The sequence below is a fragment of the Triticum aestivum genome, chromosome 4B (genome assembly GCF_018294505.1).
Source record: "Triticum aestivum cultivar Chinese Spring chromosome 4B, IWGSC CS RefSeq v2.1, whole genome shotgun sequence".
In the NCBI taxonomy this organism is placed as follows: Eukaryota; Viridiplantae; Streptophyta; class Magnoliopsida; order Poales; family Poaceae; genus Triticum; species Triticum aestivum.
In genome coordinates, this window is record NC_057804.1 from 623,036,185 (window position 1) to 623,108,273 (window position 72,089).

Below are 72,089 nucleotides of genomic sequence, written 5' to 3' on the forward strand. Positions count from 1 at the left end.
TCGTAGTAATTTCAAAAATTTCCTACGCACACGCAAGATCATGTGATGCATAGAAACGAGGGGAGAGTGTTGTCTACGTACCCAATGCAGACCGACTGCGGAAGCGATGACATGACGTAGAGGAAGTAGTCGTACGTCTTCACGATCCAACCAATCAAGCACCGAAACTACGGCACCTCCGAGTTCGAGCACACGTTCAGCTCGATGACGATCCCCGGACTCCGATCCAGCAAAGTGTCGGGGAAGAGTTTCGTCAGCACGACAGCGTGGTGACGATCTTGATGAACTACAGCAGCAGGGCTTCGCCTAAACTCCGCTACAGTATTATCGAGGAATATGGTGGCAGGGGGCACCGCACACGGCTAAGGAATCGATCACGTGGATCAACTTGTGTCAACTTGTGTGTTTAGAGGTGCCCCTGCCTCCGTATATAAAGGAGGAGAGGAGGGGAGGCTGGCCGGCCAAGGGGGGGAGGCGCAGGAGAGTCCTACTCCCTCTGGGAGTAGGATTCCCCCTCCAATCCTAGTCCAACTAGGATTCCTCGGAGGGGAAAAGAGGAGGAGGGGGCCGGCCACCTCTCCTAGTCCTAATAGGACTAGGGGAAGGGGGTGGCGCGCAGCCCATCTAGGGCAGCCCCTTCTCTTTTCCACTAAGGCCCACTATGGCCCAAATAGCTCCCGGGGGGTTCCGGTAACCCTCTCGGTATTCTGGTAAAATCCTGATTTCACCCGGAACACTTCCGATATCCAAATATAGGCTTCCAATATATCAATCTTTACATCTCGACCATTTCGAGACTCCTCGTCATGTCCGTGATCACATCCGGGACTCCGAACAACCTTCGGTACATCAAAATGAATAAACTCATAATATAACTGTCATCGTAACCTTAAGCGTGCGGACCCTACGGGTTCGAGAACAATGTAGACATGACCGAGACACGTCTCCGGTCAATAACCAATAGCGGGACCTGGATGCCCATATTGGCTCCTACACCTACTCCCACCGGGAGTAGGACTCCTCCTTTCCTAGTAGGAGTAGGAGAGAAGGAAGGGGAAGAGAGAAGGGAAGGAAGGAGGGGGTGCGGCCCCTCCCCCTAGTCCAATTCGGACTAGGCCTTGGGGGGGGGGGCGGCCTGCCCTAGGCAGCCCCTCTCTCTTTCCCGTATGGCCCAATAAGGCCCAATACTTCTCCCCGGCGAATTCCCGTAACTCTCCGGTACTCCGATAAATGCCCGAATCACTCAGAACCTTTCCGAACTCCGAATATAGTCGTCCAATATATCGATCTTTACGTCTCGACCATTTCGAGACTCCTCGTCATGTCCCCGATCTCATCCGGGACTCCGAACTCCTTCGGTACATCAAAACTCATAAACTCATAATAAAACTGTCATCAAAACCTTAAGCGTGCGGACCCTACGGGTTCGAGAACTATGTAGACATGACCTAGAACTATTCTCGGTCAATAACCAATAGCGGAACCTGGATGCCCATATTGGTTCCTACATATTCTACGAAGATCTTTATCGGTCAAACCGCATAACAACATACGTTGTTCCCTTTGTCATCGGTATGTTACTTGCCCGAGATTTGATCGTCGGTATCCAATACCTAGTTCAATCTCGTTACCGGCAAGTCTTTTTACTCGTTACGTAATGTATCATCCCGTAACCAACTCATTGGTCACATTGCTTGCAAGGCTTATAGTGATGTGCATTACCGAGAGGGCCCAGAGATACCTCTCCGATAATCGGAGTGACAAAACCTAATCTCGAAATACGCCAACTCAACATGTACCTTCGGAGACACCTGTAGTACTCCTTTATAATCACCCAGTTACGTTGTGACGTTTGGTAGTACCCGAAGTGTTCCTCTGGTAAACGGGAGTTACATAATCTCATAGTTATAGGAACATGTATAAGTCATGAAGAAAGCAATAGCAACATACTAAACGATGAAGTGCTAGGCTAACGGAATGGGTCATGTCAATCACATCATTCTCCAAATGATGTGATCCCATTAATTAAATGACAACACATGTCTATGATTAGGAAACATAACCATCTTTGATTAATGAGCTAGTCAAGTAGAGGCATACTAGTGACTATATGTTTGTCTATGTATTCACACATGTATCATGTTTTCGGTTAATACAATTCTAGCATGAATAATAAACATTTATCATGAAATAAGGAAATAAATAATAACTTTATTATTGCCTCTAGGGCATATTTCCTTCAGTCTCCCACTTGCACTAGAGTCAATAATCTAGTTCACATTGCTATGTGATTTAACACCAATATTCACATCTGCATGTGATTAATACCCATAGTTCACATCATCATGTAATCAACACCCAAAGGGTTTACTAGAGTCAATAATCTAGTTCACATCGCTATGTGATTAACACCCAAAAGAGTACTAAGGTATGATCATGTTTTGCTCGTGAGAGAAGCTTGGTCAACGGGTCTGTCATATTCAGAGCCGTATGTATTTCGCAAATATTCTATGTCCACAATGCTCTGCACGGAGCTACTCTAGCTAATTTCTCCCACTTTCAATATGTATCCAAATTGAGACTTAGAGTCATCTGGATTGGTGTAAAAAGCTTGCATCGTTGTAACTTTTACGACGGGCTCTTTTATCACCTCCATAATCGAGAAACATCTCCTTAGTCCTCACTAAGGATATTCTTGACCCATGTCCAGTGATCTACTTATTAGATCAAAATTGTATTCCTTTTCCAAACACAGAGCAAGGTATACAATAGGTCTGGTTCACAGCATAGCATACTTTATAAAACCTATGACTGAGGCATAGGGAATGACTTTTCATTCTCTTTCTATTTTCTGCAATGGTCGAGTCTTGAGTCTTACTCAACTTCACACCTTGTAACACAGGCAAGAACTCCTTCTTTGACTGTTCTATTTTGAACTATTTCAAAATTTTATCAAGGTATGTACTCATTGAAAAATCTTATCAAGCGTCTTGATCTATCTCTATAGATCTTGATGCTCAATGTGTAAGCAGCTTCACCAAGGTCTTTCTTTGAAAAACTCCTTTCAAACACTCCTTTATGCTTTGCAGAATAATTATACATTATTTCCGATTAACAATATGTCATTCACATATACTTATCAGAAATGCTGTAGTGCTCCCACTTACTTTATTGTAAATACAGGCTTCTTCAAAAGTCTGTATAAAACCATATGCTTTGATCAACTCATCAAAGCGTATATTCCAACTTCGAGATGCTTGCACCAGTCCATAGATGGATCGCTGGAGCTTGCACACTTTTTTAGCATCTTTAGGATTGACAAAAACTTTCTGGTTGCATCATATACAACTCTTCTTTAATAAATCCATTAAGGAATGCAATTTTGACATCCATTTGTCAGATTTCATAAAATGTGGCAATTGCTAACATGATTCAGACAGTCTTAAGCTTCGATACGAGTGAAAAAATCTCATCGTATTCAACACTTTGAACTTGTTGAAAACCTTTCGCAATAAGTCGAGCTTAGTAGATAGTAACACTACTATCAGTGTCCGTCTTCTTCTTGAAGATCCATTTATTTAACATGGCTTGCTGATCATCGAGCAAGTCAATCAAAGTCCATACTTTGTTCTTATACATGGATCATATCTCAGATTTTATGGCCTCAAGCCATTTCGTGGAATCTGGGCTCATCATTGCTTCCTCATAGTTCATAGGTTCATCATGGTCTAGTAACATGACTTCCAGAACAGGATTACCGTACCACTCTGGTGCGGATCTTACTCTGGAAGACCTACGAGGTTCTGTAGTAACTTAATCTGAAGTTTCATGATCATCATCATTAACTTCCTCACTAATTGGTGTAGTAGTCACAGGAACAGATTTCTGTGATGAACTACTTTCAAATAAGGGAGCAGGTACAGTTACCTCATCAAGTTCTACTTTCCTCCCACTCACTTCTTTCGAGAGAAACTCCTTCTCTAGAAAGGATCCATTCTAAGCAACGAATGTTTTGCCTTTGGATTTGTGATAGAAGGAGTACCCAACAGTTTCCTTTGGGTATTCTATGAAGACGCACTTCTCCGATTTGGGTTCGAGCTTATCAGGTTGAAACTTTTTCATATAAGCATCGCAACTCCAAACTTTAAGAAACGACAACTTTGGTTTCTTGCCAAACCACAGTTCATAAGGCGTCGTTTCAACGGATTTTGATGGTGCCCAATTTAAAGTGAATGCAGCTGTCTCTAATGCATAACCCCAAAACGATAGCGGTAAATCGGTAAGAGACATCATAGATCGCACCATATCCAAGAAAGTGCGCTTACGACGTTCGGACACACCATAATGTTGTGGTGTTCCAGGTGGCGTGAACTGTGAAACTATTTCACATTGTTTTAATTGAAGACCAAACTCGTAACTCAAATATTTGTCTCCGCGATCAGATCGCAGAAACTTTATTTTCTTGTTACGATGATTTTTCCACTTCACTCTGAAATTCTTTGAACCTTTCAACTATTTCAGACTTATGTTTCATCAAGTAGATATACCCATATCTGCTCAAATCATCTTATGAAGGTCAGAAAATAATGATACTTGCCACGAGCATCAACACTCATTGGATCGGATACATCGGTATGTATTATTTCCAATAAGTCAGTAGCTTGTTCCCTTGTTCCGGAGAACGGAGTTTTAGTCATCTTGCCCAAAAGGCACGGTTCGCAAGCATCAAATGATTCATAACCAAGTGATTCCGAAAATCCATCTTTTATGGAGTTTCTTCATGCGCTTTACACCAATATGACCTAAACGGCAGTGCCACAAATAGTTGCACTATCATTATTAACTTTACATCTTTTGGTTTCAATATTATGAATATGTGTATCACACGATCGAGATCCAACAAACCATTTTCATTGGGTGTATGACCATAGAAGGTTTTATTCATGTAAACAGAACAATAATTATTCTCTAACTTACATGAATAACCGTATTGCAATAAACATGATCAAATCATATTCATGCTCAACGCAAACGCCAAATAACATTTATTTAGGTTCAACACTAATCCCGAAAGTATAGGGAGTGTGCGATGATGATCATATCAATCTTGGAACTACTTCCAACATTCATCGTCACCTCACCCTCAACTAGTTTCTGTTTATTCTGCAACTCCCGTTTCGAGTTACTACTCTTAGCAACTGAACTAGTATCAAATACCAAGGGGTTGCTATAAACACTAGTAAAGTACACATCAATAGCATGTATATCAAATATACCTATGTTCACTTTGCCATCCTTCTTATCCGCCAAATACTTGGGGTAGTTCCACTTCCAGTGACCAGTCCCTTTGCAGTAGAATCACTTAGTCTTAGGCTTAGGTCCAGACTTGGGCTTCTTCACTTGAGCAGCAACTTGCTTGCTGTTCTTCTTGAAGTTCCCCTTCTTCCCTTTGCCCTTTTTCTTGAAACTAGTGATCTTGTCCACCATCAACACTTTGATGTTTTTCTTTGATTTCTACCTTCGCCGATTTTTGCATCGCGAAGAGCTTGGGAATTGTTTTCGTCATCCCTTGCATACTATAGTTCATCACGAAGTTCTAGTAACTTAGTGATGGTGACTAGAGAATTCTGTCAATCACTATCTTATCTGGAAGATTAACTCCCACTTGATTCAAGCGATTGAAGTACCCAGACAATCTGAGCACATGCTCACTAGTTGAGCGATTCTCCTCCATCTTTTAGCCATAGAACTTGTTGGAGACTTCATATCTCTCAACTCGGGTATTTGCTTGAAATATTAACTTCAACTCCTGGAACATCTCATATGGTCCATGACGTTCAAAACGTCTTTGAAGTCCCGATTCTAAGCCGTTAAGCATGGTGCACTAAACTATCAAGTAGTCATCATATTGAGCTAGCCAAACGTTCATAACGTCTGCATCTGCTCCTGCAATAGGTTTGTCACCTAGCGGTGCATCAAGGACATAATTCTTCTGCGCAGCAATGAGGATAAACCTCAGATCACGGATCCAATCCGCATCATTGCTACTAACATTTTTCAACACAATTTTCTCTAGGAACATATCAAAATAAACATATGAAAGCAACAACGCAAGCTATTGATCTACAACATAATTTGCAAAATACTACCAGGACTAAGTTCATGATAAATTTAAGTTCAATTAATCATATTACTTAAGAACTCCCACTTAGAAAGACATCTCTCTAGTCATCTAAGTGATCACGTGATCCAAATCAACTAAACCATAACCGATCATCACGTGAGATGGAGTAGTTTCAATGGTGAACATCACTATGTTGATCATATCTACTATATGATTCACGCTCGACCTTTCGGTCTCCGTGTTCCGAGGCCATATCTGCATATGCTAGGCTCGTCAAGTTTAACCTGAGTATTCTGCGTGTGCAAAACTGGCTTGCACCCGTTGTAGATGGACGTAGAGCTTATCACACCCGATCATCACGTGGTGTCTGGGCACGACGAACTTTGGCAACGGTGCATACTCAGGGAGAACACTTCTTGATAATTTTAGTGAGAGATCATCTTAAAATGCTACCGTCAATCAAAGCAAGATAAGATGCATAAAGGATAAACATCACATGCAATCAATATAAGTGATATGATATGGCCATCATCATCTTGTGCTTGTGATCTCCATCTCCGAAGCACCGTCGTGATCACCATCGTCACCGGCGCGACACCTTGATCTCCATCGTAGCATCGTTGTCGTTTACGCCATCTATTGCTTCTACGACTATCGCTACCGCTTAGTGATAAAGTAAAGCAATTACAGGGCGTTTGCATTTCATACAATAAAGCGACAACCATATGGCTCCTGCCAGTTGCCGATAACTTCGGTTACAAAACATGATCATCTCATACAATAAAATATAGCATCATGTCTTGACCATATCACATCACAACATGCCCTGCAAAAACAAGTTAGACGTCCTCTACTTTGTTGTTGCAAATTTTACGTGGCTGCTACGGGCTTAGCAAGAACCGTTCTTACATACGCATCAAAACCACAATGATAGTTCGTCAAGTTAGTGCTGTTTTAACCTTCGCAAGGACCGGGCGTAGCCACACTCGATTCAGCTAAAGTGAGAGAGACAGACACCCGCCGGCCACCTTTAAGCACAAGTGCTCGTAACGGTGAAACCAGTCTCGCGTAAGCGTACGCGTAATGTCGGTCCGGGCCGCTTCATCTCACAATACCGCCGAACCAAAGTATGACATGCTGGTAAGCAGTATGACTTGTATCGCCCACAACTCACTTGTGTTCTACTCGTGCATATGACATCTACGCATAAAACCTGGCTCTGATACCACTGTTGGGGAACGTAGTAATTTCAAAATTTTCCTATGCACACGCAAGATCATGGTGATGCATAGCAACGAGAGGGGAGAGTGTTCGTCCACGTACCCTCGTAGACCGTAAGCGGAAGCGTTATGACAACGCAGTTGATGTAGTCATACGTCTTCACGATCCGACCGATCCAAGCACCGAACGTACGGCACCTCCGAGTTCAGCACACGTTCAGCTCGATGACGATCCCTGGGCTCCGATCCAGCAAAGCTTCGGGGATGAGTTCCGTCAGCACGACGGCGTGGTGACGATGATGATGCTCTACCGGCGCAGGGCTTCGCCTAAACTCCGCGACGATATGACCGAGGTGGAATATGGTGGAGGGGGGGGGTACCGCACACGGCTAAGGAACGATCCGTAGATCAACTTGTGTTTCATGGGGTGCCCCTGCCCCCGTATATAAAGGAGAAAGGGGAGGGCCGGCCAAGGAGGAGGAGGCGCGCCCAAGGGGGGAGTCCTACTCCCACCGGGAGTAGGACTCCTCCTTTCCTAGTAGGAGTAGGAGAGAAGGAAGGGGAAGAGAGAAGGAAAGGAAGGAGGGGGTGCGGCCCCTCCCCCTAGTCCAATTCGGACTAGGCCTTGGGGGGGCGCGCGGCCTGCCCTAGGCAGCCCCTCTCTCTTTCCCGTATGGCCCAATAAGGCCCAATACTTCTCCCCGGCGAATTCCCGTAACTCTCCGGTACTCCGATAAATGCCCGAATCTCTCGGAACCTTTCCGAACTACGAATATAGTCGTCCAATATATCGATCTTTATGTCTCGACCATTTCGAGACTCGTCGTCATGTCCCCGATCTCATCCGGGACTCCGAACTCATTCGGTACATCAAAACTCATAAACTCATAATAAAACTGTCATCAAAACCTTAAGCGTGCGGACCCTACGGGTTCGAGAACTATGTAGACATGACCTAGAACTATTCTCGGTCAATAACCAATAGCGGAACCTGGATGCCCATATTGGTTCCTACATATTCTACGAAGATCTTTATCGGTCAAACCGCATAACAACATACGTTGTTCCCTTTGTCATCGGTATGTTACTTGCCCGAGATTTGATCGTCGGTATCCAATACCTAGTTCAATATCGTTACCGGCAAGTCTTTTTACTCGTTACGTAATGCATCATCCCGTAACTAACTCATTGGTCACATTGCTTGCAAGGCTTATAGTGATGTGCATTACCGAGAGGGCCCAGAGATACCTCTCCGACAATCGGAGTGACAAAACCTAATCTCGAAATACGCCAACTCAACATGTACCTTCGGAGACACCTGTAGTACTCCTTTATAATCACCCAGTTACGTTGTGACGTTTGGTAGTACCCAAAGTGTTCCTCCGGTAAACGGGAGTTGCATAATCTCATAGTTACAGAAACATGTATAAGTCATGAAGAAAGCAATAGCAACATACTAAACGATCAAGTGCTAGGCTAACAGAATGGGTCATGTCAATCACATCATTCTCCTAATGATGTGATCCCATTAATCAAATGACAACACATGTCTATGATTAGGAAACATAACCATTTTTGATTAATGAGCTAGTCAAGTAGAGGCATACTAGTGACTATATGTTTGTCTATGTATTCACACATGTATCATGTTTTCGGTTAATACAATTCTAGCATGAATAATAAATATTTATCATGAAATAAGGAAATAAATAATAACTTTATTATTGCCTCTAGGGCATATTTCCTTCAGTGCGCACCCGCCCGGTCGGGATCCGCTGCGGACTGGAGCCAGGCGATCGCGCGGGACCCGATGTCGACGTGGAGCTGTCACGTTGGTGGGTGCCGCTGCGCGTTGCCTCCTCCGCGCATGCATCAACACCGGATCGGGCGCCGATTTCTTCATGGGATCGCGCGCTCGTATCTCCTCCGGATCGCGCGCCTGGATCAACTCCGGATCTCGCGCTGCTGTCCTGTAGCGGGACATGCGATATGGGCGTATTTTCTTCCATATATGCATCATTTTCCATCAATTCTGGATCATTCTGTTCCAAATTTTCACCTGTATAATCGTCCACAAATCCTGCATCATCTGGAGAGGGTGTGTGAGTAGTACAAATATCAGTCACATTACTTTGGTCATTGCCATTATTTCCCCCATGATCAAAGGAAGTGGATGAATGAAGATGTTTAGGAAGGAGCAAGATTTCCTTCCGGAGGAGGGCGCCTGCATTTGGATGAAGAGATGCAAATGGAAACACATTCTCATCAAAGACGACGTCTCGGGAAATATATATGCGACCAGTAGATATATCAAGACATTTGACCCCCTTATGACGCGGACTGTAGCCTAAGAAGACACATTGTTTGGAGCGAAAGGAAAGCTTACGAGAATTATATGGGCGAAGATTTGGCCAACAGGCGCATCCAAACACACGAAGAGAGTTGTAGGTAGGCTTTTTGTGAAAAAGACGTTCATAAGGGGTTTCAAAATTGATAACACTACTGGGAAGTAAATTGATGAGATATGTGGCAGCAAGAAAAGCTTCATCCCAGTATTTTAATGGCATAGAGGAGTTTGCAAGAAGAGCAAGTCCGACTTCAACAATGTGGCGATGTTTTCTCTGAGCCGATCCATTCTGCTGATGAGCATGGGGGCAGGAAACATGATGAGCAATGCCCATCTTTTGGAAGAATGAGTTTAGTTTCTCATATTCCCCACCCCAATCAGATTGGATGGCAAGGATTTTTGCATTAAATTGGCGTTCAACATGTGCTTGGAAATTTTGAAAAACCTCAAAAACATCAGATTTTTTCTTAATAAGGTAAATCCATGAGAATTTGGTGTAATCATCGATGAAACTCACATAATATTTATATCTACCAACAGAAAGAGGAGCATCTCCCCATACATCAGAAAAGATCAACTCAAGAGGTTTGGTAGATACACTAGTAGACACTGGATAGGGTAATTGGTGACTTTTTGCTCGTTGGCATGAGTCACATACCGACTCAACATCTAACTCCCCATGGCAAGGAAGTTTATTATTCCTAAGCACACGTTGAACTATTGAAAATGAAGGGTGACCAAGCCGAGCGTGCCAACGCGATGAAGATATCTTGGTGACACCGTAAGCTTGTTTATTTGACGTCCTAGACGGAATCAATGGATAGAGACCTCCTCTACATCTGCCTCGATGCAGCACCCTCCCCGTGACCTGATCCTTAATAAAAAAGAAATAAGGCCAAAACTCAATGTAAACATGATTGTCAAGGGTAAGACCATGAACGTAAAGGAGATTTTGTGAGGCAGTAGGAATATGTAGAATTTTGTTTAGATGGAGATCTTGATTTTGGGTTCTGATAATGGAATTTCCAACATGACTAATATTCATACCTGTACCATCAGCAGTGTGGACCTGATCACCTCCGTGGTACTTGTCACGGGTGGTTAACTTCTCGAGTTCACCCGTGATGTGATTAGTAGCGCCACTGTCGGCGTACCAATTTGTGTCTACCCCATATGATGAGCTTGCTGCAGATCCGGCCACCTTCTCTTCTGGAAGATAGTCTTCCGTGAACCGGTACCAGCAGTCCATGGCAACGTGGCCTGGCTTGCTGCATATTTGGCAGTGTGGGCGATTGTCGTTGCGGAAGCCCCCACCAGCCGGTCCTCCTGGTCCTGGGCGCCCCCCTGTTGTTGTTGTAGCCAGGAGAGGCACCACCAGAGCCGCGGCCATGTCCACCGCGGCCGCCACCACGGCCACGGGACATGCCACGACCACGCTGTTGACCACGCCCGCGAGTGGCGGCGTTGGCTGAAGATCTGAAGCCGCCTTTGCCAGAGGCTTGAAGAAGCTCGACGCGCTGATCAAAGTTCGCCATCTGGGAGTACAATGCATCTAGCGTAAGTGGTTCAGTACGAGCATCAAGAGCAGATACCAGGGGGTTGTATTCTAGGTCGAGGCCGGCCAGGATGTATGAGATCAGTTCATCTTCGCCAAGTGGTTTGCCAGCAGCCGCCAGCTCATCAGCGAACGATCTCATCTTGGCGAAGTAGACCGCGACTTACTGGGTCCCCTTCTCGGCGTTGGAGAGGGAGATCCGAAGGTTTTTGATGCGGGAGCGGGAGTGTGACGAAAACATGTTCGTCAGAGCGGTCCATGCCGCGTGCGCCATCTCCACGGCGACCATCTGCGTTAGTACCTCCCACGTGATCGAGGTCAGGAGGTAGGCGAGCACTTGCTGGTCCTGGGTAACCCAGGCCGCGTGCGCCGGGTTGGGGATGCTCGTAGCCTTGCCATCTTTGTCGGTGGTGGTGATGGTTTTCTCAGGCTCGTCGATGGATCCATCTAGGTATCCAAAGAGGGAGGATCCACGTATCTGGGGAAGGAGTTGGGTCTTCCACAGAAGGAAGTTTTCACGGGTAAGCTTCTCGGTGATTTGGTTGTTGAGGGGATTGGCCGTGGCGTGGGATGAGGAGGAAGACATGGCGGCTGGGAAGGAAAGGCTAGATGTGTTTTGGAAGGGAAGCTCTGGTTACCATGTGAAATAAGGAAGCGTGTTTACCTACCGTAGTAGGCCGCTGGTTTCGTGTTTATATAGGATCAGCAAGCCCTGATCGAGGCGTATACAAAGTATCATTACAGACTTGGGATACAAGAAAATAAAGAGATAAGAATGAATCTAAACAACTCTAGGCAGGATTCGGTTCTGGTTTTATCTCAACCAAACCGAGTACTACAGAATATATAGAACTCTCTAGACTATTCCTAACATGTGGAACAATGATGTCAACGTGGAACCTGAGAAGAAAGCTCAAGAATTGTAGGATGATTTACATATGGAAAAAGTATATTTTCCGTCCTTAAATTTTCTCGAAAGTACAGAAATGGTCCCTCAACTTCAAAACCCGTAACCTTAGTCCCTCAACTTCTTAAACCGGATTAGTTCAGTCCCTTCAATCGCTTCGGGTGGTTTTCGTCCGACGTGCACACGGTTTTGACCAAAACTTGTCACGTCACCTGGGTTTGACCGCCATGTCATAGTCCACATCATTTTTTCTTCCAAACTGGCCGCAAATCCAACCCAGGCGTGGCGAGCTCGGATGAGAATGGCGACGGTGTCGTCGATGACTGTCATGCAGCGGAGGTGGAGCGCTCGAGCAGCGCGATGAGCACAGCGACCCAGGGAGTGGCGTCGAGCTGCACATGAATAGCTGTGCTAGCTCTTCCGTCCATGCTTCGCACATGAATAGATCATGCCTGAATAGCGAGTAATGCATGCATGTACTGTATGTATGTACGCACTGTGCAAGAGGACCGGACGCCTTCTTCTCCTCCGCGCTGGCACTCCCTGTAAACACCGGCAACCCGGTCGTCTCCGCGGTGCCGGCGGCGAACGTGGAGAAGCTCCCGGGGCTCAACACGCTCGGCGTCTCCATGTCCCGCGTGGACTACGCACCGTGGGGCGTGAACCCGCACACCCACCCGTCGAGCTGCAGCCTGCGCCCGGCGTACCGCCGCCGACCTGCTGAACGGGGGGCCCGAGCATGAGGAGCCGAGGAGTAGCTCGGACACGCACCTCTGTTGACGGCGTTGGTCGTGCCGTTGGTCACGCACAAGCTCCACCGAGGCCGCGTTCGGACACGGTCGGCGTTCTCTTTCACACGAGCGTCCGTGCGTGTTGGGTTGATGACGTCGCGCTCGAACCGACTCTGAGCTCGCGCCATGGACACACGGACGCATGGCAGAGCAACCGCCACCGGTGTGTGTGTTGGTGTGATGATGCGCGAGTGTGTGCGTGCGTCACCAGCGACGGTGAGCCTCGCCGTGCTGCAGCTCCCCGGTCGCCTGCACCCTCTGCGGGCGCTGCCGCGAGTCACAATAGAGCTCCACGCCTATCTCCTTCTTCTGTTTCTGGACGCGCGCCAGCTACTCGATGAAATGCCTAGCTGAGTTAAACTGGGAGGGAAGAAGAAAATTGCCATGTGGGCATCCAAATGTCAAAATCATGCCAAGTCAGCATAGTTGATGGACTAAACTAATCTGGTTTGAGAAGTTTAGGGACCAAGTTTTACCAGTTTTGGAGTTGAGATACCATTTCTATACCTCCAAAAAAATTTAGGGACGAGAAATATACTTTCCCTTCACATATACTAGAAGAACGCCCATGCGTTGCAACGGGGCCACATTAACTTTAAGAGTTCAATATTACGACATTGACGACATTTTTTACCATCAAATCCTCACACACACTCTCTCCCTCCCTCTTCCTCACTCTCTCTCCCCCTCTCACTCTCTCTAACACACACATATCCATCTTATTGGGTACGGGACCATAATTCATCTATTTCACACACACGCGCTAGTGCATAACAATATGGATTATGTGTATTATATTTGCCACCAGAACTAAGGGAATTAACTTTAAGAGTTCAATATTCTGACCATGGAATATTTAGGCTGGCGTATATGGGAAATCAAAGCTAAAAATGACTCGATGAGTTAGGGATACATCAATAAATATTGTAAAAAATGATAAAAACAAATCTGCAGCAACTCGCGACCCCACGAACTCGTATTCTCAATGAGCAAGTTAGTGAGGCCGCCACGGTAGGCTAGCACCAAGGGACAAGGGCAACAACCGCCTTCCCATCCAACCTACCGATTCTGCTGGCGCTACTTTCATCCTAAGCCCATGAGTACCGCTAGTGTATTGCCACGTACGGAGAAACTACGAACTGGAATTTTCATCCAAATCATGAAAAATGTTAATGTTCCTCTCCTCTCCCATCCCTCGTGTAAACATACCCAATTCGTGGTTGGCTCGCTACATTCAGCGTAGCTCTGATGTGCACTGCCCTCGCTCTTAATTAGTTGCTGCAGTGCCACGCATCTACGCCAACAAGCTGGGGAAACAAATGCAAATGTTACACCGAGTCAAAATCAACCATCCCACAATCGTAACAATAGAAAAGATAATAACCAAAATTTAACAGAAGAACTACTGCTTGGCTCCCAGATCCATCTCGATAGCCCTTGATCTGGCTGCTGAGCTTCTCCTAGCCGCCTCAACATCACGTCATTACCAAACATGTAGTGGATGCCTAGTGGGACAAGGATTAAGAAATAACATGAGGTGAAAAATATGATGGCTGTCAATTCCATAAAACGATCCAAGTAATTTGACAAAACAGATCGGGAGCATCTTGTATAATCTCAAAAAAGCAACTAAAAATATGAGAAATGAATTGATGAAAATCAGCCCCTGCTCTCATTCATGCTTGCTTTTGTAATGTGAGGCAAGGAATGGGGATACCGGGAGAAGAAAAGAGCACATGGACGGCAAGCCTCCACCACCGGCAAGTGGGGTTGCTTCACATCCAATCTCCACGGCCGCCGCCTCCATGGGGACGAACTCCCATGTTCACAATCGGGCTCCCAATCGGCCGCTACCTCGCCGACCTTGACGATGAAGTAGTCCCTCCCTTCGATCCCATTCGCAACGGAGGCAACACCCATCCCAGCGGACGGGTCCGCGGTGAGATCCCTACTGGATTGTGGTCGCGCCTCCCCAAACCTCACCGCGAGACACATGAGAGGGCGTCGTTGCCATGGTTAGGCTTGGATGGGAAAGGAGGCGACATAGCAACAACGGCGCCTTCGTCGGGATTGGTGGCGACGGCGGTGGCGAGAGAGTAGGAGGGTGGTGGCGGCAGTCCATCGGCCGCCATGACGTGAGAGGAGGATGGGGATTGGGCTGCGATCTGGACGTATGGAGCGGTTGAGAGGAGAGGAAGCAGGCGGCTGGGTTTTTCCTTCGTGCAGGGTTTGGGGGAGGTCAAACGAGAGGTTTTTTTTCGTGCGGGAGGCAGAGCAACGAGGGCGGACGTAGGGAGACGGGACACGGTCGGTTGGCAGGAAAAGGAAAGCTACGCATTTTTTTAGGCAGTAGAGATGATTGATGGTAAGAAAGGGAAAATCACATCAATATAAGAAAATATCCCATCAATACTTGATTGATTGTGATTTATTTTTTATATGGTAACTAATCTGATGGGTTTATGTGGGTGGTGAAGCGAAAAGGCAGGTGAGAGGGAGACGAAATAAAACCAACGAAAATGATGAGACGAAAAAAAACCCAGCAAAAAATAACCGACGGACTATTCACCAACTGATCCATTAGGAGTAGACATCCTACTCCTTCCCAGCCTATTTTTTCGCTTGCTGTTCTGTTGTTAGATTTCCCCCAAAACTAAAATCGTGTTGCAGTATCCCACGTGTTTCTTGATTGGCTCATTTTGCTGTGTCAAGCTTCTATGTAGTACAATAAGGTCTTGTTTGGTTTAGAGGGAAGTTACAGGAGGAGAAGTTCCTGTAGTCGCACTACTCATTCATTTGGTTCAAAGAAAAAAATAGAGGAAATTTCTCTTTTATCTCACTTTCGAAGGAAAAATGTAAGAATTTTATAATCCATTTGGATCTCTTTTCATAATTCCTACTCCCGAAGGACTTGACCATCCTTAATGGCATAATACCACCCCAATTATACTTTTTTCAAAAGAAAAAGTAAGTCTGCCACCGAGATAAGTGCTCAGGTTGACCTTGAAACTAAAAAGGTTGTTGAGCACCTTGACTTGACATTTGGAAGCATGAGGTGTACGGCGACATGGATCTGCTCTGTCATTCACTCATAGTGTTGTTCCTTAACTGCTCATATGCCTCTCCGTCCTATAGTTGTTCTGCAGCACACCTATAAGTTCTTGTGCACGGTAGCGGTAAGAGCATCTTCAGCCGTTGGCCCCTCAGGAGGGGCTAAAAATCGTTCTCTGGAGACGCACCGGCGCTAACCCGCGCGCTGGGGGCGTGATGCCCCCCAGTCGCGGCGCCCATGTTATTTTAAAAATTTTAAACACGGCACAAACACGGCGCAAATTCATTGTAAACTTCGGCGAGTTCGTTCAAACTTGAACATATTTTTTTTAAAAAAGAAAAAACTATTAGGGGCCGCCACTCGCCGTCTCCATCGCCGCTCCTCGCCGTCTGCATCGCCGCTCCCCGCCGCCCGCCCTCGCAGTTCTACATGCCAAGGAGGTTGTAGAACCGCGTGTAGTCACCGCCGCCGTCGCTGTCGAGGATGACAATGCCGTGCTCGTCCTCGCACCCGCGCTTGCGGGCTTCGATCTCCTCCAGGGCCCGGCGATGCCGGACCATCTCGTCGCGGAGGTAGTCATCCCGCGCCTAGTGCAGGGCGTCCTCGTCGGAGAAGCCGCGCCGGGCTATCTCCTCGTACTCCGTTGGGAGGTTGATCTCCGGCTTGGACTCGATGAGGATGAAGCGGACGGATGGGGGGTGGAGTCGCCGATGCGGACGCCGGAGCTGCGGGTGCGCGTGCTGATCGGCGTGTCCTGGGGCTCCGGCTTGACAGGGTGGAGGCAGGAAGAGCCCGACGAGCGGCCGGACGAGGAGGAGGACGCGTCGGGCCGCTCCATACGCCTCGGCGTCCAGGAGCTCCCACGGCGGCTTGAGAAGGTCGGGGGAGCGGGGTACTCGAGGCGCGGCGTGTTGCCGCCCTCGATGTACTCAAGGACGACCTCCAACGTGCGGCCGGGTACGCCCCACCACCAGTGCCGCCCCTCGGAGTTGCCTGCCGGAGGGCACGACGCCGTTCATCGCCTCGAGCTGCTCGGCGTGTCGGCGGCGGAAATAGGACTCCCAGAGCGGGCTGCGGGGGTGTACCGCGGGCCTTCCCTCGCCGCCGGCGGCAGGGACGCGCGGATGCGTGCGATCTCCGCACGCCGCGCCGCCCCGGTGAGTGGTGGTGGCATCGGCACGCCGCCGGCGCCGATCCTCCACGCCCCGGGCACCCGCATGTCCGGCGGGGCCAGGTACTCGGCCTCGAAGAGGAGGCGAGCCTCGTCCTCGTGCAGATGGCGGCGCCCGAAACCATTCGCCGCCGCGTCGTCGCCTGGGAAGCGCTCGGCCATCCTTCTGAGCTGGAGACGGCGAGAGGAGGAAGAGGGAGAAGTGGGCGCGTCGGCGGTGTAGTGTGTGTGCGTATCTCCGGCGCGCTGGTTCTCGGCTTATATAGGCGAAGGCGCCGCGCGGTAGGCTTGGCCGGCGCGTTACGCGTGGCCGGAGGCGTGGCGGGCGAGGGGACGCGCGTCGCCCGGACTTCACTGCGCTGCCCGTGAGGCATCAATGAAGGCTGACCGGCGCGGCAGCGCGCGCATCTTTGGCATTGATAGATTTTGACGAACTTTTTTTTACAAAAAAACCGGACGAAACAAACCGACGAAAAACCGAACCGGGAACACGGGTTTTTCCCTTTTCGAAAGAGGCACGCCCGTGCCTCTGACGAAATCACAACCGTGCCTCTCGCGGAAACAAAACCGTGCCTCTCACGAAAAAAGCAGAAAACGCGTTTTTTTCCCTTTTTCGAAAGAGGCACGCCCGTGCCTATCGCGAAAGCACAACCGTGCCTCTGGCGGAAGCAAAACCGTGCCTCTCGCGAAAGAAAAAAAAACAAAAAACACGTTTTTTTTCCTTTCTAAAAAAGGCATGCAACCGTGTCTCTAGCGGAAGCAAAACCGTGCCTCTCGCGAAAAAAAACAGAAAACACGTTTTTTCCCTTTCCGAAAGAGGTACGCCCATGCCTCTCGCGAAAGCACAACCGTGCCTCTCACAAAAGAAAAATAAATAGAAAACATGTTTTTTTCCTTTCCGAAAGAGGCACGCCCGTGCCTCTCGCGAAAGCACAACCGTGCCTCTCGCAGAAGCAAAACCGTGCCTCTCGCGAAATAAATAATAAATAGAAAACACGTTTTTTTTTCGTTTCCCAGAGGCACGGCCGTGCCTCTCGCGAAAGCACAACCGTGCCTCTCGTGAAAACAAAATCATGACTCTCGCGAAAAAAAATTGCATTTTTTTGAAAAGCTAGGAAAGACCGGTAAAAAACCAAAACGTAAAAAACAAACAGAAAAAAACCATTTAAAAAGCCAAAAACGCGTGTGTAAAAATAAAAAAATACAAAATCCGGAGGGAGCGTCCAGAGCGCGACACGTGACGAATGACTGTGAGCGCGCCAAGTGGCGCTGATCGTTGCGAGGCTCCCGAAGGAGTGCTCGTTAATTAGTTGCTCCCGAGTTGCCCCTGCGAAAGAAAACGTTTTTGTTCGAAACAGAACTACACGACCGTCTCCCCCTCGAATCGGTACAGTTTTCCCTTTCTCGTACACAGACTGGCCGACCTGGGCTGGTTCCGGCCGATCCAGCCAGCCCATTATGGCGCTAAAACAAGCCCTAGCAATGGGCTGGTTTCAGCCGCCCAGCCAGCCCATTATGGCGCTAAAACAGGCCCTAGCGATGCAAGAAACTAGGGACCCTACCGAACAGATTTCTCTCGCTGCGTGGAGTGGGAAGCTGTAAAGAAAAGCTAGATACGTGAAGTTTTGTGAAGCTAGATGGTTGCCGAACACGCCCTTTGTTTGGCCCTTGAAGCTTTAATCTTCTATCAACTCAGATACCTCCTTTCTTTCTTTCCATTATCTTGTTTTGTTTGGCCTCTTTGTAAGAATGTTGAGTTTTATAGTGTCTAGTTGCACTTTTCTGCAAAATAAACAAATAACTAGTCACGAGCTCTTTCGCGAATATCATTCAAATATTAGAAAATTCTAAGCAATAACAGATGGACATATCTCAATAAATGATGAATTTGTGTGCCCAAATTATATATATGAAATGTGCTTATCACCTGGCTATATGTTAGGATTTGAAACTTCAAAAGAGGATGTATGGCCTGCCTGGTTAGAACATGAAAGGTGCATTCGTAACATTCTACGTATTATTAGATCAAGGGACATTTAAAGTTACCCAAGGATAATTGTGCAAGCAGTCTTTGCACAATGGGTGTACCGAAATGTAATGTTCTTGTAATTATTTGGTTCTTCCTTACAAGAAGACATCTTCTGACTGAACCACGTTGTTCAAACATTTCAGATAGGAGCTGACATCTTCACGCAAAGATGTACTGTGCTAGACAGAGATCATACATAACTCTAAACAAACTGAGCTATCAGAGATTGTTCACCCTCATGAATCATGCTCGTGTATATATAATCAGAGTTTCTTCCTTCAGCTAGATACATACAAAGTATTTTCAAATTTCAAATATAGATTTCTTCCACATTTCAGCAGGCAACAGGCGCGGGCGGGTGATCACGCGCGGACGTCGACGGGCGCCATGCGGACGACTATTTCCCCGGCGCCTGGTGCGGCCGCCGGCTGCTCCTGGACGGTGGTGACGAGCTTCTTGTACAGCGCGAAGAGCAGGTAGGCGACCAGGAAAGCCCCCGCGATGGCCGGCACGACAATCAGCAAGATTATCCCAGGTTGGAGCTGGTGGTGCCGGGGACGAGGTGGAGGCGGCGGCGAAGCGCGACTCCATCCCCGGAAGTCCGGCGCCGGCCGTGCCAGAGGCGAGAAGCGCGCCGGCGATGAAGAAAGCAAGCAGGAGCGTTGCCATTGCAATTTGCAAGTAGAGCTTCAGTGGTGAACTGGTGATCGGTTCTAGAGACTCCACCGTCCCCGAGTTTTGTAGAGGAGAGGAAGTTGGTGCGTTGGGCGGTAGCTTTCTCCCTATGTGTTTTTGTATTCAGATCTACCCTATTTTTTTTTAAAACACAGTACAGACGCAAGCGCTCTCTAATTCAAAACACGGGTCAATTCCGAAATTGTAAACTTTCCTTTCAGTCAGAAATGGAAAAATTCCAAAACAAACCTTTAGTTTGTAGGCGAAAATTAAATCAAACCCCAAACTCTCAATCCCTAAAATGAGCACACCAAACTCTCTAATCCCGATCTATTTTAAACCTTGTCAGGACATAGCCGGGATTTGCTGAATTGGGCCGATCCAGTAGCACAGTCTCCCACGCACGCACTAATCTGGTTTTTCTTAGTTTCTTTCTTTTTCGTTTTCTTTTATTTTTTAATTTTTACACATGTCTAATTTTTCTCAGTACCCAATGTACATTTTAACGCACACATTAAATATTTTTGATAAACTTCTAATATTTTCAAATACATTATGTACATTTTAAAATTAAATGTTTCCAAAACTTTTTTAATACAAGGTAATATTTTTCCAAATACATGTTTTACATTTTATACAAGAAAATGTTTATGCATCAAAAAGTGATCACACTTTAAAATTTTGTTCAGGTTGCAGAAAAAAATTATGTTTCAAAAAATGTTTGCACTTTAAAATTTTGGTCAGGTTTCAAAAAAGTGTTTATAAAGGTGTTTGCTTTTTCAAAGTTGTTGATTTTTAAAAGTATTAAATTTTTTAAAAAGTGCTCGCACTTTATAAAATGTTCAAAGATTTCATAAATAAATACGTTTCAATACTTGTTTGCCCCTAAAAAATATTTTCAAAGTACGATGGTTTGGTTTCTGATTAAATATTCCGGGCCTCTGAGTGGAATTATTACGTTGCCCGTTAAGAAAAAGAAATATACAATTTTTACGTTGCATGTTGAGGACAAAAAACCTCGCTTCGCGTCCAATGCCATCAATCCGAAAAATAAATAAATAGATTATTTATGAAATAATTTACGAAATTCCAAAAAAATATTTTGAAAATGTGACACAATTTTGAAAATATGAAACATTTTCCAAAGCATGTGAAAAAATGTTGGAATTCTGAACATTTTTTGTGCAAAAAATAGAAAACAGGAACATTTTTAACTTTTGAACAATTTTAGAAATGTGCGGACATTTTTTAAATCTCACGAATTATTTTTGTGTTATAGTGGGCCGGCCCAAATTCTTGTCCGCGAGAGTAACTGGTAATCCCGGTCGGATTGTATTATTCCCGGTGTGCCAAACTGGTATAAGGTCCAATATAGACCGGGATTACAAGTTCAGAGTGCCAATTTCCGGGATTCAAAGTTTAGGGTTTGATTTAGCTTTCATCTATAACTTTAAGTTTATTTTGGACTTTTTCCATCAGAAATCAGTGTACCTAGTCACAAGCAAGGTTTTGGTTACCGAATGAGGCAATTTTATCGAGGGGGGCTGGTAAACGTGGTTACCTCGGTTACCAAGAAATACAGACAATATTTCAAACAAATTTTATAGTTTAATTTTGAATTAAAATAAGTGAATGAACGAACATTCGAACTAGAGACCTCTCAAACAGAAATTTCGACCGGTAACCAAAACCTTGGTCAGAAGTCACTCAAGGTGGAGTTTCTTGATAAGCTTCCTTGAAACCGCAACACACTAATCTTGTACTCTATTTCCAACCTCCATTTTCAATTCAGGAGTACATAGGACGACTCCTCTCTGTTTATGGACTCCTAGTCGCTGCCGAGGCAGAAAAGGGTGACGGTGGAGGACTCCATCCCGGTTTTCTCCGCTAGAGCCTTTGCCTCGTCAGAGCACTAAACCAACAGGTCGTGTAAGATGGAATACTGGCAACTGCTTGCACACTGTAATTCATGCATTTCGACGTTGTAAAATAGAGCTTATAGGCAAGTTAAAAGCCAGACATCATGGCTTAGAATGAAGGAATTGCTCATGAGCTAATCCAGCGTGTCTTAGCAGTAAGACTCAGCCTTGAAATGTAGAGTTGTCAAGTTAATAGAAGGTGTGGAAAACTGAAACCTCTTTAGCTGTGCATAGGCAAATCTGAGAAATATTCTTATAGTACGTTAAGTTAATTCTCATCGCATAATAATATTCTCTTTTGAGCTGGTGTACTTTCTACAAATACGTTCTGTGGAGACTCTTCTCCCTCGAGAAAAATGCACAGTGGCAGAGCTATGAAAGGGGCCGGGAGGGGAGGGGGGCGCTGCCCCCTCCCCCAAGCCTTAGATCAATTTTTGAAGAAATTTTTTAAGGGAGACTTAGATTAGAATTGTTTTAACCACTGAAAATGCACCATGAGATTTGAGCATATGACAACTTGATTGCTTGAGTAGGAAAGCATGACATGATATTCGAGGGCAAATTGGTTGTCTTTGGGGGGGGGGGGGGTAGCAAATTGGTTGTTTGAGTAGGAAAGCATGACATGATATTTGGTAGCATGACATGATATTCGAGGGCAAATTGATTGTTTTTTTTTGGGTAGCAAATTTATTGCTTGAGTAGGAAAGCATGCTATTCAAGCATATGATAAATTAAGATGATATTGTCCATTCTAACCTATCTGTTCTTAAATTAAGATGACAATTGATAAGTTAGCATGATACTAGAAAAAGAGCCAGTGCGTTGCAATGGAAGAAAAGAAAATATAACATGCCTCTAATCCAATAACAAAGGCTCAAGACCGCAATAGTTCCACATCTTTTATTTCAACATGGCATTAGCAAAAGAACCTGCGCATTGCAACAAGAGTGAAAAATAATACCACACGCTCCTAATCCAATAATCATGATTTAAGACCCCAAAAGTTACACATGCATCACATCTATGTTGTGGATCCTTCCAACCCTCGCCGATGGTGATCTTAATGCTAACACAACTACAACGAGTTTGAATGTGGTCAATCATAAGATGTGCGTCGCTCTCTCCGCATAAGATGAGAAATCTGCCTTTTATTTTCCGTGCGAGGTTTTGCCGAAGCGTGCATGCGAGTTGCGAGATTATAGACCTCCGATGTGGTTTTGGTGAGGTGTTGATTTACAGTACAGATCTACACCGGTACGAAAAAAGACAGATCATGTGTTATTGATTAAGATTGCACCCTAAAGGAAAAAAACGTGTTTTCCGAAAGAGGTACGCCCGCGCCTCTCGCGAAAGCACAACCGTGCCTCTGGCGGAAGCAAAACCGTGCCTCTCGCGAAGGAAAAAAAAACAGAAAACTCGTTTTTTCCCCTCTCCGAAAGAGGCATGCCCGTGCCTCTCGCGAAAGCACAACCGTGCCTCCGGCGGAAGCAAAACCGTGCCTCTCACGAAAGGAAAATAAAACAGAAAACATGTTTTTTCCCTTTTCGAAAGAGACACGCCCGTGCCTCTCGCGAAAGCACAACCATGCCTCTCGCGGAAGCAAAACCGTGCCTCTCGCGAAAAATAAATAAATAGAAAGCACGTTTTTTTCCGTTTCCAAGAGGCACGGCCGTGCCTCCCGCGAAAGCAAAATCGTGACTCTCGCGAAAAAATGCATTTTTTTGCGCAAATTTTTTTTTTCGATTTTTTTGTCCGAAAAGCTAGGGAAGACCTGTAAAAAATCAAAACGTTAAAAAAACCCGGAAAAAGACCTTTTAAAAAGCCGAAAATGCGTGCTTAAAAATAAAAAAATAAATCCGGAGGGAGCGTCCAGAGCGCGACACGTGGCGAATGGCTGTGAGCACGCCAAGTGGCGCTGATCATTGCGAGGCTCCCGAAGGAGCGCTCGTTAATTAGTTGCTCCCGCGTACGCCTGTATATGATGCGTCTTTTTTGTCGATAGTCCCACCTTGCTCAGTAACTGATTACCATCAGTTTATATACTTTCTCAAACAATTGTCATCAGTTGCCTTGGAAAATAAATAGTGAGCTTATAAAACAGGATTAGCAAAACAGTTTGTGAAATTACAATAGAGTTTACTGATTCATAAAATGTTTGCTGATTCAGAAAAGTTCGTGAATTTACAAAAAAACAACTATTTTAGAATTGTTCACCGATTCAAAATAAAATGCTTAAAAACCATTCATAATATAAAATAATGTTCACATATTTAAAAAAATATTTGTAAATAGTAAAAGATGTTCAAGATTTTTAAATATATTCCCAAATTCATAAAAATGTTCATGAATGATTGAAGGTATGTAGTTAAATAGTAATGCTCCTGAATGTTTGTAACTATATACCGGCGTGAATTTTGAAGAATTAACTGCCAGGGTGGATTGAAATATTATAGTATGTTTTTTTAAAATACGTTTCTTGAAATTCAGAATAATTTTTTGAATTACCAAGTTTTTTTGACAACCACGATATTATTTAAAAAATGTGCATATTGCTTCGATTTTTGAATAATTTAGAAAAAAGAAGGATTTTCGTGCATTTGTGAACAAATTTTCAAAATCATGCGATGAGATGTGAACAAAATGTGGTCATCGCATTGAACATTAATTTTTTTTCCTCCCGTTGCAATGCACGGACCTTTTTGCTAGTAATAATGAAAGAAGTCCATATAACCCCTTGTGTTTAATAAACCGGCTAATCCACCCCTCCGCTCAAATACCTACCGGTTAATTAACCCCCTGAGCTGTTCAAAACCAGGCAAAGCAGCCCCTCACGCTGATTAAAGTGGCTTTTACTGGCGATTTAGCCTATGTGGCTCTGGCTGAGATTGCTAGGTCGGCTTGGTGGAAGGCGCGATGCTGAATGAAGACAGCGCGGGAAGTTTCACCCAATCCACAATCCCTAATTCCTCTCCTCACCCAAGCCCCACCTCCGTAGTTACTGTCCTCCCCTGAATGTCCATTCTCGCAGGATCAGGAAGCCCCCTGGACGAGGACGGCCCTCCCCATGGCTCAGCGGAGCAACGCAAGTTCGATTTGGCGTCCCTTTTAGACAGAAAAATTAGCAGTATTTTCAGATATATCCATTAAAGTTAAGTTCCGACAAACATGATTTTATGGTTGTTTTGATTTGTATTTCAGCCGGGAAACTTGCAGTTTAGTTTTTATATTGTAGTTTGCCAGTTTTGGCGAGACATGAGATTCAGGACCATGGTCTAGTCAAACCCAAGCTCGGTGTCGTACGATGTAGCATTGCTTTCTTGGGGATACGTGCCATGTTAGCATTCAAAATTCAGAGATTATGTTAATTACTTGTCATTAGCTGCTTGGGTTGGCACACAGTCCTAAGCTACTGTAGCATGAGCCCAAGCCCCAGAATTCAAAAAATTATTATTCTGTTCGACCTTGCCCGTACTGCTCATCTTGCATGTTATTTTATAATATTTTTTTATATCAAATTGCACAATGTATCTACCTTGATATTTAACCTGCTGCTATCTTTTAATGCTCAAATGGTGGATGATTTACCCTTTTTTTATGTACGCTAGGGATATTCATGCCGTCAGCATATTAAAAAACCTTTTCCTATGAGCATATACAACACAGAAAAAAAGATAAAAATATCTTTTCTTTAAAATTGGTAAAGATTTGAATAAACAATATGTGTCACTGCAAAAAAAAAAGATTCTTGGTACAGAAGATTCATCTCGGGAAAGAGTTTCTCTAGTTAGAAAAAATACAGTGATCAGCTCAAAGATATTCATCAAATTTTCTTGTCTGAACCAGCAAGCAAGACATGCGAATTTATAAAGGTGTTTGTTTTTTGAACATATTTTTTGTTATATTTGTTTCCAGACAACCCGAGTGTGGGGCCACTCTAGGGGTGCATAACGAGGCACATTAATTTTTTTGCCATGGTACGATGGACTGGTAGTATTTTATTCCCTAACGAGTCTTCGCATGCAATAGATTTTGTAGAGCTGAGCATGTTTAGCTATTGTTGATGATTCCCGCCATACTTTGTGAAGGGTAAGTGGCATATATCCCAATAATTGTTGTCTGAGATGGACGGTACTGAGTGTAGGTGCGATCGAACCATGGTGCTGAGCAACATTTTCGCTGTTTGGGCGTCTTTGTGTAGTTTTTGCCTTTTGTTTTTGAGCGACTGTTGGTGATGCACTGTAATTTGCTGAAGGATACAGTTTTATCAGTTTTCATAATACCATTGTTACATTGGAGTCTAAAATGGAGCCTTCTCAGGGCGTGTGTATTCTCAACCGTCCGATAGCGTTTCCAAACGAATCCACGCCGTCAGATCTCAGATGGAACGACCAGGGCCGTCGGATCTTGAGTGATGTGACAACCAATGAATAGTGCCTGCCATTCCTCCCCCGTTCCACCACCCTCATGCACGATGACATGCGGCCGGGACCCGGGAGATGTGAGGCACGCCCGTCAGCGACTGCGGGGGTAAGCTGCGCCCGGTGCTGGTTGTTGCGTGCGAGATGGGCGTGCCACCGCGTGTTATTTTCGGTGCCCGCAGAGGGCATTTTTGGTATTTCGCATGTCGCACTCACGTGTCACTCAGTGGATGGATGGCCGGCGCGTAAAGGCGGGGAGAGCGACCCATTGGTGGGAACCCTAGCCGCCTCTTCCTCGTTGCATTCCTTTCTCTGCCGCTCGCGTCGCGGTCGCCATCGAGGGCCTGCCGCCCCGCGTCGCCGCTTCCCTATCGAGCTAGCGCGTCACGCCGTTGGGAGGAGGCCAGGCAGAGCGACGGGAGGTGGCCAAGCGGAGCGAGACAGGGGGTTTGTCTCTTCCCCCTGATCCCCTCGTTTCTTTCTCTCTCCCTTGCATCTCTCTCCCGCTACCGCCGCCATCGCCATTGACCTCGCCAGCTGCTCCTCCCTCTAAATCTAACCCTAGATCCCCCTCTATGACGTCGCAGCCACCCATCCTCCTCCTGTCCCGGCTCTCCTCCTCCCCGCATATCGGTTGCGCCGCTGCTCTCCCATCGATCTCGCGTGCCGCCATCACCAGGAGGAGTGAGTGGATTGAGGACCTGCCATTCTCGCCATTGCTTCCCCGTCGAGCTCGCGCATCACATCAACGGGAGGAGAGGCTGCCGCTGCTCTACCCAGAGGAGCGCGCTGTCGACAAGAGGAGTCAAGGCGGAGGTCGCCGCTCCACCGTCGCCACCAGCTATGCTCTGGGTGACGAAAATATACCTCTGGGTGACGCTAACTGGTTCCAGTGGCTCGGCCCAGCCCTGCACCGCAGGTACACCTCCTCCATGTCCGAGACGTCCTTCCCTGGTGCCCCTCTTCCCCTCTTGCTCGTGCTTTTCCATGGGGTTCCCCTTTGTGGTGCTGACCATAGTGTGCCATCCCGGTGAGAGACGGCAGGAAGAATAGGAAGCGGGGAGGGAGGAAGGGAAGGAAGACGAGATCGTGGCCGGCACGCTGCGTCCATTCATCCAGGTTCGGTAACCTCCCCCTCTCTCTATCTTCCTCTCTCTAGCTCTCTTTCTCTTCGGTCATATTGCCCTCAACAGATTGTGTGATCTTAAAAATGCACATGTTTTTGGTTTATAACTTTTCTGCAATAGAAATACTCAACGGCAAATGATCATGTTTAAGAATGAAATATGTATCTCTGGGGATATATGCCTATGAACATGTAAAATATTAGTTTTGTGTATTGACCTCTCCTCATACTACAGTAGCTAGTTGATTCATGTATTAAAAGGGTAAATACAATGTCCAGTGGCCCTGGCAATTGTTGCGTAGAAACTTTCATTGCTAATGAACTGTAATTTGTCCAAATAATTATAGCAATGTTGTATTCAGTTTTTACTGGGTCCTGTACCAGCGATTCAATCTACTGTCAACTGGAAGCAGGGAGAGAAGTGGGGAGGAAGAGGAGATCGCGACCGGTGCACTATGTAACCCATAAGCGATTGTGATGGGAGAATTGTATTCCCAACATTGTCCTCCAATTCTGCATCTAATGTCGTTTGTTTCGTTGATATTTCTTTCATGATTGGCAAACCACTTTTGCTGTAGAGGATCTGTACATGCAAATTTTATTCATAGAGAACAAGCGTTGTTGTTTTTACTTTAGTGTATGCGCACATTCTCTTCACCTGATTGCAGTGCATGTTTGTCTGAATCCTGTTGCTTTGTAGGTACTGATTGGTGTCACGGCTAAGGTTGGCTGGGTGTTTTTTGGGTGTTCAGGTAACAAATCTGCTGTCTAACCTTTTCCTGGGTGTTTCTTGCAATTTCGTCGAAGTCCCATGTTTGTGTATGTCTAATTTATAGGAGGGGTCTGCCCTTGCATTGTGTAATACTATTTGTTATACAGATCTTTCTGAGTTAGCATACTCTGTTTTGATAAGCCAAGAAAGAACCCCAAGAGGTCCTGATATTTATGGGAAGTGGATTTTTTTTTTTGAAACGGAGGCAAAAGCTTTGCCTCATCTCATTAATAAAGCAGAAGAGAGTTGCCCGGTTAATAAACGGAAAACCGGGCGAAAACCGTCACAAACCGCTGAGCGGCACACATAATACCACACACCTCACATAGAGGGTCTCGTCAACATCACACACCGGTGTCATCGTCATCACTTCTCCCCAACAGGCCTCGTCGCCCTCCCTAATCTCCGAGAAAGCGACTCCGACTTCTCCGAAGACAAATGTCGACCCAACCCACACCGTAGAGCTGTGTGAAACACAAGAAACCCCGCGCCAAACTCAGCCACCCGCGTCAAGGACAACACAGCTCCGACTCTGAAAGATGGCTCCGAAGGAGAACTATGCAAGGTTAGCGCCGCGGAAGACCACCGAACAGACCACCTGCTGCCTGTCATCGTCGCCACAGGGCCTCGCCGCCGCAGCTCCGACTTCACCGCAACAAAACAACCCGAGGTAGTCCCACGAACACGCCGGAGAAGAGCCGACTACCGCAACCATTGCCGCGTCTCCGACATCGCACATGCCCATCATCGTTGCCACAAAAGCCTCGACGCCAACACCACCAACTTCCATCGGTCCCGCTTGATGATGCCTAGCTCCAAAGACGAAGCCCCCGAGAAGGGATACAATGCTAGAGCACCGTCATCGTCCGATCCCATCGATCTAGGGTTTCCCCCGAAGCTGCGAAGATTGGAGCTGAGAGTGCCTCGACGATGCCAACAAGAAGGGAACGACGCTTGAAAGCGTCGCCATCGCCGGCTCCGGACACGCCGGAGACAAGCTTTCGCCCAGGTCAGCTTCTCGAGCCCCGCACATCATGCATCAGCAAGCCCTCCATCGAGCCACCGTGGTCAAATCCGGCCGAATCTGACCACCTTCACCCTTCACGACCTCATGGCAGCAGATTCGCGACGCCTCTGAGCCGCGCCGAACGCGCAGCCCAGGCCCTTCACGCACCCGCGACGAGCGCCACACCAGCCGCGCCCTCGCAGCCGAACCTCCGCCGGCGGCACGCCTCACCTCTCCCGGCAGCCGCCGGAAGCCCCTGTCCGCCCTCGCCGCACAAACGCATCCTTCCCACCCGAGCTGCAGAAAATCTGGGCAGCAAGGTCCCTTGCGCATCCACGCTGCTCCCTTGCCGAATCACCGCAGCGCCGCCCGAGCCGAAGCACCACCTCACGCTGCCGTGCGAGCCCGCGCGCTTCAGATCCGCACTTGTCCGCCCCTCCCGCACGCGCGACGAGCGTCAGAGCATCGCGCCGTCCCGCCACCTCGCCGCGCCGCCCCGCCACCTGCGAAGGCCCGCCGCGCTCGCCCCACCACCTGCACTGCCTCGCTGCGCCGCCCCGGACGCCAAGGCGCCCGAGCTCCTTCGAAGCGGACGGCCCGCGCCGCGCCACTCCAAGCAGGAGGAGGAGAGGGCCTCGCCGCCGCCAAGCCGCACGGGCTTTGCCCGGCGACGCCTGCCGGCGGCGGCGAGGGGAGAAGGGGCGGCTGGATGTGGCGCTGGCGGCGGCTAGGTTGCACTCCTGGCCGCTCGCGGGAGGGACCAAGGAGCGGGTAGACTATTGGGAAGTGGATCTCATGTTCCTTCTTTTGTTTCTTCTTGCCGAAAGGAGGATTTTTTCCCCAGTCTGTTGTGACTCTATGTTGTATGAATTAAAATACAAAGTCGATTTGAAAAGTGTCGATCATTCATATGGCATTATTTAGATAAAATTTCTCAGGGGGGGGGGGGGGGGGGGGGGCGAGATTCTCGGTTACCATGGTTACCAGAAATTCCGAACATATTTCGGACAAAATTTGTAATTGAATTTTGATTTCAAACTTTTTGAAATTAGATATAAGAGGAACATTAATACTTCTTATCACATATTGGACAGTAGCCCAGTGGAACATCGTCTGCGTGCTTGCTATGCGACCAGGTCTCAAGTTCGACATGTCGTCCGTCATTCTTTTTCAAATCATGTTTTTACGATTCTGAAAAATAAAACAAAAAATGTGCAAAACTGGAGTTTGATCCTGCGACCTACCGAAGCTTCAAGTAGGGGCCTACCACCAGGCCAAAGCCACACAGGATGGTACGACTGAGATACCACACTATTTAACTGCACTCTGGGCGTTTAAATTCAAAATTTTCGAGTTTTTTTGCTCGTCATGCGTGTTTCTCGTGGGGCAGCGAGAAACGCTGATACCGCCCGGTATCCGAATTTCTCGGGCGGTACCCAAAACCATGGTTGTATGAATTAAAATACAAACTCGATTTGAAAAGTGTCGATCATTCATACGGCATTATTTAGATAAACAAACACATTATTCTGTATCCAACTGTACAAATAAGTTTTGCTAAATTTGGCATGCACAACAACGATACCAAAGACATGCTCTTTTAATTCTAATAGCAAGTGCCAGGTGGATGTGCCCATTTTTTGTGCAGTGTAGGTGAAAATGTAGGGAAACAGATAAAGAAGAACATAACTTAGTTGGCACGCGGATGTAGTCCCATATGGTGAAACTGTTGCCCTCACATGCACAGTCCTCATCAATGATTGGATGCCATCTTTTAGGAGCACGGGACATAACATAAGAGAAGTTAATAATATTGATCGCTAAAATTTGGATGATTAGAGCCTAACTAAATTAGTTTCTATTTTTTGCATCTCTGGCAATGAGTTTCTATTTCGTGTTTCGCTTATGATATAGCAACTTCTCATTCTCTAGGTCTCAGAAATGCTGCTTAGAGGAAGCTCCTCGATGAGCTAGGCATCCCAGCTTGATGATGTGCCCAGCGACCGGTTCACCGCTCTTGGCTGGATGCTTTACAGGGCGCAGGCCGTAGAGGCGGAAGAGGAGGTTGAGACATCCGCGTCGCTTGCTGCAGCGACCACGACCGATGCATCGAAAGAGAGGTACTAAATAAACTACCGACATATTCCTAGCTTTGTAAAGAAATAATGACTAGATCGGTAATCTCAGGTCGCCCTGAACAACCATACATCATGTTGCATTGTTTCGACATGTGAATTTAATTGATAGCAGTGATTGATAAACCATCACTCAATACTATGGATTTTCCAGGGGCCTAGAGGTCTTGCTCCGACCCCACAGAGGGCATGCCAATGGCCGGAGTATAGGAGGAGGCCCAGGCAGAGCGCGCCATCTCCATCGACTGGTATTAACTTGCATAGTAGTTCTGTTTAAGCTGTAGTTTTTCTTCCTCCACTCTTTGCATTGATTAGGTCAATTCTAACAAATATGTAGATATGCTTACATCATGTATATTTTCTTTGGCCAAAATATAGAGGAAGAAATCATCTTTCCGATGAACTGTTCCTTGCGCAGAATAATCACAATGCTTAAAAATATTGTTTTTGATATATAGTATGTAAGCTCACAATTCATTTGGTTAAGCATATAGCCATCCGTTTCATCTACAGAACAATCACAATCTACTTTCTCACTGAACCCTTTGTTGCTTTATGTGTGCAGCCATTTATTTTAAGTGACGCTTCATGCCTCGTACGATAAATTGCTAAAACAACCAACATATAGACGGTAGGCTTGTGTTTCCTGGTCTTACCTTGATCTTCTGAATATATATTGGTTATCCCTATTTGGCTAATGATGTGCATGATCATTCCACTCTTTTTTATGTTTTATGAGTTGTCTTCCGCTTCCTGGTGACACTAAATTACATACAGTTTTACTGAAGTGGATGTCGTCGTGCCACAACTATGCGTTGGATCTCAAGGCTGGCTGGGCGTCCACATCGTCCACTGCAGGGTCGAGGTCAGGGGTCTCAAGATGAATGTATCTCTTCTGTTTATGCTTGCAATTCTTTCCTTCTCTACATTGCACTCCAATTGTTTCCTTTGCTCATTTATTCTCATATAGATGCTTTGCGCTTAAGTGCCTATAACAAACTATGTCACCATTTCCTGCTATTTAAGTATGATTATGCCAGATGTGAGCATTTACCATGTACTGTAATATCTAATGATTCAATCAATGTAAGATGAAGATTTCCAGAAAATATCAAGTATTGGGAGATGCATATTTAGGCCTGGAACTATCTTGCCAAAACTTCTATACATATAGCGACCTCTTCGTTTTTTTCCTGCTTCTAGGTGTTGGTGCTGGTTCTGACTTATTTACGATCACATTTATAAAGTGCTACTCTCCTTCATCTCATGTTTCTATCCTAATCCAACTAACTGGTTGTGTTGTGGACGGCATCACCATAACCATATCGATGGTCCAAGCCCCTTTCTCGTGTTTTTTGTTTCTTAACCTACAGGCTGTTGTGCTCGAGTTGATGAGGCATCCTCGCATAAATGGATTGAGAGTCAAAGGTATGTCCCTTTGTCCTATCATTTGCTTTGTGTTTTTTCTGATTTTTGGGCTTCGATGCATTTTCAATGCTGGTATAATGGCGAACAAGTAACTTTGTGAAGAGAAGCATATAAAACAGAGGTGTTACGCATAAAAGATGAGTAATGAAGTCGGCAAATTCATTCTGACATGATTAATGGATAAGCCTTTAATCGAGAGACAAAAATAAGTTGTTGAATTTTCTTAAGAAGTGTTCATGTCAAGCATATGACCTTGCTAAAGGCTACATACATTGAGTTTATGTCAATGTATCAAAACTTATCAAAATTTGGATAAAGTCTTTGTGCCATCCAGAGGGTCATGTATGGTCTAGCTTTGTAGTACATATCTTAAGAGGTAAATACATCAGAAGTCATAGAACTTGCATGTGACGGTCAGTTTGATGCATAAACTTGTAAAATACGTATTTCTGGTCATCTAACTTGTCGCCTCGTTCATATACGGTGCTTCCCATTATACCCAGTCATATCCATACGCGCGCCAACATGGCAGGGCCACTGTCAGTGGCTGAGGCCGGTTTTTTGTCAGAAAGGACCCTTACATTCTATTAATTTATGCAGAAAATCCTCAAATAAAATGAAAAAGTAATGGAGAATAGGATGGGATTTGAACCAATGACCTGCTGCCCTTCGCCTCGCATAGAAAACCACTAGACCAACTAACGTTTGATGTGTCAAATGTACAGTTAGTGCTATTTATTGAACACGTACCGCACTAATTAAATAGAGATAAGAGTGCTATGTATTATATAGTTTGAAATTTATGTATCCCAGTGCTGGCAAACTATGTATAATTTTCTTTCTGCACAGACAATATTTTTTGCACATAGTACCTAACTTTAAATATATATTTCTGAAAAAAATAGTGCGGGATGAATGAGCGTAAATTATTTTGGACAAACCAACAAAATTTTGTTCCAAATTTCAATAATTTTAAATTTTAAAATCTAGATCAAAAGGAAATACAATATAGAATGAATGTATGTAAATTCTTTTGGACAAATCAACAAAACTTTTGTTTGAATATGAATAATTTAAATTTTTTATATTTATATAAAAGGAAATATAGTGCGGAATGAATGTATGTATGTTTTTCAGACAAATCAACTCAACTTTTGTTTGAATTCGAATACATGTAAACTGAAAAATCTAGGTAAAAGAAAATATAGTTCAAAATGAATGTATGTAAATTCTTATGGACAAATCAAATAATTTTTGTTCGATTTTGAATAATTAAATATTTAAAATCTAGATAAAAGGAAATATAATGTAAAATGAATGTACGTAAATTTTTGGGACAAATCAACTATTTTTTTCAATTAGAATATTTCTAATTTTAAAATCTAGATAAAAGAAAATATAGTGCAGCATGGATGTACATAAATTTCTTTGGACAAATCAACATCATTTTTTTTAGTTTGAATAATTTAAAATTTGAAAATTTAGATATACGAAAATATAGGTCAAAATGAATGTACATAGTTTTTTAGGACAAATGAACGAAATTTTTGTTTGAATGTGAATTATGTACATAAAAGAAAATATACTCCAGAATGAATGCATATAGGTTTCTTTTGGACTGCGCCCTCAAGCTCGAAGCGGGGATTACCTTGTCTCCATTTTGATTTTACTTTAATTCGCATGGTCTAGTTATATAAAGATAATTTTTTCCGTTAAACGCAAAGGTGCAGTTGGTCTGGTGGCTTCTATGCGGGGTGAATCATGGTCGGTCGTGGGTTCAAATCCCATTGTGTGCAATAATTTTTTTTTACTTTTATTTGAGAATTTTCTGCATATAAATAAATAAAATGCAAGGGTGCTATCTGAGAAAAAAACAGTGCGTGCGGATTACCACCACCTCAACCACTGACTGTAGGCCCCATCACGTTGGCACCCGTAATGATACAGCCGGATACGGTAGAAAGCACCGTATATGAACAAGAAGACAAGTTAGATGACTAGAAACACGTATTTTACAAGTTTACGCACTGAATTGACCGTGCTGTGCAAGTTCTGTGACTTGTGGTGTATTTACCTCATATCTTAATTAGTGTAAAAATAGTGGTCTATGATGTGTAACTCCTTACGTTAACTATGCCATGATGGGGATCATAGTTGCCAAGTTTCTGGTTCGAGCGGGTCGAGGTACGGGAATGAGGGTCGAGGATCGCTGGTTGCCAAAACTAGGGATCGATTGATGTATACATCTCTGGAACGGCCGTTCGACAGCGGGAACGCGATCCTGTTAAATCGGGGACGATGAGCCCGGGTCGATCAGTTTGATCCTTCCAAGTATTGTACATGGAAACAAGAACAGATTAAGGAAAGACTGCAATATCGTTCAAGGAAAGAGCAAATTAAGGAAGTCCATCCGGTATTAGAGGACCGCTGTTATTTTACGTCCTTGCTGGCCTTCTGTTCCTAAATTATCTCCCCTACAGTTACGGCCACGCTGTGTTTTTTCATTCCTTGTATACCTGCAACGTCCGGTCATCATGGGAACACGTACCGGCCGTCAAATCCTATCGACCCGCACTCGATCCCGACCCTTGATTGGGGTCGATGAACCCGGTACACGGGACGCGGCGTCGACCCGCGTTCCCGGCTACTATGATGGGGATAGAGAAATTAAGCAAACTTATTTATCACAATATGTGTTGCCTCATCATAGGGATAACCAAGTAATGTAGCTTCCAAAAAGTATTTCTGAGCCAGGCCTTGCAGAGCTGTTTCGTTTTATGAAAGCATCGTCATGGGTGGTTGTAGTTACATTACCTCCTTCACACTTGCATCCACCATCAATAAAGTTAGCACTCCCCTTTTTGCCACATACTCCCTCCGTTTCTAAACATAAGGCTCTTTAGAGATTCCAATACGGACTACATATGGAGCCGTATTGGAATATCTAAAAAGCCTTATATTTAGGAATGGAGGGAGTAAAAAGTAAGTCAATGTGGCACTCCCAAACCAATTAGCATGTTTGGGTTGATAGGTACCGTGAGTTGATCCTGCACTTTTGACCATTGTACACAAAATCCAAAGTCTTTTGTGCCTATTAGTTATTTTTTGTTCTATTGTATGTCACCTGGCCTATCTCTAACATGTGATGTGTGTAACTGCAAAAATGTTAGGCTACAATAACAATTCTTTTCAAGACATTAATTCATATATTGTAGCATGGAAATCATGCATAACTGCTGAAATGGCCTCTATATTTTCTTCTATTTTTCGCCCTTATACCTTTCTATCATGTGGACCCGTAATATTGAAAAAGGATGCATTAAGGCTCATGTGCTTTATGAAAGCATTGCAAATAAGTTAGCATATGATGTGATCGTCCTTTCCTTTTGGTGTAACGTCTTGAACTTCTTTCCTTTTGCCTTCATCCTCTGAACCTATGCAATATATAGTGTGTCCTAACTAAATGTAAATCATTGTCTTATTTTTGCTGTCTACAGCGCCAGAGGCTGGAAGAAAGGCATTTCCAAAATTGAACTGACAAATGCTGACATACGCAAGCCTCTGTTCCTAGATGATATCTCTAAGGTATTCCTTCTGTCTTAGGAATAGGCGAATGGGTTGTATGTGCTTTGGGCTCTTTTAGGAAAATGCAACACTGGTCGGTGATGGTACTTCAAGGTATCTGCTTCTACTTGCCAACTGTGTATGTGTGTTTGACTATTTTCCCTCTTTGAAGTGCACTAAGGAAGACGCCATCATCTTATGAGGCAGTGGCCAATAAGATCAAGAAATCCAAGCGAGTAGGCCGTATGTTGTGAAGTGGTCGCCCTTGTGGTGTGTCTGCCTGATCTTCCCCTTGCTTACTTAAATGACTCTTGTGATGAGCTCCTAGTGATCTGCGCTTGGAAATTTATATATGCAGGACTTGATACCTCAGCCACAAGGAGAAGATGATGCCCTTTTTATTTAGCAGCAGACTTTGTTAAGATATTGTACTTAGGTTAATGCCTTTATAAGGATGTTCTAAATTAGTGCAAATATGTAGCTGTCCTGCCCTTACTTTACATTATGTGTCGTTAGAAGTATGAGTTAGTGCACTAGGTGGACAATATTAGACAATGTGTATCTGTAAGACTGCTAACCCTTGGCTATTGTAATCTAAGTAGATTTGCTCATTATGGATCCATTTTTCATTAGACTTAAACCGTTGTTTATTTGAAATTTATTTCATTTGTGGTTAGCACATAAGCATGATTTATAAAATGAAGCTGCAAATTGCTATACTTATAGAATAATAAAAATGTTGCCATTTGCTTACTAATTAAGATCTTTGGCTACAAGTGTTATTCTTATTCTTAATGCTTGAGGTGTATTGTAGAAGTTATATCATTCTATGTTTTAGTTGTATGCAATGGTCCAATTGTTTTGGTACCGGGTTGGATATAATTGCACCAGGCAGGGGTGCCGCAGGCCGCACTCCATAATAGAGGCATCTTGGTTGTCTAAATTTTTCTTGGGTTAGTTCATAGATAATGATTTAGTGTATGGCATTGTACTAAACCAATATCATTTTTTATATTTGCATTGCTCCGATGACTTTATTACCGGATTGGATATGACTTGTACCGGCAGCTGTGCTGCCGGGTGCGGCAAGCCGCACTTCCTAACTAGTGAATGAAAATTCGGGACAATGCTCCTAAAAAGGATGACCATGTAGTATAGTTGAAAATATGTTGTCCATTATCTCAGCTTATCGAGATCTTTAAAGAGCAAGTTTTGTATAGAATTTCCAACATTGCAGTTATTTGTACATTGACATGCATTTTGCTGAATAGAAGGGAGTACCAATAATTCGGTTTGCACGCCTGTTTCGCGAAGGCAGTGGAAAAATGTGATGACCGCTGATCTCGTGAAAGTTGAGCTGCAATTGATTTGCAGGCATTCAGCAGGTAATCCGAGGTTAATATAATGGTAGTATTTTTTTCTGATTATAGTAGCTAGGAGATATCTGGTTTCCGCCGCAAGCGAATGCTTGTTTTTTCGAAAAGGGGGACTCCCCGACCTCTGCATCAAAAAGATGCATATGGCCAACTTATATAAATAAGCAAAATGGTTCAACAAAGGTCTTACAGTCTGAATGAAAGGAAAAAAGCTCACAGAGAGCAAAACAAAGTAAGCATACACGAGGCCACAACCGGTTGGCAAAAGAAAGATAGGAAAACTAATTGCCTATCCTATTACATGACCGCCATCCAAACCGGTTGAAAATAGCCCGAGCTACCATCTCCCATCGGATAGATATAGTAACAAAACGCTCCCTGGCCTCCGTCGGAGTGAGTAGCGACCACATACGGATCAACGCAGTGGCTTGAAAGATAACCTGCAAAAAATGCATATTTGTTGTTCTGTTAAAAACCAAATCATTTCTGCAGTTTCAAACTGCCCATAATAAAGCACATACTCCTACACAAATGTGTCTCGCTGTTTCGGGATCTGTCTCGTTAAGCTACGTCCCAAATAACGTACTAACAGAATTCGGAGGAGTAATGTTAAACGCTATGTGAACCGACCGCCATCATTTTTCTACTAACAGGCAGTCAAGAAAGAGGTGTTTGATGGATTCATCCATATTACAAAAACTACCTCTTGTAGGTCCTGTCCAGTTGCGTTTTGCCAGGTTCTCCTTAGTTAAAATGACTTGGTTATGCACAAACCACATAAGCACTTTAATTTTCAAAGGAACGTTGACTTTCCAAACATGTTTGGAACTAAGAATAGTGTTAGAATTGATAACATCCATATACATGGATTTAACCGAAAACTCTCCATTCCTAGTAAGCTTCCAACGCAACTGATTGGGCTGTTGAGACAGCTGAACCTCCATCGGTCTACTCACAAGATGGATCCAGGTTTCCCAATGGCTTCCGGCAAGTGTCCTCCTGAAGTGAATATTGAGGGGGATGGACTGAAGCACTGATGCAACGAAATCGTCCCGTCGTTGAACAATGCGATACAAAGACGGATATTGAAGCGCTAGGGGTGATTCCCCTAGCCAAGTATCCTCCCAGAATCTCGTGGTGGTACCATTTCCTAATATAAACTTTGTCCTATTGAAAAAAACCGATTTAACTCTCATCAGCCCTTTCCAGAAAGGCAAATCCGTCAGCCTCACTGTTACCTGGGACAAAGTTTTGGAGTGAAGGTACTTACTATGGAGAATCTGCGCCCATGTGGCCTCCGTTTCAACAGATAACTTATACAACCACTTACTGAGAAGGCATCTGTTCTTCACTTCAAGATTATCAATGCCAAAACCCCCTTGGTCTTTTGGTCTACAAATAATGTCCCAGTTGGCTAGCCTGTATTTTCGCTTTAGTTCATCACTCTGCCAGAAGAATCAGGATCGATTGAAGTCTAGCCTTTTCCTAACTCCAACTGGAACCTCAAAAAAAGACAAGAGAAACATAGGCATACTCATGAGAACCTAATTAATAAGGATTAATCGGCCTCCATATGACATGAGCTTGCCCTTCCAGCAGCTCAGTTTCTTCTCAAATCGATCCTCAATGCACTTCCATTCTCTGTTTGTTAGCTTACGATGGTGAGTTGGTATACCTAAATATGTAAAAGGTAAAGCCCCCAATTCACACCCAAATTATTGCCTATAAGCCCCTTGTTCCTTATTGGCTCTTCCAAAATAGAACAATTCGCTTTTATGGTAGTTAAGCTTTAACCCGGTCAATTGTTCAAATAAGCATAATACCAGCTTCATGTTTCTCGCTTTTGCCAAGTCATGCTCCATAAAGATGATAGTATCGTCGGTGTACTGTAGGATAGACACACCTCCATCAACTAGATGAGGCACCAGGCCACCTACCTGACCAGCCTCCTTAGCCCTTCCTATTAGAATTGCCAACATATCGACTACAATGTTGAACAAAATAGGAGACATCGGATCACCTTGTCTCAGGCCCTTATGTGTCTGGAAATAATGACCTATGTCGTCATTCACTTTAATTCCAACACTCCCTTTTTGCGTGAAAGATTCTACCTGACGTCGCCAGGCTTGATCAAAACCTTTCATATGCAAGGCCTGTTGAAGAAAGGGCCATTTGACTTTATCGTATGCTTTCTCGAAATCCACCTTGAAAACAACTCCATCTAGTTTTTTCGTGTGAATTTCGTGGAGCGTTTCATGAAGGACCACAACCCCTTCTAGGATGTTTCTGTCCGGCATGAAAGCAGTTTGGGAATGCTGCACCACAGAATGCGTGAGCCTATTAGTCCCTAACTTGGTGAAAATCTTGAAACTAATGTTAAGAAGACAGATCGGCCTGAACTGCTCAATTCTCACATCCTCTGTTTTCTTAGGAAGCAGAGTTATCGTTCCAAAATTCAGGTGAAACAACCGAAGATGTCCAGAGAATAAATCATGGAACATCAGTATCAAATCCCCCTTAATAATATGCCAGCACTTTTTATAAAACTCCGTTGGAAATCCATCCGGCCCTGGAGCCTTACTGTTTTTCATCTGTGAAATGGCTTCAAACACCTCTTTCTCTGAACATGGGGCAGTCAAAATATCATTCTCATCTGCAGCAAGTTGAGGAACATCTTCAATCCTAGACTCATCCAGGGATACACAATTATCCTCCGGAGGCCCAAACAACTGCTTGTAGTATTTGGTTATGTATAATTTTAGGTTTTCCGGTCCTAAAATCATTCCTTCTTCTTGCTCAAGCTGAAAGATTCTTTTCTTTCTGTGCTTGCCATTAGCGATCATGTGAAAGAATTGAGTGTTCGCGTCCCCCTGGACAACTTTGCGAACCTTAGCTCGCAACGCCTACTTCAATTCCTCTTCACGGAGAAGTTCTTTCAATCTCATCTCCGCATCAATTTTAGCATGAAGCTCCGTGGTCTCTAGAATTGTGGACTCGACTTTTAAATCTAGAGACTGAATAAGTGTAAGGAGCCTTTCCTTTTCAGCCTTATAAACCCCACTAAGATGTTTAGCCCACCCACGTAAGAAGCTTCTCAAGTGCCTAATCTTATTATGCCATCGCTCAACGGAGGTCTCACCTCCTGCATCTTTAGCCCATACCCTGGCTATCAGATCCAAAATGCCTTCTGTTTCGAACCACGCCAATTCGAAAGAGAAAGTATTTTTGTTCCCCATATGCGTTGCCTCACCAGAGTCAACCAGTAGGGGGTGTGGTCAGAGATTCCGCGCGATAACGCTTGGACTGTTACCAGGGGAAAATTTTGCTCCCATTCGACGTGCGCTAGGACTCGATCCAGTTTCTCAAACGTCGGGTTTGGCAAGGTATTAGCCCAAGTAAATTTTCTACCCGAAAGCTCTATCTCTCTCAGATCCAAGCTTTCAATGATGGTATTGAACATAAATGACCACCTGCCATCGAAGTTATCATTGTTCTTGTCCTCTCTCCTTCTAATAATGTTAAAGTCACCCCCGACCAAGATTGGAAGCTGCTCAGAGCCGCAGATTCGGACAAGATTTGCCAAAAACTCTGGTTTGAGCTTGGGCTGCGCGACACCATATACCACCACCAATGATCAATTAAAACCATTGGCCTTTGATCTGACCCGAAACTTAACTGCGAAGTCTCCCATGACCATGCTTCGGACTTCCAGCGACTCACATCTAATCCCAAGTAAGATCCCACCTGATCTTCCTCTCGGAGGTAGGCAGTGCCAATTGAAATCGACACCTCCCGATAAAGTATTTAGAAACTGGGGAGAGAAATTGTCTCTGCCAGTTTCCGAGAGGGCGATAAAATCCAACCTATGATCGATAGAAGCATCTGCAAGAAACCTTCGTTTACCCAAGTCTTTCAGACCTCCGCTATTCCAAAAGATTCCTCTCATATTTCATCATGAATTTTTTTAGTGGTACGGATCCTAGCACTTCTACATACTGCCGAAGCTGGATAAATCTTCCGCTTCCACTTGCATTTAGGTTTGTTTTAATCCTCCACCCAGTCCCCACAACTAGGCTCCATGGACCTAACTACCTCGGCCTCGACAGGACCATCCTCTTCATCTGTCTCAGGAAGGGATGGTGCAAGATCTGCACAAAAGTTATCGAGAACCCTGACTCCCAACGCATCTATGTCAGAATCATTCATGGGTTTGACCGCTGCTAAGTTTCGAATCATTTCTAAAGCGCGCTCCGCTTCAAGATCCAGGATGTCGTTCACGGAATTTGAATTTTCGCTAGCATTACTACCAAGTGAAACTCCTAATTGATTTTCATTATGATTAATTTCATTGGTAAAATACAAAATGGAATTGGAAGTGTGGACTGACATACCAGTATTGACCTCAATGTCACGAAGTTTGGCCGCCTGCATAGCGCACCACTGCTGTATGTCATCAACCTCCGGCCGATCCTGGAGGCGGTAGCTCATCCGTCGCCCCTCAAAAACAGGATCCGGAATCCCTCCAAAAACGACGATCTCCTCCCGAGAAGCCCTATTTGGGGGTACGGCCTCCAACCCCACCCCCAACAGATAGCGGAGTAGCACCACACGTCGGAGAGGAACCCCTCGACCCCGTTGATGTCAGCCGACATCAGGCGTCCTCGGCCACAACAGGGGGTGCCCCCACCAAAGGCGTGCTGGGTGGGGTGAGTACTTGGGTCGCCTGCCCACACTCCCCACCTGACGCGGACAGCCCAGTCGTCGGCCCGCCCATAAGCGAGCGAGGGGAAGTGAGTACGGGGGCCGCCTGCCCCCGTTCCCCACCGGATCTAGCTGTCACGTAGGAGGGTGATGCGACCACATTGGTCGGCGTCGGCTGGAGCAGCCCCTGCAGCTGAGCAGGTGACTGCCGGCCCTTTGAGCCCAAGGACGCCGCAAGCACGACCGCCCCAACCAGCGCATGAGAGGAGGGAACTGAGGCCTCCTGCCCAGGTCCCCCTCTCAACACCGGCAAGTCGCCGATCGGCAACAAAGACACCTCCACCGCAGTCCTCATCCGTGGCGAAGCATCAGAAGAAGAGGGGGAAGAAGGGGCCACGTGCCCACGATCCTCCCCCCATCGATCGAAGTCATCAGAGTAGCCGACGTCTCCATGCACCCATCGAAGAGGGGGAAGAAGAGGTGGAACTTGGCCCGTTGGACGACTCATGCCCAACGTCATCCCCTCGCGCTTCCGTGTTACCCGAACCATCATTCCTATCATGCATATCCACATCCATCCCTACCATGGCCTCAGCAAAAAGATCTGTTTCCTCAAACTCAATGTCAAGGTTAAACACCTCGCCCTTATAAGTCCACTTGACCACGTCAGGCACAAACTCGATATCGATGACACTCACCAGTAGACGGGCCACTCCATTAGCTCGGGTGAAAGCCATATCTACCTTCTCGGTTTTCCCGACCAGAATCCCCAAGCTAGCAGCAACCCTAGCATCCTGAAGCGGCTTGGATGGAGCCCCTGAGAATCGCAACCAAACCTGGGTGAGGGGCTTGCCCTGCGGCTCAACTCACTTCCACTCATGGAACTTGACGATGCACCCTGTGCCAGGTACTCTGCATAACCCAAACTTAGAAGACAATCCAAGTCCTCTGATGTTGGAAAATCAACCTTATACGTGTTAGCCTCGAGACGAGTGAGCTCCCACTCAATTTTACTTGGAACTAACTCGCTGAGCCTATGCATAATCTGTGCCTCGGACACATCACCCTTAGTGACTTTGATAATCCCCGTGGTTGTGCTCTGGGGTTCGTCTGGTATCTCTCTCACACTAGGAGACTCAAAAAACATCAGCTCAGCACAATAGACTCCATAGATGGTAATACTCGGCATCTGGTCACGCAGAATAGGGCACTCCCCCGTCTCATGTGCAGGTTTGAGGCAGGTATCACAAAGTTCAGTCACACACTCAGCAATAAAGTGACCTCTCTCTCCACAACGGTAGCACAACATCTTCTCCTTTTTACGAGCCCACTTGGAAGCTCTATCCACGTCAGACTTGTCGGTATCCCCGACAGCACCCGTCACCAAGGGCTCAGCCAGAGGCACCTCAGCGTTAGCCAGTGCAGCCACCACTTCCATAGCCTGACCGAATAGTTCCGGTGTCTGACCGGAAGCATCCACCTCCAAGGATGCCTTCGGCTCCACCACGACAGATGGTGGAGGCTGGCGGTAACGGTTCCTACCACCGCGACCACCATGATGACCTCGGTAACCACCTCGCTGCCTGTACTCTGGGCCAGATGCCCCCTCGACAAAACCTCCCGGAGGGCCGGAGAAAGGTCTTTCAGCTGATCCATCACTCTACCACGCGTAGCCTCACCCACCACCCGCGGACGACGAGCCACAATGTTGCCCGTCCCCATAGGCATTGTAACCATCATCACCCCACTGTCCTCGGGGTTGTCCATTACTGCCGCGGTTAGTCGGTAAACGAGCAACATCCGCACCTCCCTCACTCACCATAGTTTGAGTCGGCGGTATTTGGGCCTGCACCGGCACATCACGCTTTTGAGGCGGCCTAGCAACGTAATGGGGCGGCGGTGCAGCTTGCGGCTGCTGCCCGGCGCCAAGACCTACATGCGTGGTGCCACCACGGCCGCACCGAGTGGCGGAGGCATTTGCTGAGAATTTTCACGCCCCACGGCAGCGAGTGAGGGCGCCGGGACAATCTGCCCTGGCGCCGGCAGCCTAAGGCCCTGACCGCCGCCACGACCAGTGGCCGGCAGCACCCCAGTAGCCAGCGCGGGTCTCGGCCCTGGCGGAGTGCCACGCCCAGCGGCCAGCGCGGGCCTAGGCCCCGGCGGCGTGCCATGCCCAGCGGCCAGCGCGGTCCTCTGACCCGGCGAACCTCCACCACCTCGGCCGGCCGACACAACCCCGGCGATCACCGGAGTCTTCTGACCAGTCGTAGCTGGACCACCCCGTCCCGCCATCGTCACAAGGGGAGGGATACGAGTAGCACGACCCGGTCGACACTTAGCAAACCCAGATGCCACACAGTGCCGACGAACCCTAGGGAGCGGCGATTCGGAGCATTGCGATCAACGACCAACTGATCGCACGCATGGGCCTATGGTCGCGACAGAAGTTGTGTCCGGTTTAGCCTGGGCCTCATACCCAGCTAACCCCAGCCCACTCTGAATCGGCAAGAGTTGGGCTTCACACCCATCCACAAACCGGGCCCCAAGCACAACATCCAAATCGAGCCCACCAGAGCCTAATAGGAAATTCAAATGCTGGATCCTTGCAGCGCGGATCTCAGTCGATCCGCTGGCCGCCGGCACCGGCACCGCCGCTGCTGCCGCCAGCTGCTTCTTCTTCTTTCTCTAAACCAACTTCCACGCCCCGACCTCGAAATAATCAGACAAGGTAGGTTTGGGGAGACATACCTTGGGTAGAGGATCTCGCAAAGGCCGGATCGCCGAAGCCGCCGTACAACGATGGACGACCCGCCAGACTATCTCAACGACGTCATCATCAAGTCCCAGCCGAGCCGGATCGTCGCGGGGGATCGCCAAGTCGACGAGCATTGCCACCTCCTTCTCATAGTAGCCAACCCGGAACGTCTCACAAATCGCATCCGACGGCGTCGGCGAACTCGCCGGCGACTCCTCGCCGTATGAGTCACCGTCTTCGTCTTCCGCGTCTCCAGCGGCGTCGTATAGCGCCCAGAAATGGCCTCCTACCCATCGTTCCCTGGAGGGAGAGATTGCCCCTAGCGTCGCCCATGGCGTCGCCCGCAAGGTCGCCCCGCCCCGGAAATTCAAGAGAGGGTGATCCCCCTGGTCGGATGGCTCTCCTCTCCCCTCTCCCTCCTGTGGTGTCGCCTGCCTTTGGCTCCGCCCCGGCGGCGTCCCTGCCCCGTGCGGTCTCCCCGTCTCCCTCCCCTTCGTGGACTCCTCTGGGCCCCTCTCCGGCGTCGCGTCTCGTGCCCCTCTGCTCTTTGGCCTCCCCTTCCCGTTCCGGCTCCATTGCTCCGCCCCGGTGTTGGGTTTCGTAGTAATTTCAAAAATTTTCCTACGCACACACAGGATCATGTGATGCATAGCAACGAGGGGAGAGTATTGTCTACGTACCCAACGCAGACCGACTGCGGAAGCGATGACACAACGTAGAGGAAGTAGTCGTACGTCTTCTCGATCCAACCGATCAAGTACCGAAACTACGGCACCTCCGAGTTCGAGCACACGTTCAGCTCGATGACGATCCCCGGACACCGATCCAGCAAAGTGTCGGGGAAGAGTTTCGTCAGCACGACGGCGTGGTGACGATCTTGATGAACTACAGCAGCAGGGCTTCGCCTAAACTCCGCTACAGTATTATCGAGGAATATGGTGGCAGGGGGCACCGCACACGGCTAAGGAATGGATCACGTGGATCAACTTGTGTCAACTTGTGTGTTTAGAGGTGCCCCTGCCTCCGTATATAAAGGAGGAGAGGAGGGGAGGCTGGCCGGCCAAGGGGGGAGGCGCAGGAGAGTCCTACTCCCACTGGGAGTAGGATTCCCCCTCCAATCCTAGTCCAACTAGGATTCCTCGGAGGGGAAAAGAGGAGGAGGGGGCCGGCCACCTCTCCTAGTCCTAATAGGACTAGGGAAAGGGGGGGCGCGCAGCCCATCTAGGGCAGCCCCTTCTCTTTTCCACTAAGGCCCACTATGGCCCAAATAGCTCCCGGGGGGTTCCGGTAACCCTCCCGGTATTCCGGTAAAATCCCGATTTCACCTGGAACACTTACGATATCCAAATATAGGCTTCCAATATATCAATCTTTACGTCTCGACCATTTCGAGACTCCTCGTCATGTCCGTGATCACATCCGGGACTCCGAACAACCTTCGGTACATCAAAATGCATAAACTCATAATATAACTGTCATCGTAACCTTAAGCGTGCGGACCCTACGGGTTCGAGAACAATGTAGACATGACCGAGACACGTCTCTGGTCAATAACCAATAGCGGGACCTGGATGCCCATATTGGCTCCTACATATTCTACGAAGATCTTTATCGGTCAGACCGCATAACAACATACGTTGTTCCCTTTGTCATCGGTATGTTACTTGCCCGAGATTCGATCGTCGGTATCCAATACCTAGTTCAATCTCGTTACCGGCAAGTCTCTTTACTCGTTCCGTAATACATCATCTCACAACTAACATATTAGTTGTAATGCTTGCAAGGCTTATGTGATGTGTATTACCGAGAGGGCCCAGAGATACCTCTCCGACAATCGGAGTGACAAATCCTAATCTCGAAATACGCCAACCCAACATCGACCATTGGAGACACCTGTAGTACTCCTTTATAATCACCCAGTTACGTTGTGACGTTTGGTAGTACCCAAAGTGTTCCTCCGGTAAACGGGAGTTGCATAATCTCATAGTCATAGGAACATGTATAAGTCATGAAGAAAGCAATAGCAACATACTAAACGATCGGGTGCTACGCTAATGGAATGGGTCATGTCAATCAGATCATTCTGCTAATGATGTGACCTCGTTAATCAAATAACAACTCATTGTTCATGGTTAGGAAACATAACCATCTTTGATTAACGAGCTAGTCAAGTAGAGGCATACTAGTGACACTTTGTTTGTCTATGTATTCACACATGTATTATGTTTCCGGTAAATACACTTCTAGCATGAATAATAAACATTTATCATGATTATAAGGAAATAAATAATAACTTTATTATTGCCTCTAGGGCATATTTCCTTCAGTCTCCCACTTGCACTAGAGTCAATAATCTAGATTACACTGTAATGATTCTAACACCCATGGAGCCTTGGTGCTGATCATGTTTTGCTCGTGGAAGAGGCTTAGTCAATGGGTCTGCAACATTCAGATCCGTATGTATCTTGCAAATCTCTATGTCTCCCACCTGGACTAGATCCCAGATGGAGTTGAAGCGTCTCTTGATGTGTTTGGTCCTTTTGTGAAATCTGGATTCCTTTGCCAAGGCAATTGCACCAGTATTGTCACAAAAGATTTCCATTGGACCCGATGCACTAGGTATGACACCTAGATCGGATATGAACTCCTTCATTTGCTGCTTCCGAAGCAGCTATGTATTCCGCTTCACATGTAGATCCCGCTACAATGCTTTGTTTAGAACTGCACCAACTGACAGCTCCACCGTTTAATGTAAACACGTATCCGGTTTGCGATTTAGAATCGTCCGGATCAGTGTCAAAGCTTGCATCAACGTAACCTTTTACGGTGAGCTCTTTGTCACCTCCATATACGAGAAACATATCCTTAGTCCTTTTCAGGTATTTCAAGATGTTCTTGACCGCTGTCCAGTGATCCACTCCTGGATTACTTTGGTACCTCCCTGCTAAACTTATAGCAAGGCACACATCAGGTCTGGTACACAGCATTGCATACATGATAGAGCCTATGGCTGATGCATAGGGAACATCTTTCATATTCTCTCTATCTTCTACAGTGGTCGGGCATTGAGTCTTACTCAACTTCACACCTTGTAATACAGGCAAGAATCCTTTCTTTGCTTGATCCATTTTGAATTTCTTCAAAATTTTGTCAAGGTATGTGCTTTGTGAAAGTCCAATTAAGCATCTTGATCTATCTCTATAGATCTTAATGCCTAATATGTAAGCAGCTTCACCGAGGTCTTTCATTGAAAAACTTTTATTCAAGTATCCCTTTATGCTATCCAGAAATTCTATATCATTTCCAATCAGTAATATGTCATCCACATATAATATCAGAAATGCTACAGAGCTCCCACTCACTTTCTTGTAAATACAGGCTTCTCCGAAAGTCTGTATAAAACCAAATGCTTTGATCACACTATCAAAACGTTTATTCCAACTCCGAGAGGCTTGCACCAGTCCATAAATGGATCGCTGGAGCTTGCACACTTTGTTAGCTCCCTTTGGATCGACAAAACCTTCTGGTTGCACCAGTCCACCACCAATGATCAATTAAACCCATTGGCCTTTGATCTGACCCAAAACTTAACTGCGAAGTCTCCCATGACCATGCTTCGGACTTCCAGCGACTCACATCTAATCCCAAGTAAGATCCCACCTGATCTTCCTCTCGGAGGTAGGCAGTGCCAATTGAAATCGACACCTCCCGATAAAGTATTTAGAAACTGGGGAGAGAAATTGTCTCTGCCAGTTTCCGAGAGGGCGATAAAATCCAACCTATGATCGATAGAAGCATCTGCAAGAAACCTTCGTTTACCCAAGTCTTTCAGACCTCCGCTATTCCAAAAGATTCCTCTCATATTTCATCATGAATTTTTTTAGTGGTACGGATCCTAGCACTTCTACATACTGCCGAAGCTGGATAAATCTTCCGCTTCCACTTGCATTTAGGTTTGTTTTAATCCTCCACCCAGTCCCCACAACTAGGCTCCATGGACCTAACTACCTCGGCCTCGACAGGACCATCCTCTTCATCTGTCTCAGGAAGGGATGGTGCAAGATCTGCACAAAAGTTATCGAGAACCCTGACTCCCAACGCATCTATGTCAGAATCATTCATGGGTTTGACCGCTGCTAAGTTTCGAATCATTTCTAAAGTGTGCTCTGCTTCAAGATCCAGGATGTCGTTCACGGAATTTGAAATTTCGCTAGCATTACTACCAAGTGAAACTCCTAATTGATTTTCATTATGATTAATTTCATTGGTAAAATACAAAATGGAATTGGAAGTGTGGACTGACATACCAGTATTGACCTCAATGTCACGAAGTTTGGCCGCCTGCATAGCGCACCACTGCTGTATGTCATCAACCTCCGGCTGATCCTGGAGGCGGTAGCTCATCCGTCGCCCCTCAAAAACAGGATCCAGAATCCCTCCAAAAACGATGATCTCCTCCCGAGAAGCCCTATTTGGGGGTACAGCCTCCAACCCCACCCCCAACAGATAGCGGAGTAGCACCACGCGTCGGAGAGGAACCCCTCGACCCCGTTGATGTCAGCCGACATCAGGCGTCCTCGGCCACAACGGGGGGTGCCCCCACCAAAGGCGTGCTGGGTGGGGTGAGTACTTGGGTCGCCTGCCCACACTCCCCACCTGACGCGGACAGCCCAGTCGTCGGCCCGCCCATAAGCGAGCGAGGGGAAGTGAGTACGGGGGCCGCCTGCCCCCGTTCCCCACCGGATCTAGCTGTCACGTAGGAGGGTGACGCGACCACATTGGTCGGCGTCGGCTGGAGCAGCCCCTGCAGCTGAGCAGGTGACTGCCGGCCCTTTGAGCCCAAGGACGCCGCAAGCACGACCGCCCCAACCAGCGCATGAGAGGAGGGAACTGAGGCCTCCTGCCCAGGTCCCCCTCTCAACACCGGCAAGTCGCCGATCGGCAACAAAGACACCTCCACCGCAGTCCTCGTCCGTGGCGAAGCATCAGAAGAAGAGGGGGAAGAAGGGGCCACGTGCCCACGATCCTCCCCCCATCGATCGAAGTCATCAGAGTAGCCGACGTCTCCATGCACCCATCGATAGAGACCTCAACCACTGCAAAGTCTAAGGGAGGGAGCGTGCCCTCTAGCACATCATCAGACTCCACTCGATCGCTCCATAACCTAAGAGGAGCAGAAGCTGGCTCAAACGATCCAAATCTCAGAGTGCTCATCAGCATCGTAGCTGAAGAAACAACCCCAGTCCCGGGCGCCTGCGAGGTGGAACTTGGCCCGTTGGACGACTCATGCCCAACGTCATCCCCTCGCGCTTCCGTGTTACCCGAACCATCATTCCTATCATGCATATCCACATCCATCCCTACCATGGCCTCAGCAAAAAGATCTGTTTCCTCAAACTCAATGTCAAGGTTAAACACCTCGCCCTTATAAGTCCACTTGACCACGTCAGGCACAAACTCGATATCGATGACACTCACCAGTAGACGGGCCACTCCATTAGCTCGGGTGAAAGCCATATCTACCTTCTCGGTTTTCCCGACCAGAATCCCCAAGCTAGCAGCAACCCTAGCATCCTGAAGCGGCTTGGATGGAGCCCCTGAGAATCGCAACCAAACCTGGGTGAGGGGCTTGCCCTGCGGCTCAACTCACTTCCACTCATGGAACTCGACGATGCACCCTGTGCCAGGTACTCTGCATAACCCAAACTTAGAAGACAATCCAAGTCCTCTGATGTTGGAAAATCAACCTTATACGTGTTAGCCTCGAGACGAGTGAGCTCCCACTCAATTTTACTTGGAACTAACTCGCTGAGCCTATGCATAATCTGTGCCTCGGACACATCACCCTTAGTGACTTTGATAATCCCCGTGGTTGTGCTCTGGGGTTCGTCTGGTATCTCTCTCACACTAGGAGACTCAAAAAACATCAGCTCAGCACAATAGACTCCATAGATGGTAATACTCGGCATCTGGTCACGCAGAATAGGGCACTCCCCCGTCTCATGTGCAGGTTTGAGGCAGGTATCACAAAGTTCAGTCACACACTCAGCAATAAAGTGACCTCTCTCTCCACAACGGTAGCACAACATCTTCTCCTTTTTAGGAGCCCACTTGGAAGCTCTATCCACGTCAGACTTGTCGGTATCCCCGACAGCACCCGTCACCAAGGGCTCAGCCAGAGGCACCTCAGCGTTAGCCAGTGCAGCCACCACTTCCATAGCCTGACCGAATAGTTCCGGTGTCTGACCGGAAGCATCCACCTCCAAGGATGCCTTCGGCTCCACCACGACAGATGGTGGAGGCTGGCGGTAACGGTTCCTACCACCGCGACCACCATGATGACCTCGGTAACCACCTCGCTGCCTGTACTCTGGGCCAGATGCCCCCTCGACAAAACCTCCCGGAGGGCCGGAGAAAGGTCTTTCAGCTGATCCATCACTCTACCACGCGTAGCCTCACCCACCACCCGCGGACGACGAGCCACAATGTTGCCCGTCCCCTTAGGCATTGTAACCATCATCACCCCACTGTCCTCGGGGTTGTCCATTACTGCCGCGGTTAGTCGGTAAACGAGCAACATCCGCACCTCCCTCACTCACCATAGTTTGAGTCGGCGGTATTTGGGCCTGCACCGGCACATCACGCTTTTGAGGCGGCCTAGCAACGTAATGGGGCGGCGGTGCAGCTTGCGGCTGCTGCCCGGCGCCAAGACCTGCTTGCGTGGTGCCACCACGGCCGCACCGGGCGGCGGAGGCGTTTGCTGAGAATTTTCACGCCCCACGGCAGCGAGTGAGGGCGCCGGGACAATCTGCCCTGGCGCCGGCAGCCTAAGGCCCTGACCGCCGCCACGACCAGTGGCCGGCAGCGCCCCAGTAGCCAGTGCGGGTCTCGGCCCTGGCGGAGTGCCACGCCCAGCGGCCAGCGCGGGCCTAGGCCCCGGCGGCGTGCCATGCCCAGCGGCCAGCACGGTCCTCTGACCCGGCGAACCTCCACCACCTCGGCCGGCCAACACAACCCCGGCGATCACCGGAGTCTTCTGACCAGTCGTAGCTGGACCACCCCGTCCCGCCATCGTCACAAGGGGAGGGATACGAGTAGCACGACCCGGTCGACACTTAGCAAACCCAGATGCCACACAGTGCCGACGAACCCTAGGGAGCGGCGATTCGGAGCATTGCGATCAACGACCAACTGATCGCACGCATGGGCCTATGGTCGCGACAGAAGTTGTGTCCGGTTTAGCCTGGGCCTCATACCCAGCTAACCCCGGCCCACTCTGAATCGGCAAGAGTTGGGCTTCACACCCATCCACAAACCGGGCCCCAAGCACAACATCCAAATCGAGCCCACCAGAGCCTAATAGGAAATTCAAATGCTGGATCCTTGCAGCGCGGATCTCAGTCGATCCGCTGGCCGCCGGCACCGGCACTGCCGCTGCTGCCGCCAGCTTCTTCTTCTTCTTTCTCTAAACCAACTTCCACGCCCCGACCTCGAAATAATCAGACAAGGTAGGTTTGGGGAGACATACCTTGGGTAGAGGATCTCGCAAAGGCCGGATCGCCGAAGCCGCCGTACAACGATGGACGACCCGCCAGACTATCTCAACGACGTCATCATCAAGTCCCAGCCGAGCCGGATCGTCGCGGGGGATCGCCAAGTCGACGAGCATTGCCACCTCCTTCTCATAGTAGCCAACCCGGAACGTCTCGCAAATCGCATCCGACGGCGTCGGCGAACTCGCCGGCGACTCCTCGCCGTATGAGTCACCGTCTTCGTCTTCCGCGTCTCCAGCGGCGTCGTATAGCGCCCAGAAACGGCCTCCTACCCATCGTTCCCTGGAGGGAGAGATTGCCCCTAGCGTCGCCCATGGCGTCGCCCGCAAGGTCGCCCCGCCCCGGAAATTCAAGAGAGGGTGATCCCCCTGGTCGGATGGCTCTCCTCTCCCCTCTCCCTCCTGTGGTGTCGCCTGCCTCTGGCTCCGCCCCGGCGGCGTCCCTGCCCCGTGCGGTCTCCCCGTCTCCCTCCCCTTCGTGGACTCCTCTGGGCCCCTCTCCGGCGTCGCGTCTCGTGCCCCTCTGCTCTTTGGCCTCCCCTTCCCGTTCCGGCTCCATTGCTCCGCCCCGGTGTTGGGTTTCGTAGTAATTTCAAAAATTTTCCTACGCACACACAGGATCATGTGATGCATAGCAACGAGGGGAGAGTATTGTCTACGTACCCAACGCAGACCGACTGCGGAAGCGATGACACAACGTAGAGGAAGTAGTCGTACGTCTTCTCGATCCAACCGATCAAGTACCGAAACTACGGCACCTCCGAGTTCGAGCACACGTTCAGCTCGATGACGATCCCCGGACTCCGATCCAGCAAAGTGTCGGGGAAGAGTTTCGTTAGCACGACGGCGTGGTGACGATCTTGATGAACTACAGCAGCAGGGCTTCGCCTAAACTCCGCTACAGTATTATCGAGGAATATGGTGGCAGGGGGCACCGCACACGGCTAAGGAATAGATCACGTGGATCAACTTGTGTCAACTTGTGTGTTTAGAGGTGCCCCTGCCTCCGTATATAAAGGAGGAGAGGAGGGGAGGCTGGCCGGCCAAGGGGGGGAGGCGCAGGAGAGTCCTACTCCCACTGGGAGTAGGATTCCCCCTCCAATCCTAGTCCAACTAGGATTCCTCGGAGGGGAAAAGAGGAGGAGGGGGCCGGCCACCTCTCCTAGTCCTAATAGGACTAGGGAAAGGGGGGGCGCGCAGCCCATCTAGGGCAGCCCCTTCTCTTTTCCACTAAGGCCCACTATGGCCCAAATAGCTCCCGGGGGGTTCCGGTAACCCTCCCGGTATTCCGGTAAAATCCCGATTTCACCTGGAACACTTCCGATATCCAAATATAGGCTTCCAATATATCAATCTTTACGTCTCGACCATTTCGAGACTCCTCGTCATGTCCGTGATCACATCCGGGACTCCGAACAACCTTCGGTACATCAAAATGCATAAACTCATAATATAACTGTCATCGTAACCTTAAGCGTGCGGACCCTACGGGTTCGAGAACAATGTAGACATGACCGAGACACGTCTCTGGTCAATAACCAATAGCGGGACCTGGATCTTTATCGGTCAGACCGCATATTCTACGAAGATCTTTATCGGTCAGACCGCATAACAACATACGTTGTTCCCTTTGTCATCGATATGTTACTTGCCCGAGATTCGATCGTCGGTATCCAATACCTAGTTCAATCTCGTTACCGGCAAGTCTCTTTACTCGTTCCGTAATACATCATCTCACAACTAACATATTAGTTGTAATGCTTGCAAGGCTTATGTGATGTGTATTACCGAGAGGGCCCAGAGATACCTCTCCGACAATCGGAGTGACAAATCCTAATCTCGAAATACGCCAACCCAACATCGACCATTGGAGACACCTGTAGTACTCCTTTATAATCACCCAGTTACGTTGTGACGTTTGGTAGTACCCAAAGTGTTCCTCCGGTAAACGGGAGTTGCATAATCTCATAGTCATAGGAACATGTATAAGTCATGAAGAAAGCAATAGCAACATACTAAACGATCGGGTGCTAAGCTAATGGAATGGGTCATGTCAATCAGATCATTCTGCTAATGATGTGACCTCGTTAATCAAATAACAACTCATTGTTCATGGTTAGGAAACATAACCATCTTTGATTAACGAGCTAGTCAAGTAGAGGCATACTAGTGACACTTTGTTTGTCTATGTATTCACACATGTATTATGTTTCCGGTAAATACACTTCTAGCATGAATAATAAACATTTATCATGATTATAAGGAAATAAATAATAACTTTATTATTGCCTCTAGGGCATATTTCCTTCACCTGGGCCAATAGGTTTTGGGCGCTTGATTTGGATGGCTCCGGGTCGGACTCCGAGGCCCCTTCTTCCCCTCCTCGCCCGGTTCCGGTGTGCTGCTTCCCTGTGGCTGCGGCAGCGGGGCGCCGGCGTAAGTTTGCGCCCGGGGGCGGGCGTGGCTCGTCCGGTCTATCGTGGAGGTGGATGGGGGGCGTCGCGTCTCCCGTGGCCGTCGGCGTGCTTCGATATGGTCTCCTGTTGAGGTCTCGCTGGTGTCCGCTAGGGTGGGTGGGGCGGCGCCGGCGTCGGCGTCCTGCTCTCCGGCGGTTCCCCTAGCTTGATCGTCCTCGGCTGCGACCTTCGCCTCTCCGGCGGCGACGGCGCTGGTGCCCTCGTCTGGGGTGCGGGCCCCGGTGGTTGCTGCTGGGCCTGGTGGGCCTGTCTTGGCACTTGCTTTGGCTTCCTTTTCTGATTTCCCTCCCCCTTCCTTCTTTGGTTTCGGGGCCGCGGGTGGCCCAGGCCCAGCCCGCCCCTCCCGTGAGGCCTTGTATCGAGTCGGGCCTGGCTCGGTCCGGATATTTATGGGCGCGGAAGGGTGCGGTTCCCCCATTTTTAGGGTTTCCTGCCTCCTCCTCCGACCTGCATCGACACCGTCTGCCCATTCGTCGTTTCGTTAGATCTGTTCCTCCCCCCTCTCCCTCTCCTTCGCGGCGGTGGCTGCGATGGATCGCTGTCGTGCATCGTCCAGTGAGGCGGTCTCCGGGCAGAAGCGGGGGCGTGATGGCTCCGGTGAGGCTGCCGCGGATCTGGAGTATGAGGCGGCTCTGCGTGCTAAGCTCCAGGCCTCGCTCGCCCCGGTGGCGGGTTCGGCGGCAACGGCGGCTGGTGCGTCTCCCCGCACCTCTAGTTCTGGCCTGTCGGTGCCTCTACCCCCTGTGCTTGGTGCTCCTACGGATGCTGTCGACCCCTGGGAGGTGGCAGCAGCGGCCAGTTGTGCGGGCTCGTCGGGGCCGGCCCAGCCGTCTCCTCTGCTGGGTGCTACTCCCCGAGGCGGCGCTCCGTTGCGGGCTCCAGCGGTGGCTGGTGGTGGCCCGTCCCGCTTCTTACCCCGTGGCGCATCGGGGGCTCCGTCTCGTCACCCCGTCGGTCCCGCTGCTGGGCAGGGCTTCGGATCTGGGCCTATTGCGTCTGGTGACGGTATCCTCCCCCCTCCTCCCCGTGGTCCTGGTCGCATCCCTTCCTAATCCCAAGTCTCCAACCCCATCCTCACCTATTTTGCTTGTCACCGCCCCGGCCACTTCCAGTCTCGGTGTGAAAATCCTCCCTTCTGCCTCATATGCATCAAAGACGGTCACCTCACGATGGACTGTCAGAATCGTGTCAAGCCTCCAGCTTTTGTTCATTATGGTACCGGCCTCCCTAGTTGTTCTTTCTTTGCTTTAGATAAGGGGATCCCTGAGGCAGCCCCTATTCCGTCGCTTGGCATCATCTCGGTCCAGGCTAAACGCATCTCTCCCCAGATCCTTCTTGACGAACTTCGGTTGTGGGATGAGAGTGGTTTGGGATTGGCAAATCCGCCAACTTTCTGAGTTCGAGTTTTCTGCGACATTCCATTCCAAAGAGAGTCTTAATATCATATCCTCCTGCACTAACTTTACGCTTCCTTTGAATCAACTGGTGGTCTTGGTCAAAGCTGCTTCCAATGGGTCCAAGGCGATCTCTTCTTTGTCTGATGTGTGGGTACTTGTTGAAGATGTTCCTCCTAACATGCGCACCTCGGCGTTCCTCATGGCGTTCGGGGTCCTCATTGGGAAACCTATTGAGGTGGACCAAGAATCTCTGGACATCCTCGGGCCGGCCCGGCTCCGGGTCTGGCGTGTTGACCCTTTATGCATCCGTGGCTCCATTGACGTCTTTCCTGCGACTGGTGGCTTTCGGCTCCGGGTGCGGGTGGAGGGGTCCTCGGGTCCAATGTCGCCCCCTCCTCCCCCGCCCCCGGCCTCTAGAAATGGTGACAAGAGCAAAGATGGGGATGGATGCCCTGATGACTCCATGCATGGGTCCGATCCTTGTTTTACCCAGTCGGAGTGGGATGGGCTTTCTCCCGAAGATCAGGATATGCTAAAGGAGAATGCGCCTGCTGGCAGGGGGGCCCCGGATTCGGTGCCTGATTTGGGCGGAGGGGATGCGCCTACTGGTGGGGCTAAGGGCACGCCTTTCTCGGCGGTGTGATCCAATCTCCCAGCCCGTCCCCCATTTCCTTCCCTATCTGGCATTGAAGATTTGCCCCCGGCTGGTCCCGCTGCGACCAAGAAGAAGAAGAAGGTGTCTGTCAAGAAATTCTCTGCAAAGAGCCGGGCTTCTGGTGAGTCTAGGCAGTCTGCGGCTGGGCTTTACCACAGGCTTGACGCTAACCTGGGTACGACCTCGGGCCCGTCCTCTGCTTCGGCTTCCCCCAGTCGTGCGCGCCCTGTGCCTGTGCGCTCGCCTGCCTCCACGGCGTGCAAGAGCGGCCGCGTCTCCAACAGTGGTGAGCGGGTGGCCTATTGGGCTGCGGCTCGGGATCTGCCTCCTTCAGGTTCGCTCCCAGCCCCCTCCCCCTCCCTTCCCACGGTTCTCTCTCCTGTTCGTTTAGTTCTTCCTTCGCAATCTGATGAACACTTGCTTGAAATTTTAGATGATGTGGGTATTTGTTTAGATTCTAGCTTGGGAACCCCCTCGTCTGTTCTTGGTATTATTAGGGCTAATGAAATAGCTCAGGATGATATTGCGAAAGCTAAGGAGGCTGGGGTGGGATCGGGTGCCCCATTGGTTGTGGCCGGTGGGGACGAGGGGGGGAGATGACAGGTGTCAGGCTCCCCCGATGGCTTCTAAACGTGGGGCGGGGAAGCGTGCTAAATCCTGCATGGCGCCGAGCAGGTCGAGTCTCCAAATTAAAAACTTGTCCTACAGATGAAGGCCTTATTCTGGAACATTAGAGGTTTCGGTGCTAGGGGGCGCAGGGACGAGCTTAAAGACTTGGTGCGGTCTGAAAATGTGGATTTTATTGGTCTTGTCGAGACTATCAAACCCTCTTTCTCCTCTAGCGAACTATCGGCCATTGCTGGGATAGATGGATTTAATTGGAACTTTGTGGCCTCTGTTGGCCATTCGGGTGGTATTCTTCTTGGCTCGAAAAAAGATATGTTTTATTTTGTTGCTTTTGACCATGGCATTTTTTGGGCCAGCACAGTGGTATCTCATCGATCTCTCAATTCTTTACTGGAAATCATGGTGGTCTATGGTCCGACTGACCACGCTATGTTTTTTGGACGAGCTTAGCAATAAATAGATTCCTGCCAGCTACCTCTCTTGATTGGGGGCGATTTTAACTTGTTGCGTTTTCTGTCTGACAAGAGCTCCTCTAATTTCTCTTGGCCTCTGGCTGATGCTTTCAATGCTTTCATTAGGGACACGGCTATTCGTGAAATCCCTAGGGTTGGAGCCCGGTACACTTGGAGTAACCATCAAACTCTCCCCATCCGCTCTGTTCTCGATAGGTTTTTTGTCTGTCCTTTGTGGGATTCTTTATTTCCCCGTGTTAGTCTCAGAGCCCTTGCCTGTGTGGGATCTGATCACACCCCCCTGATTCTTGATGATGGAGCGCGCCTAGTTGGTTTCCCGAGGTTTCAGTTTGATGCTTCCTGGCTACAAGTGGAGGGTTTCAATGTGATATTGACGCAAAAGATTTCGTCTTTCTTTTCCTCTATTCGCCGTTCTTTTGGCCCGATGGATGATTGGCATCAATGCTCTTATTTCCTCCGTAGATTCCTTAGAGGTTGGTCCAAAAACCACTATGCTGAGTCAAGGCGTGACAAAGCTAGGTTGGTTGCTCAAATTGGCGTTCTAGACGAGCGCGTGGATAACTCTGGGCTGTCCACGGACGAATGGAAAATCTGGTATGGCTTAGAAGAGGCGCTTTTGGGCATCCATAGGCAGGAGGAAGTGTACTAGAAATAGCGAGGCGCTATCAACTGGACCTTAAAGGGTGATTCGCCCACATCCTACTTCTTTGCTATTGCTAATGGTAGACGTCGGAGATGCATCATTGATAGCCTTATTATTGACGGTGTCAGGGTCTCTGGCCCTTTGGTGATTATGCGTCATGTGGTTCATTTCTTCTCTAACCTTCTAGCGGCTAAACCTGAGATGGGTCTTAAGCTGGTTTCGTCCTTCTGGTCCCCTCTCGAACACCTTTCGATCGCTGAAAATTACAGTTTGCTGATCCCACCGTCGGAAGAGGAAAATTTTGAGACAATCCGCACTGCCAACTCTAATGCGGCTTCAGGTCCTGACGACTTTTCCATTCCTTTTTTCGGCAATTCTGGCCTCAGTTAAAAGGCCTCATTAAGGCTATCACTCAAGGGTTTTGGTTGGGGACTGTTGATATCTCGAGACCTAACTACGCAGTTCTCACCCTCATCCCTAAGGTCAAAGGCGCAGACTTGATCTCCCAATTTAGGCCCATTGCTCTAATTAACAACTTTGCTAAGATCCCTGCTAAGGGCATGGCTACTAGGGTCTCTCCGATCGCCCATCGGGTCATTAGTCATTTCCAATCGGCGTTCATTAAGGGGAGATTCATCTTGGACGGGGTGCTTTGCTTGCATGAGATAATTCATGACCTTCGTAGTAAGAACACCAAGGCTGTGGTACTTAAACTTGACTTTGAAAAGGCGTATGACTCGGTGAGCTGGAACTTCCTCCGGCAAGTTTTGCTGGCCAAGGGCTTCGATGGCTCGGTGGTTCACCGCCTGATGCAGCTCGTCACTAGTGGCCACACGACAGTGGCTGTCAATGGTCATACTAGTAATTTTTTTGCGAATGGTAGAGGTTTGAGACAAGGAGATCCGGCGTCCCCCTTACTTTTTAATTTTGTGGCCGTTGCTCTATCTCACATTCTGTCGCGTGCTGCGTCTGCTGGTCACATTTCGCCTGTTAGCTCTCACCTCATCCCTAATGGAATTACTCACCTCCACTATGTGGATGATACCATCATTATGTTTGAACTTAATGAGAACTCTCTCACGAACTTGAAATTTCTTCTTCTTTGCTTTGAAGCCCTTTCGGACCTTAAAATTAACTTCTCTAAGAGTGAGGTTATTGTTACTGGGGTGCCTGACTCGAAAGCGCAGCGGGTGGCACATCTCATGAACTGCTCTCTTGGGTCTTTTCCTCTCAAATATTTGGGCTTACCTATTTCCCCTCTCAAGCTTTTGGCGAAAGAGTTTGCCCCGGCAGTGACTAAAGTTGGCAATAGAGTTTTGCCATGGCGAGGCCTCTATAACTCCCAGGCGGGCAAGGTTGCCCTTACCAACTCTTGCCTGTCCTCTCTCCCGATGTTTCTAATGGGCTTTTATCTCCTGTCCGAAGGGACACACACAGGTTTCGATAAGCACAGGGGTGCCTTTTGCTGGAACTCTTCCAAAAATAAACGGAAATATAGGATGGTTAAATGGGATCTCATTTGTAGACCTAAGAACATGGGGCCCTTGGCATCATTAACACTCGGATCATGAATAAATGCCTTTTGTTAAAATGGTGGTGGAAGATAATGTACCTTGAGGATCGCCCTGCTTGGCTTACCCTTCTCAAAGCTAAATACTTCCCTTCCTCGAGCCCTATGTTCATGCCCTCTTCTGGTGGTTCTCCATTTTGGCGTCAACTTGTTAATATTAGACCGATCTTCTGGTCTCTTGTGAAGTTCGTAGTTCGAGACGGTAAATCTACTCGTTTTTGGTTAGATTGGTGGGTAGGGGACACCTCGCTGGCGGTGGCCTATTCGACTCTGTTTTCTTTTTGTGTTGATCCCGAGATCTCTATCTTTGAGCTCTCGGCTCAGGGTTGGGTTTTAGATTTTCGGCGTTCTCTTTCCCCTGTGGAGTTGGAAGACTGGCAGCGCCTTACTGCCTGCTTCCCCTTGCTCTCGGAGGAAGAGGACTCCGTTGTTTGGCCCCATTCCTCCTTGGGGCGTTTTTCTGTTAAATCGGCGTATTCTAAACTTATCTCTGGCGGTCGCACTGATAAGCTTAAGTACATTTGGTCTGCCCGCATTCCTCCCAAAATTAAAGTCTTCCTTTGGCAAGCTCTTCGTCGTAAACTCCCTGCGGCTGATCAGATTAAGAAGAGGAACGGACCGGGCTCTGACAGGTGCCAGCTTTGTGGTGTATTGAGAATACCGAACATATCTTTTTTCATTGCTCTTTGGCTAAATTCATTTGGAGTTGCATTAGACTTTGGCTTCGTGTTAACTGGAACCCCTCTTCTTTTGAGGATCTACGGCGGTGTATTAATTCGCTAGCAGGCCGGTCTAAGCGGGTCTTCATGGTGGGCTGGGCTGCGATTTGTTGGTCGCTATGGACTACTAGAAAAAAGTTCACTATTGAACACATTTTCCCGGCTAACCCAGTGAGTTGCTTATTTAAAGCCAATGTCTTTTTGCAGCAGTGGAGGTCATTGACTAAGGAAGGGGACCTAGAGGCTTTCGACGATATGCTATCTAAAATGAAATCTACGGCTTCTTCCCTGCTGCGGCGCTCCAGGAGATCGGATCCCTAAGTGGTTTGGCTGTTCGTTATGCTGGCCTGCGCGATGTTAGGCTGGATGCCTTGTACCCGTACTCCTTAGACTTATTCTGTTAAATTTGTGTGGTGTTATGTGTTGGTGTTTGACTCTGCCTAGTGGCTTTATTTATAAAGTCGGCGCTCGTCTTTTCTCTAAAAAAAAGGTCGCCCCGCCCCTCATCTATTTCCCGTTCGAATGCTTATTGTATGAATTGTCTGAAGGTAAAGAAACTATGTTCACTGCTAATCTGTTATGCACCAAGCGGAAAGAGTTGATAGTATATGAGTTTATGATCTAGAAGTCTTAACCTCAGCTCGAACCGTTAGCAGCTACTCCCTCCGTCCCAAAATAAGTGTCTTGCGCTTAGTATAAATTTGTACTAGAGCTAGTACAAAGTTAAGACACTTATTTTGGGACGGAGGGAGTACGTATTTGTGAGCTACAGGTCTGGAGTCACGAGGTCGCTCTTTGTTCTTTTTTTAGACATTACATCCCTGCCATACTGTACGAGTGCGATCGCTACTGCGGCTACCTCCATGAGCCGGCCAAGTCGGGTGTACATACGGCGTATACCTTCTAGCAGGCAATTCACCATACATAAAAAGTGGGCATAACTTGTCAAGAGTTCATATTGCCGGTTTGATAAAGGAAAATACTATCGCTCAACTGGCGGATCTAGCGTGGGTGTCCGTTGCCTCCCTTGACCGACATGTGGCTTACTGGACCAGCATGTCTCTCTCCCTCTGACGGGCTTGCAACGATGGTGGGGTTTCTTTTGCAACATCTACTCTGTTGCAAGAAAGATATCTGCAACATCAGTTTTTTCGACAAAGAATGAATTTTATTAACTCAAAATGGAGCATCAAGAGGATACATAACACAATGAGCACACACCTGGCCTATGCATAACTAGGATGCACACACGCAATCCAACACACACCCGCGCACATCGACAACTGCTATGTGTCGGCGAGGAAAAAAAGAAAGTAAAAACCTCCAAAGCAATCAGGTCAGTGATCGACAAACTACAACCGAGACCATATCTGCAAAAACCATTGACATCACAATGATAACGAGGATCCTCAACATCAACGTCTTCAAGAAGGGAGCGACACTCAAGCGCCGCCGTCACCGGATCTAACCAGAAACGCCAGAATCTATGTCTACACTCTAAAGAATAAGTCCAAGAAAATCCGAGCAATGCCTCCAACAAGGTAACGATGTAAAAAAAACATCGCCATTGCCAGGTGTAACCACTCGGGTCTGACCTAGGTTTTCACCCCGGAGTTCGAGACCTGGTGCACGCAACACCACCATCCAAGTCATACAAGTGTTGTCGCCCGCGCTTTTCCGCAATCCCGACAGTTACAATTGGGTCGCGGCCAGTGCACAACTTACCCTCTGTGGCAAGTCATCGTCCATAATTTGTATCAAATCACTGAAGTCATCCACTAGATCAAGAGATAAAACCTCCCGAAGTCTTTTCGATGACCTCCGCTATGGTGAATCCATAGGAAGTCGTTGCAGAGCAATATATAGTCACCACCATTAGGCAGATCTGATCTAGATCACCACCACCAACTAAAGATTGCAGCGCCGTCGGCCGGCACCGCACACGTGGAAGGCGAGCACATCGTCGCAGCCCCACATGCTCAGCCCAATGACCCTATGACCCACTGTTGACACCTTGCCTCATCTCGACGTCAGATCCTTGAAGAGCGTCGTCACATGTCACAAGGGCACCACCCCAAACCCGGGTCCAGCACCGGCAGGAGAGAGACACCGGCGACAGGACGGACCTCCCCGCGCCGAGATCTGACGCGGAGAGCGAACAAGGAGGGGAGTAGTGGCAGGGATGACGGGCGGAGCGGGGAGCAGGCCGCCGCAGAGACGTGTCGGCGGATGGCCGAGCGGCCGGTGGAGGGCGCAGAGGCCGGTGGATGGGCATGCCAGCGGGGAGGCTGTAGCCATATGAGGCGCCCCGCCGTTACGATCCTGGGAGCCGGCGCGAGCTTTGCTGGCCGCTCCTACGGTGGTGGTGTGGTGGTGGAGGGGCTGGGAGGGGGTTGTGGTGGCTGGTCGCTGGAGTTCCCCCGCTTCCGCGAGGGATGGCGACGCGAAGTTTCTTTCGTTATGATACTTCTCCAATGTATCTATAATTTTTTATTGTTCCATGCTATTAAAGTATCAATCTTGGATGTTTTATACTCATTTACCTTCAACTTTATATCATTTTTTGGGACTAACGTATTGACATAATGCCCAGTGCCAGTTGCTGTTTTCTACTTGTTTTTTTACTTTGCAGAATATCAATACCAAACAAAGTCTAAATGCCACAAAACTTTTCGAATAATTTTTTTCTGGACAGAAGACACCCAAGGAGCCAAAGAAGTGCATCGGAGGAGGCTCGTGGGGCCCACTAGGCACTAGGCCACGCCAGAAGGCCCAGGTGCGCCCTGGTGGGTAGTGGGCACCACGGGAAGCTTCTCCACCGCCCACTACTAGGGAAACACTTATAGGTAGGACATCAATAGTAGCGCTGGAAAATATCCAGCGCTGCTGCTAATTAGCAGTAGCGTTGGCCTCGGGTAGTGCTACAAGTGATGCCTTAGCAGTACCATTGGAAATACAAATGCCGCTAATGCTAAGTGGGACCCAACGAGCCCACCAACGCTAGCTGTTGTAGCAAGCGGCCCAAAATATAGCGTAGCTGCTAAGATTTTTGCAATAGCGCTGGTTGTGGCAACACCACTAGTACTATTGGGCCCCGCTTAGTAGTAGCGCTGCTCCCAACAAGCGCTACTACTAAGCACCATAGCAGTAGCACCGTCAAGAATACATCACTACTGCTAGGTGTGGCTGGTGCCACCTTTTCACCCACCCCCTCTCCCCTCGCCCTTCCTCCCCCCTTTGCCCTCTCCCCTCCTTTCCCCTCTTCCCTCTCTAAGTTACTTCTCCACCGTTATTGTCCTTCTTCTCTCTTCGTTCTACCTCTCCTCTCTCCCTGTTAATGCCACCCTCCACCATAAATGGCCTACCTTCTCTATCTTCCTCATTTATTTGGCTCTCCCTCCTTCCATACATATAGATCTAGCTAGCTCGTCTCTCTCGCTCTTCATTAGTTAGCTAGAGTCATCTCTCCTCCCAACAACTAGATCTAGCTAGCTAATTAGCCATCCACTTTTGATCCCTATAGGTAGCGAAGGCCTCATCTAACCGTGCCCAATCTCTCTCGAGAGATAGATGAGTAAAAAGGTGTGCATTTCAAGAATGGGAATATGTGTGTTTGCAATATGAAGGGATTTGTGCGAGTGACATGCCCCCTGAGTTGCTTACATTTTGCTGAAATGTGGATTTATTTCCATTTTGGCGAATTTTGAGCAAACTCGATATGTCCTACTTTTAGGCAATGCCACGCCAAATTTTTATATGACTTTGATGCATGCGTGCATTTTGTTTATAACTCTTTTGCTTGTTATACCATGCAGTTGACCATGAAGGTGAGTGGAAGGATGGTGGAGCAATACTTGCAATCTGCAGTGATGGACATGTATGCAAATAATTGGACTGGGATTAGATGTCCGTGTATAAGATGCAAAGGAGTCATTTTGGACCCTTTTGATCGTGGATGTTTGAAGACGTGCCTGCTGATAAATGGTTTCATGGATGGCTGTACTCGATGGATAAGTGAAGATGATGATGAGGACGTCCACATGGCAGGGAATAATGACATGGGGCTAGAGGAAGAGTTGACGGATTGACACGAAAAAGATGGCGCCGAACATGGCGGGCGGGAAGAGTCCGAACATGGCGACAGAGAAGATTTTGGACATGGCGAAGAAGAGCCCGGCCATGGCAGAGAAGAGGCGGCGGACACGCTGCAGTCTTCGACACTACTAAGTTCAGTCGTGCAGGACCCTCATGTTTGAGACCTCCTTCGCAAGAGTACGACTTACAACAGAGCTCCTTCTAGAGAGGTGGCCAAGCTGGCGCAACTGGAAGTAGACTCAATGACTCGATTATATGACGGTTGCGATCCCGCGGTGACCCGCTTGAGTTTCATGCTCGAACTTCTAAAGAAGGCCAAGAACAAATGGATAGACAAAAGCCTCGATGAGCATTTGAAGTATCTACATAATAAAGTTCTTCCCGCGAGGAACCTATGTCCTACTAGTGTTGAGGAGGCCAAGAAAATCGTTTGCCCTCTTGATCTGCCGCACATTTAATACCACGCATGCATCAAAGATTGCATCATTTATCGGGAGGAGCATGCGGAAAAAACCAACTGTCTAGTGTGCAATGCTTCTCGATACAAGAAGGCAGGAAAGAAAGCTCCTCAGAAAGTTGTATGATACTTTCCGATCACTCCCCGTCTGTAGTAGTATTTCGTAGATCCTAGGGAAGTAAAGCTCATGTGCTGGCACGCGGATAGGAAGAAGCCCGACGATGGAGATGATACGAAGCCGATACACCTCGCAGATGCTAGCCAATGGAGAGCATTCAACGCCGAATATCGATTTTCCACAGAAGATGCAAGGAACATCGTGCTTGGCACGAGTACCAATGGCATGAATCCATTTCGAAACCAAAACACCAACCAAAGTAGATGGCCCGTCTTTGTATGGATGTACAACCTCCCCCAATGGTAGTGCACGAAGACAAAGTACATACACATGAGCATGCTGATTCAAGGGCCCAAACAACCGGGAAATGATATTAACCTGTATATGGGGCTTCTGAAAGAGGATCTAGACACGTCATGGAAATCGCCGGTCAAGACATGGTATGCCAGCATAGGAGATTATTTCTATATGAGAGCCGCGCCGATGACGACGGTGCACGACTATCTTGGTTACGGGTACACCTCAGGCCAGGTGTGCCACGGATACTGCGGACGCACGAGGTGCATGGATGATACAAAGCAACTTACGTCAATGAAAGATGGCGGGTGTGGGAAAATCGTGTACATGGGGCATCATAGATGTATCGAGAAGGTTGACCCATGGAGAAAATGTGGAGGTCTATTCAATGGTTTGGCTGAGCATCGAGGACCTCCACGTAAGAGGAGTGGCACCGAAATCAACAAGTAGTTGAAAAAAATTGAAACCGTGCCCCGCCCCAGGAATGATGAAAAAGGCGACGGAGCCGCTGCTGAAGGTATGGAGAACAAGGTCTGTTTTCTAGGACTTGGAGTACTGGCCCAACCACAACACACCTAATTTCCTTGATCAAATGCATATCACAAAGAATGTCCTCGAGAGCTTGCTTGGCACACTGATGAACATGCCGGAGAAGACCAAGGATGGGATGAAGGCAAGGAAAGACTTGGAAGATTTGGAGATCAGGAGAGATCTCCACATGCCGCCCCGTAAAATGTTGACGGAGGAGACGAAGAAGAAGATGGGGGCGGGGGAAAGGGGCAGAAAAGTAGACAAGAAGGAGGAGAATTATTGCCCCCTTCTTGCTTCACCTTAAGTGCAAAGGAGATCGATCAATTCATCAAGCGCCTTACGGGAATCAAAGTAGGTTCCGGTTACCGTGGGAAGATAAGCAGATTTCTAGACACTAAGAAGAAAAGGTTCAGCGGGATGAAGTCCCATGACTGTCACGTGATGATGACATAGATACTCCCGGTTGCCATTAGAGGGATAATGAACAAGCACGTCAGTGACACACTTACTGGTCTCTACAACTTCTTTGACGTTATCTCTCAAAATTCCATCAGTGTGAAGCAGCTCCGAAGGCTGCATGAAGAGATCGTTGTCATACTATGTGACCTTGAGATGTACTTCCCGCCCGCGTTCTTCGACGTCATGGTGCATCTGTGTGTCCACATCATGGATGGCATCATCGACCTTGGGCCGACATTCCTTCACAGCATGATGTCTTTCGAGAGGATGAATCACTACAAGAAATACGTCAACTTGCGACCATCACTATTGGTCGCTGAAAGGTCATTGTTTTTCATTTGCGACCTTTTTGTGACAAAAAATAGATGGTCAAAAGCTGGCGGTCGTAAACTAAAATTAACGACCTTCTCTGTGAGAAGGTCATGGAAGGCAACAACCAACACAAAAGGTCATGGATTCTACAACCTTCTGTTTTGGTCACTGGCTGTCTGCCCTGGCCACGACGGATCTGACGTGGCAATCTGACGTGGAAAAATTGCGACCAATTGAAATGGTCGTTGATAAGATTCAGCCCGGTCCAATTCGGTGTTTTAGATGGGCCGAGCCCAGTAATTTGACCTTTTTAGTTTTTTTGGACTGATTTTTTCTGCTATATGGCTGGGCCTTTTCTATCCGGGCTCGGCCTTTTTTCCTGTCATTTTTTCAACCTAATACCATTTGGGGCAAGGCCTTTTTGCAACCCAGGAATTAATTTGTCCAACATTGTTCGGCCAAGGCCTCTTCCAGCCCATCAATATTTTCAGCCTACTAATGCAAAAGGACTAGACGATAGAGAAACAATTGTTTTCTTTTCAAGTTTGTTGTCAAATCAACGTTTGTTCCATCATACAACATTTGTTGCGATTACATCTTCATCACATTATAGACATGAGAAGCAACAACTAAGAGATTGTCATCTATAAGAAACGACGGCCATGTTCAAATAACCTTGGCAATAAAAAAACAGCACCACAGCTAATATACAGTACAACTTCCGCTTATGTGCAGACCTACGGGAAGGCCAAACAGAAAAAAAATCATTGAAAATATGATCACTAGCTTAGATATTTAGAGATAACTGCTATGCTGCCGATTAGATTTGGTTGCAACCCTTCCAGTTTGGTAAGGGCATCTCTCCAGCATCATCTCTCGTAACCTAAAAGAAGGAACATAAACCATCATCAGAATTTGCAACTTTTTGTCCTGCCAAAATATTAGTACTTGTTTAAAACAAATGATTGATGTCAAAAAATATTTCCATAGCCGTTTGTTGGATACTGATGGTAGTTTGAGTTGGTAGGATGAATAGTCCTCCCAAAATATTAGTACTTGTTTAAAACAAATGATTGATGTCAAAAATTATTTCCAAAGCCGTTTTTTGGATACTGATGGTAGTTTGAGTTGGTAGGATGAATAGTTTAGTGTATTAAACAACCAGGTGCATTTTTCTCTATAGCCGAACCAGGTATATAGTTCAAAGTCTGTTAAGCATGTGACACAAAACATTTTTTGTATTTCAGCATGATAGACCATAAACATAACTTGCTAATTGCAGGTTTACTAACTATAGCTCCTGTTATCGGCAACCAATATCAGCAACCATAAGCATTAGGCGATGAATAAAAATATATTTACAATGCAATACATTAGCCAACCACCAATATGATAGTCCATGTGGGTATTACATGAGGGACAAGCTAACAGATAAGTATAGATGATAAGAAACAAGAACAGAGAGGTCGTACAACACATGGAAGGTGCATATCTCCATGACACCAACCAAGCAAGGAATGTACAAACAAGAAGCGCACCTTCAACGTCTCATCATCGGTCATGATAGGTGTGCTGGGAGGTGGTTGACGAGCCTCCCTTCTTGTCATGCTTGGTCATGATCTGGATAGCGAAAAGAGGGAGGTTAGGAACATCACAATGACAGTACTGAGATCACTCAAGAAATCCTAATGATGCACAAACCTCACAATGTTGCCAACAAGGCAAGAACTTCCTTGATCTTATCCTTGATGTTCTCTAGCTCCAGGTTGTTTCGCTGCAGCTCGGTATTTGCTGAACCGTGTGTGTACATGCATCAGGGCATACATACAATGTTCAAGTTAATATTCTTAGCAAACTATGATGTAACCAAAATAATTACTTCAGGACTTAGGATAAAAATTGAGCTTAGACATGAAACTTTACATCGCTCATTTCAACCATGTTAGATAAACTTGAGGTAAATTAGCAATAAGGATATTGGTTACAAGCTAGGTGAAAGGCAAACAAAGTCCTACTATATTGATGGATACCAACTTGTTTAAACTAGAGCAGATCGTTCAACTTGTGCAATCTAGCAGTCTAAAAAGAGAGAAGTATGTTCATTCTCAGTTACACATTAACTAGAACAAAAATGAGAGACATAAATTAGAAAAGAAATAAGAGACACTAATATAAGCAAGAACTTTCAACAAGTACACATTAATTATTACATAGCATCTCTGGCACTGTTGTTGTTTGCATACTAAAACCAGTAGTTGTCCGCTATGAAGCATCACTCATTGACCAACATTAGTATGTCAGCTAGCAGAATCCTCATGTACTAACTTAGACAAATTTGACATACTAATGCTAGAGAAAATAATTGTTTGCACATCATCATCCAGAACCTCCTACAGGATCATTTCACTCTAATCCCCTACCTGACTAAACTAACAAGTGCTCAGATTACCGACAAAAACAAGTGGCAGTAGCTAAAAAAGTGACAGTAGCTCAAAAACAAGCATAACATCTGTCCAGGTGACCCGTCCGGAGTAGCGCGTAGTAGAGCACCTGCACCTTGCATCCACACACATACAAATCATTCAACGAGTCCATCAACAAGAAAGGGGTCGATATTTCAATGTGGGGAGGAAGCAGCTAACCGTCCAAAGTAGATGGGCCAGTTATAGATGCAGAGTTAGGCACACTCGATTGTCGACGCCATCGCTGCTGCCGCTGCCCGGATAGGGTGTCATGGAGGAAGCAATCTGAAGCAATAAAACCGAGCAAAATTAAAAGCAGCAGTCGCTAGAAGCATGTAGGCAATAGTATTGGATAATTTTTAGACCAAAAGACGTTTTATATTTTTAGGCAGAGGGAGTATTACATAGTTCATCAAACCCATGTCAAATTAATCTAAAAATTGAATTACTAAACCTGCCTGACTAAATCAAACTCAAACCAATGCATCAATCGATACTAGCAGTAGTACACTAAAGAAATCGACACTGAACGGAGGCAATTAATATGTACAGCTAGCACCCATTTGCCTATATTCTGCACTTGAATTCAAACCAATCACTCTATTTCAGAAGATGCATGTACATGCATGCAGCTAGCACGCACCGTCAGCCAGCAACAAGGCGAGGCTAGTTTGAAATGGAGGGGAAGCACAACAAAAATCCAGCTGCGCCTGAGAGCAACAGTTGGTAAACCGTGCATGCGTACGCGTGGACACCATGGACGTTGAGCAAGCACCGAGCTCCTTCCATGGACGTTGAGCTAAACTGGCATCGCAAATATGCATCGCTGCGAGAACTAGCTAAACATGCATAGCCGTTAAGAAAAAAGCTCATGCAATGCATGAAAACACCTAAATGCAGATCGAGCTAGCTAGGTAGGCCACTACCCCAAGCTGAGTTTTTCCTGACGGCCAAAAACCGTCAGGAATAAGCCATTCCCGTCAGGAATCCCCCGTCAGCAATAGCTTGTCAGGAACGACCTTCATTCCTGAGGGTAACCATCAGGAAATACATTCCTAACGGCCTTTCCTGACGGACGACATTTTGCCATGAGTTTGTCTTTCCTGATGGTATCCCCGTCAGTAATATACCTTCAGGATTGAACTTCTCCTGATGACCATGCTACTGCACATTAGTCCAGAACAACAAATTCGACAGGTATTACGTTAAATCATTCAGAATTCAGCAAAAATACAAATTGATTCCATTCATATTTCTGCACAGCAATATGCACACCCGAGTAAATAAGATGACATTCATTATAATATCTTGAATTGTTCACAAAATGATATTCCAACTCATGGTTCCCAAAAACTTAAAAAGAACAAGAGCTGCTCCATTTAGCTCCTCCAAAAGACAAACGTAGCTGAACAGTCAGAAAATACATGATTCTCCTTGGCCAGAGTAGCACCATGGTCTTCTCAGCATGGGAAGAAGCTGCCAAACAAAGTACCAGCATGTTCTTAGGCTTGGGAAAATCCATCCACCTAAAAGTAAAAAAATTGTAAGTATTAAGTACTTCCAATGTTGAAACATATTTCAACAAAAAACAGCCAAAGGAAGAACTGTGATATACAGAAAACAAAAAAGAGATGAACATGCACATTCTACAATACACAGATGAATAAGTGTGGTGAAATAAGGTCCTTTCCAGCAAATAGAACTAGATAAAGACGATATGTATTGTTGGCATGAATGGCTTCTAACTTTCTCTATAACGTCTCCAAACCACAAGGAATTAAGAACTGCTATATGTGAACATGAATATAAAATAATGGCCATATGTAAAACAACATAGGTAAGTGCAAAATATGTTAGAACATCACTTAGTACCTTAAATCATGCGCATTTTGATCACCAAGAATTAAGAACCGCTATATATGTATGCTTAAAATGAATTGGTGATAGCATCATAAAGTTGTCCAACTCATCAGTTTACCCTGTCTTAAGCTTTGAAATGTTCGAAGACAGTAGTACAAGAACCTGTTGGTAAGCCTATCATGTATGCTAAGAAACTGTAATAAAAAAACCATGAATGAGTGTACCTAACTAAGCAAGTCTCAAAAAATTAGTGGGAGGCTCACATATAGCTACAAAGTTGTGGAAGTGTAATTCAGCTCAATTTCAGCAGTGCA

General features: G+C 47.2%; 2 long non-coding RNA genes and 1 pseudogene across 2 annotated transcripts; 1 reads left to right on the top strand and 2 right to left on the bottom strand.

Moving 5' to 3' along the window:
- Positions 1-11,210: 11,210 nt before the first annotated feature.
- LOC123095326 (uncharacterized) lies at positions 11,211-11,349 on the bottom strand (annotated as a pseudogene).
- Positions 11,350-26,497: 15,148 nt separating this feature from the next.
- Positions 26,498-36,853, top strand: LOC123089451 (uncharacterized). Its single transcript, XR_006442290.1, has 11 exons — positions 26,498-26,655; positions 26,796-27,127; positions 27,253-27,327; positions 28,035-28,086; positions 31,045-31,232; positions 31,402-31,495; positions 31,813-31,878; positions 32,025-32,675; positions 36,173-36,260; positions 36,412-36,509; positions 36,598-36,853. It is a non-coding gene; the product is annotated as an uncharacterized lncRNA (long non-coding RNA).
- A 31,452-nt stretch (positions 36,854-68,305) lies between these two features.
- Positions 68,306-69,234, bottom strand: LOC123089452 (uncharacterized). Its single transcript, XR_006442291.1, has 3 exons — positions 69,155-69,234; positions 68,992-69,073; positions 68,306-68,336 (listed from the first exon to the last, which is right to left on the bottom strand). It is a non-coding gene; the product is annotated as an uncharacterized lncRNA (long non-coding RNA).
- Positions 69,235-72,089: the final 2,855 nt, after the last annotated feature.